Source organism: Spinacia oleracea, chromosome 2, assembly GCF_020520425.1.
Source record: "Spinacia oleracea cultivar Varoflay chromosome 2, BTI_SOV_V1, whole genome shotgun sequence".
Taxonomy (NCBI): Eukaryota; Viridiplantae; Streptophyta; class Magnoliopsida; order Caryophyllales; family Amaranthaceae; genus Spinacia; species Spinacia oleracea.
This window is the reverse complement of record NC_079488.1, coordinates 13979280-14051368: the sequence shown is the minus strand read 5'-3', so window position 1 is coordinate 14051368 and position 72089 is coordinate 13979280. Positions and strand designations below refer to the sequence as shown.

The following is a 72089-nucleotide window of genomic DNA, read 5'->3' as shown; positions in this document are numbered from 1 at the left end:
AATCATAGCCTATGATTCATCTGAGCACGGCCATGCATTTTACAGTTTCTAGCTCTCCGAGTGGCCTTGTACAACTTTTAGCATCTCATCCCGATTTATGGGAGGACAATCCCATCTTGCGATCTTGAGATTAGACTTCGTTTGATAGGTGATTACCTGAGCGTTGCCTTTATAGCCTCCTTTTACGGTGCGACGGTTGACAACGTCAAAGTAAGCAGTTCTCAAACAAGTAATCTCAAATCACTTAGGTATTGAGGATTAGTGTCTAATAATTTTAATGAAATTTACTTATGACAGATTTTCATCTCTTACAGTAAGGTTTCATAGGTCTGTCCGATACTAGTCTTCCCAAAGTAAGTATCTATGCAAATGATTACGACATTGCCATGTCCACATAGTTCAAGAAACAGAACTACTAGTCATCTTGTATTCTAGTCGTCTAACGTTTTCTATGCGTCCATCTTTATAGAAAACTCCGACCAGGGACCATTGTTCAACTTTTGACATTCAAGTTCACTTGATAGGCATTTCTTAGTCACAAGACTGATCCTGACAGTCTATCTTGAATATATCGTCAAATTGAAGGGACTCATCATTCAATACTAAACCAAGATTAAATGGAATATGAAAATACATTTCATATATGATAAATGTTCAAACCTAATGTTTTACAACCATGGGCCTCGAACCCATCTTTAAAACAATTAGTGGAATTCAAAACTATGCTTGATTTCCAGTGCCACAATGTGAGTGTTGTTTCTCACTTGTTGCATAGGTTTAGTTATCATGCTTTGCCAATCTTAATATCCTTTTCATTGAATGTTCTTCGAGATAGGATGATAGGATCTTTTGAGTTTGTTTATTATGTGATCTAGTCTTTCTTACTTTAATATTGGTTCTACGCATTTTGCAATGAAGAACCATCAAGTCAGCAGACATGTGATCCACCCAAGTTCAGTGAAGAACTCTTTAATGTAAACAACTCTGTTTTATTGCTTCTTAGACAATAATTACTTTTACTTCAACTGTATAGGTTGCTTGTGATGCTTTGTTTGGATTTTCTTATCCAAGCAGTTCACAGATATGTGGAAGACTTTCCAACTGTATCTTAGAACATAGAAATTAATATTTAATTTCCCACGCAACAACTCATGGTCTCCAATCCATGTTGCCATTTCAAAACACGATGCTCTTTAGCTCGTCCTTGTCAATGGATAACTCCAAAGGAATCTTGCTTGATCATTTGCCAGTGTTTATGCGTGTAGCATCAATATTTAGCATATCTTTATTTCCTTGAATCAAGAACTACTCTTATGTACCTTTTTAAGTACCATAAGTTTTTCTTGATCTCAATCTAGTTGATCTTCACTTAGATCAATAGAGATTGGTATATGTTCGTCATGCCTACAGTCATACGATACATTTTTGGCGATCCTCATATTATATCATACATGATAAATTCTTTTGCAGAATAATTCCCAATTGAATTATTTTCATGTAACTTTAGCTCATCTAGCTAGTTTCAGTAGATACTAATTCCAGCTAAATTCTTTGACATATAATATAGGTTAAGAATCTCCTTTAGACTTTTAATGTTTAACTTAGTAAATGCTTATACATAGTTCAAACATTCATTACTTAGATTTATTCACATGGGTTGAATATCTCCAATAGAGTCTTTCGTGTTTGATTTAGTAAATGCAATTACTTAATCCAAAAAAATATCATAAGATCTTTGTAAATAGATCTTAATACCCAGTATGTACTAAGTTTCGCCATGGTCCATCATTGATGAATAGTTTCAAATCCAAGTCATTAGCATTTGAATGTTATTTCACAATAGAGAGATATGTGTGCGATACACATAGGACCAATTAAGTTTTATGTACTCCCACTAAACTTCTTATGCATCTATAATATTTATGTACATTTTATGAAACTAAAATACTTATTAGCTTCACTAAAATACATTTCTAATTCCCAATTGCTTGCTTAAATCTGCATTTAGATTTCATAAGCTAGCTTTCCTTTTCAAGCATTTATTTGGATCCACAAATCCTATGACATACCATGTACATAGTTTCTTCCAATATTTGATTGAGGAATACGTTTTGCCATCCAATTGTCGTATGTACCAATATGCAATCATTGCTTGATTTATAGACTTGAGCATTACGATTATGCATGAGGTTTCAACACAATCCATGCCATGAATTTGCTTGTAACCTTTAGCAACCAATCTAGCTCTGTGTGTGAACACAATTCCATGTTTGATGGTTTTCATCCTTAAAACCAATTTGCAACCAATAGGTGTAAACCATTCTTGCAAATCAACAAAATTTCAATTTTGTCATCAAAACATTGGTTATGTTTTATGGCCTTTAACCATCTAAAATATTTGAGTCTATATATGGCCTCTAACCATTTTAGGGAATCTGGGTTTCGTCATAGCTTTCTTACAAGTCACAAACTCATTAATCAACATAATAGTTTGACTGCAAGTTGTAGGTTTCTTTACTGTCTAATAGAAGAATCTCATAGTTTCATTGACCTGAACTATATGTTTCTTCACTATCTAATAGAAGAATCTCATAGTTTCAGTGACTTGAACTCTATGCCTACTTGGGTATAGAACATCAAACAATAGAATATCAATAGCCACTTGAAAGATCTTTGAATATTCTGTTCTCCTTGAAGCACTTGTAAAGTCTTCTAAGAGATGTCTATTCTTAAAAGCCACTTCTAAAGTCCTTAAAGAATACGTGTTCGGATTTTCTAAAGAACTTCGAAAAGCCTCCGGAATGTCCGTTTATGTTTGTTATTCGCCTCGAATACTTTCGAGGTCTATTTTCTCCCACTTGTCATTTTGAAAACGAATCTCCAAAAGGACATTATTTCGAGCAAACAAACATTATGTTCTCAAAAATTCGTGGTAGAAACAATACCCTTGTGTCTCATTTGAATAAATCACAATGAAACATATATCTATACTTGGGCCTTAGTTTGTTGAATAACAAACACTAAGCTCCCACTGAGTTTAGAAACTCTTTAGATATATAATTATTGAAAAGATATTCTGAAATTACTTTTCAATAGCTTTGACGAATTTGGTTTAGTTTGGTGGTAGTTGAGCATTTTGTTTTAGAAATTATAGGAAAATCTTTATGATATATCATTGATCGAATCAAGTACTAATTGACATCGATCATTCCAACTTAGATATGCCATATCTTATGGAGCTAGATCGTGAATACACAATCATTGATGATCATTTTTGGTCTCAAGTAATCATTAACATGATCCATCCTAGACCTTTATGATCTCTTACCAAGTGGATTTTATACTTCTGAATCTTTGAACTAGCCAAACATATTCAAACTTATATCACTTTGAGTAAATAAACCTATATTCACTCAAATCTATGTGAAATAATAAAGTCATAAAATCTTTCTTTAGCTTTGAACTCTGTTGTCTAGGCGTTCTGACAATAGTTCATATCTTTTGTTACTTTCAACTAGCTTGTCTTGAATGATCTAGAAATCAATCAACTTTCAAAAATCCATTAAAATAGAGCTCTTTGAATGTTAACTTGTTGATATGGTCTAAGTAACAATGCTAAAGGTTTGTGGAACTCAAATCAAGGGGTTGATTTGAACCTAGTAAAGTTCTTATTGTTAAAGAGTTGTTTGTTTTAATCAAGCATATTGACTCAGCCCGTAAATGACCATTTCATTCAAATAAACAAACAAACATTGTTTTTGTCTTTGTTGAATGTGAGTCTTTCTGCGCTTGAAAACAGAAATTTTGGTATGTTGATTATGGAACAAAATAGCCATTGAGTTCCAGCCTTTGAAAGGACTTAAAACAAACTAGATGATCATACAACTAATGTAGCATTGCCATGCTTCATTTCCCACTTGTAGGTCTTTAGTGTATTCTAGCTTCCATTGTTTTGAGTTATTACCGAAGTAAGAACCTCAAGCGGTATATGATACCAAGGAATTTTGATTGCTAGGTCACTTCTCTTTTAAACATAAGCTTATAGGTAGAAACGGAATCGTAAATTCCTTTCGTTTGTTCCTTGTTTTCCTATTTCTTGTACCCTTTCTTATAGTCTTAAGAATTGAATTCTTTAGTGTTGACTTTTATACTTTATTAGACATGTCCAATGTCACTCCAACAAATTTCTTGCCATTTAATGTATGTTGAATATTCTTTTTCAACTAGATGATCTTACCAGAAGCTTCTAAAGTTCTCTAAGCATCGATCTATTCGAATGTCTAGGGACTAGACTCATTCGAGAATTAAATGGATAAAAGATATTAGGTTGTTAACCATTGGTAAAGATGAGCGTGTAAACTCAATGCTTTATGATCTCAAAACTACATTGTATTTTGAATTCACAAGCACCAATTGGTTTGCCATTTGATACTCGAAAACAACCAGAAAAGTCACTAAAAGAAACGTACATTTAAAATTGCTCATTTTCTCTCATTTCCGTGAATCGTTCTTGGATTCACTACCAATCGAGGAAATTTACTGTTGCCTTTCTAAAAGGGTCTATTGCAGTACAAGATATTTAATTATAACCAATAATTAAAACATACATTGAAGCATGCAAAGTCTAAACATTTATCACGAGTAATAACTTGAAAATTAAAGCAATCATGCAATTCAAACAAGTTATTAGCATTTTATTCGATTTTATTGTTCCGGCAAGTGTGAATAAAATGATTCCAAGACCCTAAAACCATTGAAGAATTAAGCACATTATGTATTTAGACTCAATTCTAAAATCTTTTAGGTAAGCAAAAGCCATTTGCTAATAGTCTAGAAACTACTCTTGGTTGATAGGTACGTCTAAGAACTTATTAGGTAAGCCTATCGATTTTGCCACGACATAAAACTAACATGTACTCACAATTATTTGTGTACCTTACCCCTTTAGAATCAATAAGTAACACCTCGCTATGTCGGAAAACTATTACTAAGATTGATGTAAAGGTTATCCAAGTAAGTGTTATTTTGGCATGGCACCTTTTAACTCAATTTTAAAGTTTGGAACTTAAGGCTCTTACTATGTTGGTTAGATTTTAAGTGAACTAAAATCCTTAATCATGCAACATAATCAAGCCATAATCTCATGCATAATTAAGACATATTTAAAGCAATAAATAACTTAAAACATGCATAAGATATAAATGTGATCTAGTATGTCCCGACTTCATCTTGAAGCTTCAACTTCAAAGTCCGTCTTGAAAATGGATTGGAAACTCCGTCTTGAATTTCACCATGGGAGGCGCCATTTTCTTCAAATAGGATAAGCTATAATTAAACTAATTACAACTATTTGATGGTACGCAGACCATATTTAAAAGCAATAAAATTTGGTACTTTAGACCAATATTACATTCAAATTAATGGTACGCAGACCATATTTTCTATCCTATTTGGGCCATACTAGTCACTTTTCAATAACCTGCAAAACAGTACATATACAATATATACCATTCACCCATTCATTATCATGAATGGCCCACATAGCTGGTTAGTAGAACATGTTATGCATCACATAAATATTTGCAGCAATTAATCAACGGCACCAATAATCTACCAATTATTCAGTCCTTATTAATTCTAATCAAGTTGTTTAACCTTAAAGGAATGTAGACCTAATCAAGAGTTTATGACTAAAATGCTCCCAGTTAAACCAATAAATTCACATGCTTTAGTAATTTTAAACATAAAAATGTATTTCCTTGTCTAACCGGAAACATACAAATTTAATAAAAATTTAAAGCTCATATAAATTTATAATTGAATCCATTTAATTTATTTTCAGTTGAAAACGAATTTAAATTAATTCAAGGTTTTAATTTTAGTAAAATAATTAGTATAAATTAAAATTTATAATAATTATAATAATCAAAATTAAATTCCGAGAAAACAATTTTAATTATTAATTTTAAAGTTAATTAAAATTATTTCCGAACTGAAAATCTCAAATTAAAAACAAAACGTATCGATCGTAGCAAGACGAGGCACTTGGGCTTGCGCCCAAGCCCCATCGAGCCACGAGGCTACTGCGCCCCGTTCGACCAATCGTAGCACAAGGCACGAGCAACAGCGCCACACGCACACGCAGCCATCGCTGGCCACGCTGCGCGCAGCCCCTGTGCTTCGTCGCGTTTGCTTGCTTGCTTGGGCGAGCCAGGCGCGCTGTGGCGCAGCCCCATCGCTGCCCACACGCGTCTCGCTCGTCGCTTGTGCCTTGCCTTATCGCCCTCGCCCATCGCATAGCACACATGCCCAGGTGCTAGGCCTTGTGCGCGTGCCTTGCTTGTCGCTCGCTGCATTCGTACCGCACGGGCGACGAGCTCCCTTGCTCGTCGTCGCGTGCCCGCACTATACAACACCCTTTAAGGGTAACACGTAGCGTCCATTGCTTTGTGCGTGCAACATTTATGAGCGTTTTTCATAAAAATTTAAAATTTTTAATTCAAAATTAACGACAAATTAATAAATCATATTAATTTCATAATTTTAGGGCGAAAAATCGAAAATTTATTAATCAATTAATTTCCAATTAACATGGATTCAAATCCAGGTCATAAAAATTTAAAATTTATCATAAATTAAAATTTTTTATGGTGGTTTTTAAACATGGATACCTAATTAAACCGTCAATTAATTATGAAAATCAAATCAAATTCTAAATTATTCGAATTTCAACAAATTAATTACAATTACAAATTAGGTTGTATAATTAACAAGATTAGGCATTCAAAATTGTTAAACATATACAGTAGGTCAATCAAAAATTTAAGATTTAACAACAAGGATCGCAAATATTCAATTTAACATCTTAAAATTACAAACTTTTGCGTTCGAAAACCTAAAACCTCCGAAAAGTCATAGTTAGGCTTCGAATTTAGGAATTCTGGGTTCGGTCGAAAAAAAAAATTGTCAAAATTTTAGAATGCCTTTTACATGCCGAATTGACACAAAAATCACTCGATTTGGTTGAGTAACGAAGAAACTGCCGAAAAACTGCGTACATATAATTAAATAAACACAATTTGCAATTAATTAACAATTACGAAAATTAATCACCCCTTCTAATTCTTTGCAAATTTGTGAAATTTAACCATGTTAAGAAATAATTGATCATGCAATTAATAAGAGGCTCGTGATACCACTGTTAGGTTATGATACATATGAACAACATAAATCATGCGGAAAAACCTATATGCCAGGATTCAAATTAATTGCACATAATCAAATAATTAGTCTAGGATGCATACACTTTGTAGCGTGCCCTCCCTAGCTGCGCCCGAACCGAACAAGAACAAGTCTTTAGGACTCCAAGTGTCGTCCCTCCGTAGAAAGTCCACAACACGTCCGGATCCGCCTTAAGATTGACCAATTAGAATCGCCCTTAAGGTACTAGTGATTTTTGGCTAATATGGGGCAATAGTATGACTGAATTTTGCGCTCAAAAAGTCACTTTGAATACTTTAAACTCGTCCATAAATTGTGAACCTAGGCACATATTTATAGGGGTATGGAAAGGGAATTGGAATCCTACTAGGATACTAATTAGCTTAATTAGAATTTTATTAAAACTCTTTTAAACTAATTCTATCTATTAGGATTAGGAATTAATCATTGAACGAATCCCATTAGATTTAGGATTTGTATCGAACACAAACGCACACGAGCACGAGCATGCCGCACAGCCCACGCAAGCCTTACGGCCCACGCGAGCAGCGCAGCTCGCAGCCCATTCGTGCGCGCGCGCCTTGGCCTGCTGGGCTTGGCCTTGCGCTGGGCCTGGCGTGGCCTTGGCTGCCTTGTGTGGCGCGTAGGCTTGCTGGACGTGGGCCTGGCTTCGTGCTGGGCCTTCGTCTAGCAAGTCTCGTCCGATGCTAATTCGTACGATGCGCTTCCGATTAATTTCCCGATTCCGGAATTCATTTCCGATACGAACAATATTTAACATTTCCGATTCCGGAATTAATTTCCGTTTCGAACAAATATTTAATATTTCCGTTTCCGGAATTATTTTCCGATTCCGACAATATTTCCGTTTCCGGCAATATTTCAGATTCCGGCAATATTTCCATTTCCGATAATATTTTCCGACACGTACCGTGTTTCCGTTTCCGGCAACATCTACGACTTGGATAATATTTATATTTCCGATACGATACTATTTCCGTTTCCGGCAATATCATCGTTTCCGGAGTATTCATTATTTGCCTTTGACGATCTTAGCTCCCACTGAAACCAAGATCCGTCGATTTCGAATATCCATAGATAGAGTATTTAATGCCATTAAATACCTGATCCGTTTACGTACTATTTGTGTGACCCTACGGGTTCAGTCAAGAGTAAGTTGTGGATTAATATCATTAATTTCACTTGAACTGAAGCGGCCTCTAGCTAGGCATTCAGCTCACTTGATCTCACTAAATTATTAACTTGTTAACTAATACTGAACCGCATTTATTAGACTTAACATTCAATGCATACTTGGACCAAGGGCATTATTTCCTTCAGCTTTTTCCCCCTGTAGTTTTCAGTTTTTTATTAATTTTGAGTTTCTTGTTCTTTTATTTATGGTTTATGTTCTTTTTAGGTTTTTCAACGTTTTATTTTTTATTTTTCAAGTATTATTATCAATATTTGATTATCTTGTTCTATTTATCATGCATTTTTCTCATGATGTTCTATTTATAAAATTTTAAATGAGAACGAATATGTTCTTTTTATATTTGTACCCAAAAAACAAGTGCACCGTTATGATTATGAACACTGCTTATATTTTTTGTCTCCTTCCTCCTTTTTTTTATTTGTTTTATTTTTCATTTTCTATATATATATATATATATATATATATATAATATTTCTCCTATTGAATTCAATCATTTCTCATTTTAGAGAGAGAAAGATGAGAGGTTTTATTTTCTCTCAACAAAAGGGGGATTTTATGAGAGAGAAATCCGAAATACATTTTCTCCTCCTTCTATCTCTAACATGTGATTTTAATTGAATTTCGTTTATCGAAAACTAGCTAATTAAGAAAAATACTAGTTTAATTTCGCTAGTTTTTGTATCTTTTTATCGATTCAAAGATATTGATGCTGCTGATGAATGTGCATCGGGTGATTAAGGTACACTTTACTTGTTCTTATTTCTATGTTCTTTTTAAATTCTAATGTTCTTTTTTATAACATATTATTTATGTGTCATCAGCATTGTTTGTTCTTTTATATCTTCACTAATTGTTCTTTTACATATTTACAGTGTTGTGTTGAGTTATTTTTGATAAATAAAATAACGGAATTAAAACACATTTTTAATCTTAAAAATAAATTGTATTAGAAGTACAATAACTACTTTTAAAAGAACATACATATAATTCTTTCTTTGAAATATAATTTTCTTCCTTCCAAGTATCGTCGTTTTATTAAAAGAACAAAAAGACCTTTTAAAGAACATTAATCATAAAAATAATGTTGTTCTTTTTTCTAGACTTTGTGGTTCTTTTTCATTTACATTCTTTAAATAAAATTGTTCTTTTGTTGTTCTTTTACTTTTGTTTATTGTTGTTCTTTTACTTTTGTTTAGTGTTGTTCTTTTACTTTTGTTTATTGTTGTTCTTTTACCCTGTAGTTTTCTGTTTTTTTATTAATTTTGAGTTTTTTGTTCTTTTATTTTTAATGGTTTATATTCTTTTTAGGTTTTTTGACATTTTTTTTTCAAGTATTATTATCTTGTTCTATTTATCCTGCATTTTTCTCATGATGTTCTTTTTATAAAATTTTAAATGAGAACAAATATGTTCTTTTCATATTTGTACCTTTTATCTGATTTGTTAATATTAGTGTTTTACTTGATATGTTCTTTTCAGGTTTTTGTTAATGTTCTTTTAATTTACGTTATTATGTTCTTTCTGATTTTTTTGTTTTTTTTTTTTTTTTTTTTTTTTTTCTGTTGCACTTTTCACATGATGTTCTTTTTATAATTTACCAGGAGAGAGAATAAATTATTTTTCGTTTTTTACCTTTTATTTTTAACATTAGTGTTCTTTTCAGGTTTTGGTTAATGTTCTTTTCGTTTACTCTATCATGTTCTTTCTGATTTTTTTTTTGTTTTTGTTTTTCTGTTGCATATTTCACATGATGTTCTTTTTGAAAAATAGTTGTTCTTTTTATAGTTTATCAGAAGAGAAAATATATTCTTTTCGTTTTTTACCTTTTCTTTGGTTTTTTAACATTAGTGTTCTTTTCAAGTTTTGGTTAATGTTCTTTTCGTTTACTCTATCATGTTCTTTCTGTTTGGTTTTTTTGTTCTTTTTCGTTTTTTTGCTTTTACGCGTTTTGTTTTAATATTTTTTGCGTTTTATATTAGTGTTCTTTTTGGCTTTTTGTTAATGTTCTTTTATGATTTATTTTCTCCGTTTTTTTTTTTTGCGGCTTTTATTTTTAATGCGTTTTATTGTTATTTATGTGCGTTTTTGGACAAGTGCACCAAGAGCACCATGCACACCCCTGCACAATCTGAGCGTTGGTAGTAGAGCAGCTTGTTGTCGAGCTCACCGGCCTTTGTTTAACTCTCACCGTGTACTACCACAGCGACCGGTGATATGATAGATGGACTAAGATGTTATTGTTTTGTTTGGCTAGATTTTTTGTAACTTGTATTTACCGTAAATGTTTGTCAAAAATTAATATGCATCATTTTCGGATAGAAAAATTAGGTTCTCACTAGTCCTTTTTGTATTTTTTTTTGACATACAGGAAAAGATTGTAATTTGGCTCAATCGCAAAATCTGTCAAACTGTCAACCTAGTAAAAGTAGCTCCTCCATTAATCGCAGCTTGAGCCAGATTGTGCGTTGAGCTTACCTGGTTCCGATCAACCTTTCGTATATCACAGTACGTAAAATTCATTCCCCGTTTTAGGATATCTTTTAAAGCACATTAAGTTGGACCTCTGATCCATCCCTTCCCTTTTTGAGAACAGTGACAAGGTTTGCGGAGTTTGTAGCTTGTCACTAGTCACTACAACATCAGTTTATTACCAGGTGAATTGACCTCGTAATAAGTGGCGGATTTTGTAAAACAAGAAAAAAAAATTATACCTTATATTTACTTTAAAAAAGTCAATTAATACAGACAAAGTAAGGTTTTACTAATATGTCGACATCCAGATTCAAAAATTCAGGCTCCGTCACTGCTCATAATAGAATAGTCGGATTAAATAAAATTATAAATTCTAATTGGCACATACATCAATCTTAAGAACGACGAGTCCAGAAGAGTTGGGGTAAATATAGAAATCGAAAGTCAACTGAAAAATAGAACTAACAGAGTACTCCGTAACTAATTATAGACAAATACTCCATACTTGTTCGTTTGACAGTGAAAGGAAAGTATGGAAAACTAAAATCTGGAAAGATAATATGAACAAGAAGAAATGACATACGAGCTTTCAATTATTGTTGTTCCTAGGTTTTGGTTGATGACACACATATTGCAAACTTCCTGATTGTGGTTGCTAATGACTTTAGACAGGTAAGTCCCTGAGTTCCTATTAGGATAGGAACTTGAATTAGATGTTGAAGTTCCTGATATGCACTTGGAACAGCTACTGGAGTTCCTGAGCTGGAAGCAGTATAAGCTAGAGTTTCAAAGTCACAAGAGGAGCAACACATTTTACAAATCAAGAGTTCTTCATACTCACAAGAAAAGCTACAGACTCATAGCTACGAGTTCCTCTGTTAGCATAAGAGGAACTCATAGATGTTCCAGAGCAGGAACAAGTGAAGCTTCAGGCTCCGTTTGGTAGGACGTAAAACGTTTTCATAGAAAATGATTTTCCCCTTTTTAACCATTTTACGTTGTTTGGTTGCGTAAGGGATGTAAAACAATTTTCCATTACTCTCTCAAAGATGGAAAACCCTTTTCCATTTGAAAGGGACGGAAACCACTTTTCCTTCTTTCCTCCTTACCTCCCTCTCCTTTCTTCCCCTCAATCTTCACCATTTTCTCACTTTTTCCTTTAAGTTACCAAACAAAGGAAAACTAGTTTGGGATTGTGTTTTCCCTTGAAAACTGTTTTCCATGGAAAATCGTTTTACAATGAAAACGTTTTACGCCTTACCAAACGGAGCCTCAGAGCTGAATGCCTCACAAAAGAAAGATATAAAAGTCTAGGTAGTTTACTGTACTTAGAATTTGATGTAAAGTATTAATTCTGCTTATGATATATAAGGAACTCAAGGAACGTAGGAGTGTCTTAGTGTATTTATCAAATATCTGGCTACTAAGTTTTAAAGAAATTATTTAGTTAAATAAATGATTCTTTTCTTTTAATAAAAATCAGATTTTCTTTAAAAGATTTTGTTTCCTAAATAAAAACAGTTTTGGTATTCCTAAAATCTCTCCTAATATTTTGTAAAAGCTGCGAACTGATTTCTGGTAAAAACTAAGTGGTTGATTTGTTCTAAACCACGTTTATTGATTAAGGATGTTGAGGGAGAAGTGGTCTTCCCTTGATCCTCAAGTTAAGGAACGTGGAAACCTAAGTCACTGGCAGTTGGCAGTTGCGTTTTTGAAGGGAACTAACCCTAGGGATAAAACTCTATAAAAGGCCAGATATCTTATTGAAAAAAATACACAAACATTCTAAGAGTCTTACATTCCTAAATCGTTTTGTTAAAACTTTTCTAAAACAGTTTGTGTCCTAGCAAAATCTGAGTTCCTAAGTTCCATATATATACTAAAGCTTTATTAATATTAAGAGTTCTCAAAACACGAATTGTATTTTCATATTAGAGGGGATAGAGTTATCCTGTAAAGACTTAGTGTTTAAGTCTGAGTGGAAGAGAGGAAAAGTGAGTAGTGATCTGAGTAGGTCACTGTGAGGAACTTGAGTTTGAGTGAAACTCAAGTTGGAGAGTTATTGTAATCGAGGCATTACCATAATATAAAGGAATTCTCTTCTTGATTAGTGTCAAGAAGTTTTCTAAATTATTGCTTTTTGCTTTCCTAATTCTCAGTTCCTTTAATATTTCTAAGTTCCGCAAGAAACTCTCCTAAAGTTAGAATTACAATTCACCCCCCCCCCCCCTCTTGTGTGTGTTCCTACTGGAATATCAATTGGTATCAGAGCCAGTACTCTCTAAAACCACAGGAAAACCTGTTTGAGTCAAGTTCCTGATAGTATGAACTCACAAGAGAAACTGGAAGAAGGCTACTCCACGCAAAGGCCACCTATGTTCAATGGTAAGTTTTACTCATACTGGAAGAACAGGATGGAGATATTCATCAAAGCTGAAAATTACCAAGTGTGGCGTGTGATAGAAGTTGGAGATTTTGAGGTAACAAAAACCATTGCAGAAAACGAGGTAGTTCCTAAACCAATGTCTGAATTTTCCAAAGAAGACTTTGAAAAATATGAGATAAATGTTGTGGCTGTTAAAATCTTACATTGTGGACTTGGACCCCATGAACACAATAGGGTCATGGGGTGCAAGAACGCAAAATAGATTTGGGAACTACTACAAGTAACCCACGAAGGAACTAATGAAGTTAAGCGTTCCAAAATTGATCTTTTGATGTCTAAATATAAAAGATTTGAAATTCTTCCAAAAGAAACTATTCAAGAGATGTTCACTCGATTTACTAACATAACAAATGAATTAGTTTCTCTTGGTAGAATCATTCCCACTGATGAACAGGTAAGAAAGATACTAAGGAGCATGCCACAAGATGATCGTTGGAGAACAAAGGTCACTGCACTGTTTGAGACCAAGGACTTTACAAAGTTCAACATTGAACAACTTGCTGGTTCCTTGATGACACATGAACTGCATCTTGGAGCTGCTATTCCTGAGAGCTCCAGAAACCGAGGTCTTGCTTTGAAAGCTGAGGAACTTGATGAATCTGAACCAGATGAGGAAGAGGCTGCCATGCTGGTCAGAAGAATGAGAAAGCTCTACAGGAACTTCAAACCAGGCAACCAGAAAGGAAGGAACTTTGCAAGGAAAAGTGCCAGTTCCAAAACTGAGCAAGCTAGGGTGCTTCAAATGTGGAGAAACTAATCATCAAATTCGTGAATGCCCTCTGTGGGAAAACGACAAAGTCAAAGGAAAAGGAATAGGTCAAGGAACGCTACAATAAGTTCACCTTCAACAAGCCAAACTTCAAAAAGGCTATGATAGCTGCATGGGGCGAAGTAACAGACTCAGAAGATGATGAGGAACAACCAAATGAAGAAACTGCAAATCTTTGCCTCATGGCAAGAACAGATGGAACTGAGCTAGTTCCACCAGAAGAAGTAAGTTCCTCCACTCTTCAGTGTCTTTCAAAGTCAAAGCTAATTGAACTGTTGCTAGAAACTCTAGATGATTATAAAAAGTTAAGTATACTAAAAGCTCAAAGTGATAGAGCACTGGAACTCAGTAAAGACCATATTAATTATCTAAACAATGTCAGATCTGATGTTCAAGGTACGTAGGTTCTTTGAATTGCTAGATAGGAATACCTCCATTAATGAATCATTCGAGAAAATTAGGAATGAAAACATCCTCTTACAAGTGGAACTCAGTCAATACAAAATGTTTAATTTAAGTCTAGACCCTACAAAATCCTTGGAAATTAACATGGGTATTTTCAATGTCGACCTAGAAAGATTGAACAAATACCTGATCATCACAAAGGAACAAAAAGAGAAACTAGAAAGGGAACTAGCCATGGCCAGAGCCCAGAAACAACCACCAAAGGTTCCTCCCAAGTGGATTGAGAATGCTCAATCCAAGAGAATAGAAGGTTTAGGTTTTAACCACAAAACTAGTCATAAGAAAAAGTATGTGGAACTCCCAAGTGTGAAAGTCTGTTTCTCATGTGGAAGTGGAAGTCATGTAAGTACTGAATGTTCCAAGATGAAAGAACAGGATCAAAGAAACATAAACTATGTAAAGCAAAAATGGGTTAAGAAGTCAGATGTTGTAGTTGAAAAGGAACTCGAGGAAACCCGAGTTCCTGTAACTAACCTTTGATCTCTTTACAGGTTCTAGTGAAGGGGAAGAGCTCGTGGTATCTCGACAGCGGGTGTTCCAAACACATGACAGGAGACAAATCTAAATTCCTCTCACTAGAAGCCTACAATGGAGGAACTGTGACCTTTGGAGACAACATGAAAGGAGAAATTGTTGGAATTGGAAAAGTTGGAAGGTCAAGTTCCCATGCCATTGAAAATGTATTTTTAGTCGAGGGCTTAATGCACAGTCTACTAAGTATTTCCCAATTTTGTGACAAAGGGAACTCTGTAAGTTTCACTTCTGAAAATTGTCAAATTATTAACAATAACACTGGGAAGGTTATTTTGGAAGGAACTCGAAAAGGGAACACATATTCTGTGGATCTCAATACGGTTCCAAGGAACAACTTAACCTGCCTCAGTGCCATTGAAGAAGATCCCCTACTATGGCACATGAGGTTTGGACATGCTAGTTTCTCATTGCTCGACAAACTAAGATCAAAGGAACTGGTTCGAGGACTCCCCTCAATCAAGTTCCTAAATGATAAAGTTTGTGATGCATGTGCAAAAGGCAAGCATGTCCGAAGTTCCTTTAAGCCTAAGAAATTGGTAAGCACAACAAAGCCTTTGGAACTCATCCATATGGACTTGTGTGGACCAATGCGAATCCAAAGTAGAAGTGGGAAAAGATATGTTTTAGTTATTGTTGATGATTATTCTCGCTTTACTTGGGTTATATTTCTAACAAGCAAAGATGAAACATTTGATGAGTTTGTCACATTTTCAAGAAAATCCAGAAAACTACAGGTCATCAATTGATCCATATAAGATCCGATCATGGAACAGAGTTTGAAAACTGCAAATTCGATGAATACTGCAAGGAACAAGGTATGGATCACAATTTCTCAGCTCCCAGAACTCCACAACAAAATGGAGTAGTTGAAAGAAAAAATAGAACCTTGGAAGACATGACAAGAACCATGTTAATAGCCAGTTCCTTGCCCAGGAACTTCTGGGCTGAAGTAGTTAATACAGCTTGCTATATTATTAATAGAGTTATGATTCGAGCAATTTTAAATAAAACTCCCTATGAACTGCTAAAAGGTATTAAACCCAACATCTCTTACTTTAGAGCTTTTGGCAGTAAATGTTTTGTTCACAACAATGGCAAAAGGAACTTGGGAAAGTTTGATGAAAGAAGTGATGAGGCTGTGTTCCTTTGATATGCTCTAAATAGCAAAGCTTACAGAGTCTATAACAAAAGGTCAATGTGCGTTGAGGAAAGTGTACATATAATATTTGATGAATCTAACAAAACTGATGCAGTACAGGAACTAGAACATTTCGAAATTGGTCTGTCTCGTGCTGCAGACAATGATGAGGAGTTCCAACCAAGCAACAACCAGCCAGAGGAACTGTTCAACAAAATCAAGAAGCTCTTATACAAGAGGAACACGAAGAAATCCAAGAAGATCCAGAAACAACTACAGAACCTGAGGAACTCCACACTGATCAACAAGGAACTCAGGTCACAGAAGGAACTGAAGAAGATACCTCAACACCAGCAGCTCAGTTTCAACCTAGACCTTGGAAACATGAAAAATCTCATCCAATGGAACTCATTAAGAGTGACATTAGAAAAGGAGCTCAGACAAGGTCACAACTAAGGAACTTCTGTGCATTCCACGCGTTCCTCTCCATATTTGAGCCAAGAAATCACATTGAGGCTCTGGAAGATGCTGATTGGATCATAGCCATGCAAGAAGAATTGAATGAATTCAAAAGAAACAAAGTGTGGCACTTGGAACCCAAACCAAAGCACCAGAAAGTGATAGGACTGAAATGGGTGTTCCGGAACAAGAAAGATGAACATGCAATAATTATAAGGAACAAGGCAAGGTTAGTGGTCAAAGGCTATAACCAAGAGGAAGGTATTGACTTCGAAGAAACTTTTGCACCTGTTGCCAGATTAGAAGCCATTAGAATTTTAATTGATTTTGCTGCCTTTATGGGTTTTAAACTGTATCAAATGGATGTTAAATGTGCTTTCTTAAATGGTTTTTTAGAAGAGGATGTCTATATGGAACAACCTCCTGGCTTTGAAAATCCCGAATTTCCAAATCATATTTACAAACTAGATAAGGCAATCTATGGATTAAAACAAGCCCCTAGGTCTTGGTATGAGATATTATCAAAGTTCCTCCTGCAAAATGATTTCAAAAGGGGTAGAATAGATAAAACATTGTTTCTAAAATCTAGAGGAACTGACTTATTAGTAGTTCAAATTTATGTTGATGATATATTATTTGGAGCAACTAATGAGAACTTGTGCAAGGATTTTGCAAACTTGATGAGCAGTGAATTTGAAATGAGCATGATGGGGGAACTCAACTTTTTCCTTGGTTTACAAATCAAGCAAACTGAGGAAGGAATCATGATCCATCAACAAAAGTATGTGAAGGAACTCCTAAAGAAATACGAGCTAGAATCAGCCAAAGTGAACCGCACTCCCATGGGAACAACTACCAGATTAGACACTGATCCAAATGGGAAAAGTGTAAATCAAACAAAGTATAGAGGTATGATTGGATCACTATTATACTTAACAGCTAGTAGACCTGACATTTCTTTTAGTGTAGGACTATGTGCAAGGTTTCAATCAAATCCAAAGGAGTCCCACCTAACTGCTGTAAAAAGAATACTAAGATATCTCAAAGGAACTGATGACCTATGCCTATTCTATCCAAGAAGTGGATCATTCGAGTTAAAAGGATATGCTGATGCTGATTATGCAGGTGACTTAGTGAATAGAAAAATCACATCAGGTATAGTACAGTTCCTAGGTCCATGCATGGTTTCTTGGGGTTCCAAGAAACAAAACACTGTTGCTCTATCCACAGCTGAAGCTGAGTATGTAGCTGCTGCAGCTTGTTGCTCACAAATACTATGGATAAAACAACAGTTAAGAGATTTTGGTATTATCTATGATTGTGTTCCTATTTACTGTGATAACACAAGTGCTATTTGTATTTCAAAAGATCCGGTTCATCATTCCCGGGTCAAACATATCCACATTTGACACCATTTCCTTAAAGATAATGTTGAGAAAGGTTTAATTAAATTAGATTTTTGCCAAACTGATCACCAAATTGCTGACATTTTGACTAAGCCTTTAAACAGGGAGAAACATGAGAAAATGAGAATGGAACTTGGAATGATCAAGCTAAGGTAATTGCAAATTGAAGTTGCTCTAAGGCAAAGGCAAAAACTATGGTACATATAGACTATTACAAACACAAAATTTTTGTGTACAAACATAGTTGAAGCTTACCATTGTTGAAGACAGACTCACACTACAAATATGCAAGGTAAGCAGTTCCTATCAAACCGGTTAATTTATGATGCAAAATTAGGCAAGTCAAAACTAAGTCAAACATTTTTTATTTTTTTATTTTATAACTTTTAAATTTTTTTTTAACAAACTTTTAAAATTCAAAATCAATTACCCACATTCAAAGAACATTTGGGACGGTTCCATTGGCAATAAATAGAAGAAACTCTTCACTTCCCGCATTCAACCCATACAACCCCCTTTCTCCCACTCTCACACGCTTTCTCCACTGACACCACCTCTCCTCCCACCTATAAAAACTCTTCACCATGGTTCTCACCAGCAACAACACCGATCTCACTTCACTCAAACGAAAAAGAAATCCATCTTCTCCAGTTCCCATGGATACCTCACCCATGCAATCACCAATTCCCCTTCGATCTCACAACCCCATACTCGCAATCACTCAGGGGGAACCAACCGACACTGACATTGAAATGAAATCCCCAATTTCAAACCCTAGATCCTCCACAAGAAAATCCAAAAAGCGTCGGGTAGAAACTTCTGGTGACCAACTTGAAGAAACAGAGGAACCGCAAGAGGGTTCTCGATCTCAGGGGGAAGGGAAGAGTTCCAAGAAACTCTCGGCCAAAGAGAACAACCTTGTTGAAGGGTTCGCAATCAACTCCACTTGGTGTGAAGCATCGAAATTCAGTATTAATGAAAATCCTCGAGCATCAGAAATGGGTAAGCTTGCTGAGCAACTATGCTAAAGCCCCCTTAATTCCTGAAGCTATGAAAGAATTTTGCAAAAAGAATTCTTGTGAAGATAATGTGTGTACGAGTAAGGTGAATGGAACTCGTATAGAATTTGATGCTTCTTATCTGGGAAAGCTGTTTGGTACACCCAATAGGGGTTTTGATATGTGGTTGAAAGGTCAAAATACAGTGACAATTGACAATGTAGATGAGAATGATATTGTTGGTTCCATCGGAGGAAATTCTAAAGTTTCCACCTCCACAAAACATAACTGTTTCTCACCTCTTCAAAAACTATTATTCAATATTGTGTGGAGAGGTATAGTTCCTCGCACTCAGAAAAGAAACATAGCCAGTCTGTTTGATGCATGCCTCATGTATTGCCTCGAAAGAAAAATTCCCATAAACTTTCCAACAATCATGATCAAACATCTCTCCACCTGTATCCCCAAATACAAAATCCCATACTCTTCCCTTCTCACTGAAATCTTCAAAAGCTTCTCAGTTGACCTTAGTCCCTACTATGTCATCCCTCTAAAATCGACCCAAATCCTACAACTTGAAATGCTCAATTTGTTAAACCTTAAGGTGGTTCAGGGGAAAGTCATTAGGGTTGGAAAAGAAGAGAAAAAGGATGAAGAAGATCAAGAGGGCATCGAAGTTAAAGAAGAAGAGGAGGAGGAACTAGATCACTTGGAGGTGACTTTGTCTCGAGTTCCTCAAGGGAAAAGAAAGAGTGTAGGATCCCAAGGGAAAAGGAAAAGCATGAGGGTGGCTATGCAAGAAAATAAGAAGAGAGGCCCTATCTTTATGGAAATTAATGAGGAAGGGGAGGTCAAGGAGATGCCCATAGAGGAGGATGTTGTTCCCATCAAGCAGGAGGAACTGCCTGAAGTTGTTGTGCCAAGGACCAAGACACCTAAATCCTCCAAGAAATCCAAATCTCGTCGTGTTCCATCTGCACAGGAACATGTTCAAGATCATGGGGGTGCCTGGAACACAAAAGATGACCAGATATTAGAGCTCAAGGCGACAGTTGCTCGTCTGGTGGAACTGCAGGAGGGAACAGACCACAGGATCAGTACAATGCAAGCACACATTGGCGCCTTGGTTGCCAGTGTCAAGAAACTTCAAACCAATCTCCAACACTACTCATATCAAGCCAATGCCACTCGTGCCACCATTCTCACCAAAATCAACAATCTAGAATCCTTTGAGGAGACAGTGGTCGAAGAAACAGCTGGTTCTGGTTCCCCATCCCAAGCCTAATCAAGCTCTCCTATGTTTAAGTTTCTTTTTCCATGGAACAATATTTTTTTTCTTTTGGTCTGTATAATTTTTAAACTTGGGTATTTGTTCCATCTTATCTTGACTTGCTTGATTAGTATCTTTTTATTCTCTGGTTTTGATCATTACTGCTTGCTCCCTAATTTATTGTGTTAGTTAGTCTAATACTTTGAGGCTAGCTTAACTTGCCAAACGTTGATCGTGGGGCACTGTGTTTGGAATGGCTATATTTCGTGCTATGCTTTTTGTTAATGTCAACAAGGGGAAGTCAAGGTGCAAACTTCCAAGGTAAAATCAATCCAGTTCCTGATTCACCTTCTTGTGTACTCTATGTAAGTTTTTGTTTTTCTTCTTTAATTTTTTTTAGTTTTATTCAATTGAAGTCTGCATCAGTTCCTGTTTGTGTTTACTCTCATTGTAAAAAGTTTGCAAGTGTTGTCATCACCAAAAAGGGGGAATATTGTTGTTCCTAGGTTTTGGTTGATGACACACATATTGCAAACTTCCTGATTGTGGTTGCTAATGACTTTAGACAGGTAAGTGCCCGAGTTCCTATTAGGATAGGTACTTGAATCAGATGTTGAAGTTCCTGATATGCACTTGGAACAGCTACTGGAGTTCCTGATCTGAAAGCAGTATAAGCTAGAGTTTCAAAGTCACAAGAGGAGCAACACATTTTCAAAATCAAGAGTTCTTCATACTCACAAGAAAAGCTACAGACTCATAGTTACGAGTTCCTCTGTTAGCATAAGAGGAACTCATCGATATTCCAGAGCAGGAACAAGTGAAGCTTCAGAGCTGAATGCCTCACAAAAGGAAGATATAAAAGTCTAGGTAGTTTACTGTACTTAGAATTTGATGTAAAGTATTAATTCTGCTTATGATATATAAGGAACTCAAGGAACGTAGGAGTGTCTTAGTGTATTTATCAAATATCTGGCTACTAAGTTTTAAGGAAATTATTTAGTTAAATAAATGATTCTTTTCTTTTAATAAAAATCATATTTTCTTTAAAAGATTTTCTTTCCTAAATAAAAACAGTTTTGATATTCCTAAAATCTCTCCTAATATTTGTAAAAGCTGCGAACTGATTTCTGGTAAAAACTAAGTGGTTGATTTGGTCTAAACCACGTTTATTGATTAAGGATGTTGAGGGAGAAGTGATATTCCCTTGATCCTCAAGTTAAGGAACGTGGAAACCTAAGTCAGTGGTAGTTGGCAGTTGCGTTTTTTAAGGCAACTAACCATAGGGATAAAACTCTATAAAAGGCCAGATATCTTATTGGAAAAAATACACAAACATTATAAGAGTCTTACATTCCTAAATCGTTTTGTTAAAGCTTTTCTAAAACAGTTTGTGTCCTAGCAAAATCTGAGTTCCTAAGTTCCATATATATACTAAAGCTTTATTAATATTAAGAGTTCTCAAAACACGAATTGTATTTTCATATTAGAGAGGATAGAGTTATCCTATAAAGACTTAGTGTTTAAGTCTGAGTGGAAGAGAGGAAAACTGAGTAGTGATCTGAGTAGGTCACTGTGAGGAACTTGAGTTTGAGTGAAACTCAAGTTGGAGAGTTATTGTAATCGAGGCATTACCATAATATAAAGGAATTCTCTTCTTGATTAGTGTCAAGAAGTTTTCTAAATTATTGCTTTTTTCTTTCCTAATTCTCGGTTCCTTTAATATTTCTAAGTTCCGCAAGAAACTCTCCTAAAGTTCGAATTATAATTCACCCCCCCTCTTGTGTGTGTTCCTACTGGAATATCAATTATGAAATTCAATGATCACTGAGGGACTTCTAGCATCGTTCCTTGCTCCGAGTTATTCCGCACATCTATATTCAGGAAGTGATTCCAACTTTCTGCAAATCCCAAATGACCACAATATCTAATTCCGACTTCTAATTTCTTTCAGGTCAATGTTCGATTCTTCCAGTTTCAGACAGTGGGGAAAGTTTCTCAAACTATCACAATGCGAAATAACCAAATAAGAAAGCTGATGAAATGAGTATGAATTTGATTTAAACCCTATCGCTTCTTTTGTCTCAGCCTTCCCTGATTCTGATTCTGATTCTGTTTTCCTCCATTCCCTCAATTTTGGTAACACATTCAACACAAGCTCTTCAAGGGCTAGAAAGAAAATCAAGTCATGATCTGGTCCACCTTGTGTTGACCTTCCTGATGATGTTGTTGCAACCCCTTCTTCACTAACATTACTAGTCTCAATATACTCCACTTCCTACAAATATTGTAAACTAAGGAATTTCAAATGACGCAGTTGACTCACCAATGGAAGATGCTTCAACCTCTCACATTAGGGATGTCAGTGGGGCGGGTTTCATGGGAGACCCACCCCGCATCCGCCCCTAGTAGGTGGGGATGGAGGTAGGTTTGACAGGTGATGGGGCGGGATGGGTATAAAAATCGTACCGGCCATGGGTGATGGGGCGGGTGTGGATTTTGTGTTGAACCCGCCCCATTCCCGCCCGCCCCGCCCCATCTCCACTCTCCTCACTTCATACCCATTACCCGCCATGGGTGATGGGGTAAGTGTGAATTTATTTGCATGTCTAGGAGATAATATGAATTTAGGTGAGATTTTTATGTTTTTTGTTTGGATATTTTTGTTATGACGGGTATTTTTTTTTACTATATATGTTACTTTAGCCATAAGGTATTTTTTCCCTAAATTTAACTTTCATTACTCCCGTATATATGATAAGTATTTGCTAAATAAGAAAATTTAGGCGGGTATTGGCGCGGTATGGGGCGGGGATAAGAAGGGGATGGATACCCATTTGGGTGGTGGGGCGAGGATGGATTTTAGTTAATACCTGTTGGGGCGGGGATGGGGATGAATTTTGTACCCGCCATGGGTGATGGGGCGGGGATGGGGATGAAAATTTTAGGCGGGGATGGAGGGACCTACATCCGCATCCGCCCCGCCCCATTGACTTCCCTATCTCACATGTATTGAGTGTTATTCTAACAAGATTTGGGAGGCAAGATTGGAGATTCATTATTGATGAGCGGGAGCCACCCCAGCTCGGGAACCTCACTCCTGGATAAAAATACAACAACAAATTTATAAGACTAGGATGGGCTGCGGCCCTTGCAACAATGCTTCTGCATTAGTATCCTCTTTCCCGACCTCATCCCAAAAATACCTGATTATCCTCAAATGTCGACTTTTTAACAGAAATCCCACTTCCCTAACATCTACTGCATCTTCTGTAACATGGTAAATTACCATAGCGTGTTTATTATTCATGAAAATATGTGGACGGTCAGAAGACACAGAACAACGAGGAGGTAACTCCCAATTCCAACCTTTGCTTGTTCCTTTCATTACAAACCCATTCATCGTTTGCAGAGATGTCATAGCCAGAGACATATGAATCAATTCCCTCCAACCACGTATATTTAGGTACCTAAGATTAACAAGTTTGCTCAAGTCCCTTGGAAAAGCTTTTAGACTATGACAATGACTTAAGATCAATGTTTGCAAGTTGTAAAGTTTGGTAATGGACGTGGGCAACATAAAGAGCTTAGAATTATGTGAGAGGTCAAGATATCTTAGATGCAACAATTTACCTATATCACTCGGCAATGATTCCAAATCAGAAGACTTCAAGTCTAATACCCTTATATATTTTAATTTTGAGAACTCGACCCCATTTCCTGAATAGCGGAACTCAATACTTCTGAAAATTGTATGCATCCTTTTCATCTTGGTGAAGTCACTATAAACATCTTCAAGGGTGTTGGTAATTTCATCAATAAATATATGACGAGTTTTTGTTCTAAAACCCCTTGTTTTATACTTGGACGATACAATTTCTGTTCCTGCTACTTCACTAGCAAGATCATGAATCAGGTCATGCATTTTGCATGATTCAATTTCATTAGTTTCCTCGTCTCGTTGTACATCTTGGAAGAAGCACCTTTGTAGTAATTGCGTGAAATACTCCTCCCCTACATCTTCAAAACTATCTCCGTCTGATGGTATAATGAAGCCTTGTGCCATCCAAAGACAGATCAACTTCTCCTTGTCAATAATATAATCCTTTGGGAATATAGAACAGTAACTGAAGCAACTCTTTAAATGGAACGGAAGATAGTAATAACTAATCTTCAAAACAGGTAAAATACCATTGATCTCATCTTGTTTTATGTTTATCAAGTCGGTGTTTTTCAAATACTGCCACATACTTTCACCCTGACCTCGAAGAAGACTTCCAAGCACCCTTATGGCAAGTGGGACGTTGGCACACTTATGGGGTATCGCTTTTCCGATTTCCACTAAGTGTGGCTTCACTGAAAATTCCTCTGGTTTAAGTGCCATTCTCTGGAATAAATTCCAAGAGTTTTCCTCAGAAAGGCCCTCCAATACATGTATTTGTGGGCTTTCGACAATTTCTGCCACCTTTTTTGGAGCGAGTAGTCACTAGAATTCTGCTAGCCCTCCCACCTCCAATTAATAGTTTTCTCAATTCATGCCACTTACTCGGATCCTCATTCCATACGTCATCCAAAACTAGGAGATACTTCTTCTCATCAAGTTCTTTCCGAAGCTTTATCTGGAGCATGTCCAAATTCAGGCCATCTTGCTTGAATTCAGGCTTTAAAACTGCAAGGATTTCACCAACAAGCGCTTTCACATCAAAATCATTAGAGATACAAACCCACATTTTTAGAGGGAATTTCATACAGATCTCCTCATCCTTATAAACAAGTCCAACTAGAGTTGTCTTTCCCATCCCTCCAATCCCAACTATGCTGATAATAGAAAGATCTTCCCCAATAGTAGCGTTCAGTACCATTTTTATAATTGTTTTCTTATCATCATCTCTCCCAATAATCACACCTTCCTCCTCGGACACAAAAGAGTGTGTTTCTCTAGGATTCTTTCTCACCCGGTTGTGCTCGAGACCAACTGGATATGTTAAGCCAAAGACATGTTGATGATCTTTGACAATGTCATCCAATTCCTCCCCAATATTCTTGATCTCTCGAGACCATGTAAAAGCAGAATGAACCTGATTAGAGCAAGAGAAGAAAAGGCACACCTCTTTACTCTATTTGTTACCTGACATGAGTTGCTTGAGATGAGCATGAGTGGTAACCTCGTCAAGCAAGTCATCGGCTTGGTAAAGGGCTTCTTTAAGCCCCTCAAGTCTGCTACGTTCGACGTTACTGCGATGACCATGGTGCAGTCGCTCTTGAACTTCAGCATCAAGGAGGACGTTCTGGATGGTGGACATGGTGACCTTGAGTTTGTCAAGTTGGGACTCTACACCCAACACAGCTTGAATCTCCATCCAAATGGGAGAACCCAGCAGTTGGAGGACGGTCTGCACCAGTGAAAGACCTCCTGACACATCCATCTCTCTCTTTTCTCTTACGAACCAGAGTTTCCTTTTTTGAGAATGCAAAGGAAATGAAGAGAAATAATGGAGTCAGTTTCTTAGTACTTTTAGTGCATATAACAGTTTTTATTGGGTATAGTTGACATTAAAAAAGATAAGTAATATATCAGGCAATATGGCTAACCTATAATGTGGCATCTTCATAGGTTTTTTTTTTGGTTGCTGCAAAAATTAGGCCCTGTTTGGTTCATTATTATTAAAGGAAAGGAAGGGAAGGAAAAAGAAAGGAAAAGAAAGTGATTTTATTTTTCTACATTTGGTTTAAGGGATGGAAATGAGGAGAAGAGAAAATAAATGTAAATGTCAGCTTTTTTTTTCTCTTTACTCTCAAATTCCCCCAAATTTGGGAGGAAAGGAAACTGAGATTTTTATGAAGGATCTTTCCTCTCATTTCCTTTCCGTTCCCATCAAATCTGTTAGGAATAGTACGAGATAAAAACTAGACAAAGCACACACAATATTAATAACGTGGTATACCCACGTCCCAACTTGTATTATTAATCAAACCCGTTATTAATAATACAATTAATCAACCTCACAGGTGTTTCTCTCAAACTATACTCAAGCTCGGAATCTCAAGCATATCAATCATAATGGTATATAAATCCCTATTTATATACCCCAACTTCCTAACCCTATCCCTAGTATTAGGAAACACAATATTACTAGAACATGACAATTTAGGAGAAACCAATATACTAACAAATCTATCCCTAAAATACAACTCGTAAAATAGGAATACAATAACATAATATATCTCCAAAATAAATATTTAGTAATATACCATAACTGAAACTCATTGCCATATTGGTTTTAATATTAACAATTCCTCCCCTTCAACCCAATATGGCCACAACCGATTTAACGGTCACTATTGAAACACCGTCGTCCATCCGACAATGCCTCCCCTCGAACAAGAACATCTCCATCTAACACAAATAGATTTCTTTTATTCTTCCAACCTTTGAGTATCACCAAACCTTTTTTAGTGACCTCCAAACTACTGTTGTTCACCATAACAGTATATCCCAAACCATCTAATCTGCCCAATGAAATTAGATTCCGTTCTAGCTTTGGTACGTACCTCACTTCAGCTAACTTCTGAACACGGCCATTGCAAAGTTTTACCGCAACCTCACCAATGCCGTCAACTTTTACTTTCTTACCATCCGGCAAAGTAACCATATTCCCTTCACACTCTTCATAGGATGGCAACCATTCTCTCCTAGCACATATGTGATGAGAACTTCCCGAGTCAAGCACCCAACCGTCTTTTGGCCCCTTATCTTCTTGAACCAAAAGAGCATCACCAACATCATCATAATCTCCTTCCGCATACAAAACACGTCCCTTCTCGCGAGTTTTCTTCAACTCCTTCAAGTCTTCTTTTTCTTTGGGACACATAGTTTGTATATGACCCAACTCTCCACAATAGAAACACTTAATATTAGGGTTATGTTTCTCACCAAATTTAATTCTCTTGTCACATGCATCTACCACGAATGCTCCTCCATCTGATGAGTCACCCGATCCTTGCTTCATTAATTTTTCGTTCTCTAGAAGAACAACAATAGTCTCTTCCAAAGCCAACTTCGTTTTCCCCACCAACAAAGAAGTAATCACATTATTATACTTCTTCGGTAGAGACACAGGTAGAAGAATAGCTTTTTCCTCATCCTTTAATTTTTCATCCAAATTATTCAGTTGGTTGATCAAGCCATTGAAACGATTCAGATGATCTCTCAAATCTCCATCTTCTTCCATCTCGAGTCCGAACAAATCTTTCTTGAGAAATAACTTGTTGACCAAAGACTTGGACTGGTATGTCTTTGTCAACTTCTCCCACAAACTTTTAGGGTTATCTTCCTCAAGAACATCATACTTAATTTCCGGTGCAAGGGCCAACCGGATTGTCGATGCCGCACGTAACTTCATGTCTTCCCACTTTGCCTTTTCTACTTCTTTAGGATTCTTGTCTTCAAGGGTCCCATACAACCCTTGTTGGATTAGGAGATCTTTCACCGTGCTCTGCCATAAGGCAAAATTGTTCCTTCCATTGAACAATTGAATCTCAAACCTTCCACCAAATTTCTCCATCACGAACCTTAGCTCTTGATACCACTTGTTAGGAATAGTACGAGATAACAACTAGACAAAGCACACACAATATTAATAATGTGGTATACCCACGTCCCAATTTGTATTATTAATCAAAACCGTTATTAATAATACAATTAATCAACCTCACATGTGTTTCTCTCAAACTATGCTCAAGCTCAGGATCTCAAACATATCAATCATAATGGTATATAAATCCCTATTAATATACCCCAACTTCTTAACCCTAGCCCTAGTATTAGGAAACACAATATTATTAGAATCTTACAATTTAGGAGAAACCAATATACTAACAAATCTATCCCTAAAATACAACTCGTAAAATAGGAATACAATAACATAATATATCTCCAAAATAAATATCTAGTAATATACCATAACTGAAACTCATTGCAATATTGGGTTTAATATTAACAAAATCCTATATCATTTATCTAATCAAACATTAGAACATACTAAAAATCATTTCCTTTCCTTTCTTTTACTCCCATACTAAAAATTTAGTTTATTGTCCCCTGTATTGTGTATATTTATCTTTTGGTGAGAGTGAGGAGACAATCCCCAAAACACAAGAGAATACAGAACATATAATGTCTTTATATATAATACTAGTCAAACTTTGTTGCGATAGCAAACTACTTGCCTTATTTTGAACAAACAAAAAACTCACATACAAATTGGTAAGATAATATCAAAACATTTGTTTAAATTTTGAGTTGCAATGATGTTGAAGGGACTATAAGGCACATGCATGTACCAACGTCATCGTCATATTCTAACCCTTTATTCTAAGGGAGACTATTGATGTGAAGTTTAATCTTTGATTTGCTGCAAATTTATATGAGCTGGATGTTGATTAAGTCTACTAGACTACTAAAAGATTCCACTTAATTATCTAGAAATTGGGATATAAGACGTACAAACAAGGACTATAGGAGTGGGTGATTGACTGATTTCATTGTTTGGCTAAACAATATTGGCTTCAATGGTGGAGCTGTGATCTTGTGGAAATAATTCGTATTTCATAGACTTAAAAAAAGGCTATAACAAGTTAATAAAGTGTGTAGGGAAGATACACAGGTCCAGTTTGAGTTTACCTGTAGAAATGCTCTCTTGGACATTTTAACAAACACCTTGTGAGCATGATCGACAAGATGCTTCACTTCAAGCAGTGTTGTAGTAGGATTCATTGTAGGGAGTATCTGACCAATTCCAATGGCTTCAAGGAAAAGGGGGTAACTGGGTTTTTCTGAGTTATGATGAAATCCTCCTCTGTAATGGTCTCTGGCTGCTTATTGTGTTTTGCTCATTGTAGTGCTCATTAGCTTGACTGTTGTCACCTGTTGTTTCTTAATTATTATATAGCTAATGGCCGGTGTTTGTAGCTGTGAAGCAGTTGCGGAGTTGTGCCCTATAGTTGTGCCATCCTACCACATATTTTTAACAATCCACATTTAATACTCAACGACTTTTATTGGGCTTAACAGGTCATAAACCTATTGTAGGCAGTAGTATGTCTATACGTGGCAGTACTCTCTCTAATAATTAATAGGTGCATATGTATGCATCTATCTCTAGATACATAGGCCACACACTACATTATATATAACATGCCCATTTTTCTCTCTCCTCTAACCTCTCACCATTTTCTCTCTCATCAAACTCCATTTTCTCTCTCATCAAAACCTCCACATTCTCTCTCATCAAATTACATTATTTCTCTCTTTAAACCTCCAATTTCACTCTTACCGATTCCACGTCGACGGTTACTCATGCAATTCCAGCGAATTTCTAGTCGGATCCGTCGAATTTCTAGTCTGATCTGTCGAATTTTTGGGCGTATCTGCCGAATTTTTTATCTAGTCTGTCAATTTTCTGATCCAATTTGTAGAATTTCTGGCCGGATCTGCCGGTTTTTGATTGATTCCAACGAATTTTTGATCGATTCCGGCGACTTTTTGATCGGATCCGTCACATATCTCTCTCCTCTCTTTACGCCAATCCATTTTTCTTTGTGTGAAATTCGTGATTTTTCTTGATAAATCGATCTTTATTTTGCAGCTATTCGATGTCCATTTGCTGCGAATTCGTGTTTAATAATTTGCTAGTTTCAACACCAAATTTGATTGTGATTTTAATTTGCATATTGTCGTTAATTGATTTCGTGGTTGGAGATGTTCAAATTAATATATGTGGATGTTCATTTTTTTGAACAACAATTTTATGTTGCAGTTTTAGATCTATCACCGTGCATTTTAATTTAAAAATTTCGATGTTCAGAATTGTAGAATGAGCTACATTTAGTAACTTGATATTGTTGTTGTTGTTGCTGTTGGTATTGTGCTTGGGATTGTTGTTCTTGGTGGTTGTGGTAGTTATTGCTGGATATTAATTCTGAATTTGTTATGTTCAGTTTATAATTTATCATGTTCAACTGATAAAAGATAATGTTCACAAATAATAACACTAATTTTGTGTGATGTTTAGTTTTTCAACTTTCGTGTTCAACTTATAAACAATCATGTTCAACTTATAAAATTGTGATATGTTCAACACTTTGGTGTGATGTTCAGTTTCTCAAGTCTTATGTTCAATTTATACAAAATCATGTTCAACGAAATTTAACTTATAAAACTAATATATGTTTAATACTTGTGTGTGATGTTCAGTTTCTCAAGTCCCATGTTCAATTTATAAAGAATTATGTACAACTAAATTTAACCTATAAAACTATGATATCTTCAACACTTTGTGTGATGTTCAGTTTCTCAAGTCTTATGTTCAACTTATACAGGATCATGTTCAACTAAACGACATGCAACAACATTAATAAGAAAGCAGTATACCACCAAACAACGAGCCAAAAGCTAGCATTTTTTAAAACAAATATTCATTATTCTTTACTAAAAGATCATGTTTAGATTGTATAAGCATGTGTTCATTATTCTTTACTAAAATATCAAAATTGGCACTGTCTAAATTTTGGCATGATCAATTTATAACTCATCATTTTCAACTTATAAAAGATGATGTTTATAAAAGACGATGTTCACAAATAAGAACACTTTTGAGTGATGTTCAGTTTTTCAAGTCTTATGTTCAACTTATACAAAATTATGTTCAACTAAATTCAACTTATAAAACTAATATATGTTCAATACTTTTGTGCGATTTTTTCATGAAATACCCCCGAGGTTTGCAAAAATGCACCAAATACCCTCGCGTCTTTTAAATCACATAATATACCTCTATTTTTTTCCCAAGTTTGCACCAAATACCCCTAAACCGACCTTCCGTTAATCCTCCGTTAAGTCGTGTTTATAATTCACAGAATACCCCTATTTATAAATTTATTGCACAATATACACCTATTTTGAAACTAAGTTGCACCAAATACGCAAAATGCTTTTAAACTGGAGAATTTGATTTCCACAAAGCGTTCACCCTATTAATCAAATTAATCAACCAAAAAGTTAAACCTAAAACATGAAATAGAAGTAATAATCAAAGAAAATTGAAATGCTCAAACAACAAATCCAATAAGAAATTGATTGAATTGAATTATACTGTTGGTATACATATCGATCAGTGCATTAGTCACTGCAGTACTACATCTAAATCAAGCAGCCACCATTGAGGAACGAGCTCTCTTCCCAAGTGCAAGCAAACTAGACTCAATAATTTACTTCATTATCTTATACGGGGAAACTAATTTGATGGTTTTGTAGTAACTGAACTTGATGCAACTGTTCGAGAAGCTGCTTTACAGGGTTTGTTGGAGCTAGCACGTGCAAAACTTGATGAGACCACTGGACAGTCAATGAGCGAAGATGATAAATTGAAGCAGCTTCTTGAAGAATGTATTCAAGGCATCATCTTGATGTCACAGGAAGAGCTTGAGGCTGCCAAGGAAGAGAGGCAAGTGGTTGATTTATTGTGGAACACTGGTTACTGAGTCAAAGTGAATGCAATAAAAGTGTACAAATATCCCTGTGAGGTTAAAATCAATAGAAATTAAATCCAGCCCAAAACATCGAATAATATTGAAATCCTGATCTATTTACTATGTCACTAACATCACAATAATATCAATTTACTGAAATTCTTAAAGACAATATCAAACACCAACAAAAACGCATACATGAATTAACAAAGTAATCAAAATGTAGCATTTCATTTTATTTTTGATAAAAGAGACAGAATTAGGGGAAATTACCACGATAATCGACACCGGAATTAAGCTTAACAACAACAGGACGACCCCGAATATATTTGAGAAAATCTGCAGGAGTTTTGGTGTTACCTGACGCCTTTTCTCCCCCAGTACTCATATCTTTGTCACTAATTAGATGAGTTCTGCAGCAACAGAACAAAAGCAAAAAAAATTAGGGTTCGTAATAATTTGAAATGGGAGAAATCATATTATGCTTGCAGATTAATTAATAAAATAATTAGTCAAAATTTAGATATGGAATTCATGAAATTCAGCAGAAATTGAAGAAAATGGAATTGGAGAAAGGTACCCGAGCGAGAGAATGTAACTGTGGAATCGTTGAAGGAGAGAGAAAGAAAGGGGAGAAGGGAAGTGTGAAAAAAAGGGGATTGGATTTGGAATCGGCCTCCGTCGGCGATCAGAGAGCGGGAATCGGACGCCGTCGACGACCTGAGAGCAGGAGGAAGAACATCGGAGAGGAGAGAGAAAGAGAAAGAAGTTTGAGATTTTTTTTTTTTTTGGAATTTATGTCGAAAAATATGTATTAAGGGCAAAATAGTAAAACGCGACTAACGGCAGACTAACGACGTTAACTCAAAGGTGCATCTCATGAACAGTACACAAAAATAGGGGTATATTATGTGATTCAAAAGACGCGAGGGTATTTGGTGCATTTTTGCAAACCTCAGGGGCATTTCATGTCTCATGTTCAACTTATAAAGAAATATGTACAAAATCATGTTCAACTAAAAGGCAAGCAACAACAGTAATAAGCAGATGTTCATTATTCTTTACTAAAAGATAAAAAGTGACGCTGTCTGAATATTGTCATGTTCGGTTTATAGTTCATCATGTTCAACTTATAAAATATGATGTTCACAAATAAGAACACTTTTGTGTGATGTTCAGTTTCTCAAGTCTCATGTTCAACTTATAAATAATCATGTTCAACTAAATTCAACTTATAAAACTATGATATGTTCATAAATAAGAACACGTTTGTGTGGTGTTCAGTTTCTCAAGTCTTATGTTCAACTTATACAGAATAGTGTTCAACTAACAAAATTATGATTTTCTGGAGGAAGGAAAATGTTAATATGAATGCGCCAACAAACGAAAAAAACGATTTAGAAATGGAAGATGTGGTATTAAAGAGCGGCTGCAAGAATTGAAGAAGAATTGAAGGCAGAAGCAACAAGAAAAGAAATCTGCAAATAAGGAAGCAGAGAGAAAGAGAAGAGACCGGTGTAGCGAAAAAAGTAGAAGTCAAAAGGAAGGAAGCAGAAAAATTGAGAGCATATAGAAAGAGAAAATAGGCAGCAACAACTACAATAGAGGAAACATATAGAAAATAAATGACATGTTCATTGTTTTAACATGAATGTTCATAATATTACTTTAAATGTCCATTTGTTTGTTTCTTATGTGTGCTTGCAGCTTACTCAAATAATGAGATTTTTTTTGGAAAACAAGCGTGATAAAATTTTCAAAAAAATTAAAAATTAAAACTAAAAAAAAGAAGAAAAAAGAGTGTAACGCCCCGACCTCTAAATCACTTATTAAAGCATAATTAGCAGCAGAATTAACCTAATTCGGTCGGGACATTACCTGCCGTAACTCCCTCTTGGGAATTACAAGGCAACCATCATAATAATTACTATTAAACTCCAAAATTAACATAATAATCCTTTTTAATTTCTTAATAAAAGTATGTAACTTAATCAAGAATCTTCACTTAAACTTTACAACTTAACATTAACTTAGGTGAACATTGTAATAGTGAAATCCTCGCCACTACTTGTTTCCGTGGTCCCCAGCAGTACCTAAAACAGAAAACAAAACGGTGAGCCGAAGACTCAGTAACGAGTTACCCTAGTATCGCAACATCATTTCAATTCATTTTATTTAATAAACAGGGAGAATAGAATATCGTAAAACGTTTAATAAATCATCATTTCATAAGCATCATCATTTCAGAAACATAATTTTAGAAACGTCATTTCAGAAACATCAATTCAGGTACATCATTTCAGGAACATTATTTCAGGAACATCATTTCATTAATCTTTTTCCTTTTAACAGAATTATTCTGGTCGTCAGGACTTTACAGGAAAACATGGTAGGACGTCTCCTACGAACAGGGGAAGCCAGTGCTTCATAACAGGGGGAGCCAGTGCTCCATAACAGGGGAAGCCAGTGCTTCTTATAAGGGGGAACCTTGGTTCCATATTAGGGGAAGCCAGTGCTTCTTATCAGGGGGAACCTTGGTTCCATATCAGGGGAAGCCAGTGCTTCTTATCAGGGGGAACCTTGGTTCCATATCAGGGGAAGCCAGTGCTTCTTATCAGGGGGAGCCTGGGCTCCATATTAGGGGAACTTGACCAGTTCTTAAACTTTCATTTATCATGTTTACATTTCTTTTAATGGAACATTAATCAGGAAAATCTCATTCATTCAGGATAGTTCAATAAAATCATTAAATCTCGTTATTTCATAAAATCATTTCTTTCAGGAATAATAATTCATTAAATCAATACTTTGCATAAAGCTGCATTATCGTAAAACAATTCAATCAAATCATACTTGTAATCCCGCAAATCATAAAACATCATTATAAAACATCAATCATTCATGACATCATTCATAAATACATTTCGAAGGGATTGCGGGTACTAGCAATAACCGTTACCTCAATTCCACGATTTGCTAAGCCTTTTCGTTGGTTCGTTCTTCCTGAGCTCCGAGTTTGATTTCTTTCAAAGTATCAAATTATTGAATTAGTATTAAAACGATAAATACTTAAAAACCAATATTTTCTATATAATAATTTTAGTTTATAAATTCATAAATTGATTTTCATAAAATATTATTGAATTCCATATTAAGTCAAGCTAGCAACTCATTTTAATAAATTATATTCTTTTTTTCTGAAAAAAAACATATAATTATTGGTAGTTATTCGTATGAACCAAAGTTGAATTTATTATCTAATTATTCTTTCATGAAAATATGGATAATAAGATTTTGAATGAATCTGAAAATATAAGTGAGCCTTACCAAAACCCAAATAGTTTGATTTTGGGCCAGCCCTTCTTTTTGGTTTTGGGATAACTGAAGTCAGTGTTGCAAAAATTGAAATTGGTCTCTTGACTTCCTAGAAGTCGACCAAAACAGAGAAGAGGAAGGCGGGCAGTAGAGGGAGGGGAAAGGGAGGAAAGAAGGAGGCGGTGGCTCGGCTTGGGCGGCTCGGTGTCGGAGGCTGAAGGAGGGCGGCGCACCGGCGCAGAAGAAGCAGCGCGCCAGTACGGCGGCTCTGTTGGCTGAGCGTTGCTCGCGGAGGAAAGAGAAAGCAAGGAGGGGCGAGTGAGAGAAACGACTCAACGAGGGTGGTGTTCGGTGGTCTAAAATTGATGGTGGTCGTTGTGGTGGTTTCCGGCTGGGAGAAAAGGCATTGGTGGCTTAATGGTGGTGGTGGTGTTGGCGGTATTAATGGTGGTGGTGGCGACAGTCGGTGGTGGTTGTGGTGAGTTTTTTTTTTTAATTTTTATTTTTGAATTAATTTAAGAGGTAAATTTAGAAATCAAAAATCAAAAATCAAAATTGGAATTGGAATGTTTATTGTTTGTTGGTGGTTTGAGGGTTGAAATTCCAGTATAGTTGAACAGCTATTTATAGCATTGGCATTGAGCAAGTTACGTGATTGATGATCCAAATTCGAAGAATTTTAGATGACAAATGTAAGAAAATAGAGAAAAGTAGTGATGAGTAATGAAATCTAGTGACTTTAGGTGAGTGAATCAGCAAGCCTAAAGTTTATAGATGTAATAGATGGCAAACTCCATGGCTGCCAAATGCTCATGTTTACACGGCAGAGAAGAGGAAAAGAGAGAAGGGTTGACTTGATTTTAATGGGTCAAAAGGGAATTTTGGTAAATCTACAATGTAGGACAAATTTTCAGAATTTTATTGCTATTTTTGGATGAAAATAGGATCACTAAAATTAATTTCCAGAATAATTCTTTTATAAAGTGCTAATAAAATAAATTTAGTTTTTGAATAAAATTAGTCGTTGATAAGAACGTTTTTGAAATTATTAAAATCTTTTACATATTACGAAATATAATTTAAAATTTAAAAGGTAGCTTAAGCTCGTAAATATGAAATTAAATTATAAAATTTGAAAAATAATAAATCGTGTAACGATTAAAAAAATAAAACTTTGTTAATCAAAATAAAGTTCAAATTTTTGGATTTAAAACGAATTTAAGCTAAGTAAAAATAATTAAGGATAATTAATCAAGTTCTAAAAATTCGGGGTATTACAAAGAGAGAAAACAAAAAAATGCACTAAAAAAAAGGTTGAAACTTCTAAAACCAAGCATTTGAAACTCATATGCATGCAAAATTGCATGCATACCTATACAGCCAAAAATTTGGGGTACTCTCTCTCGATATATTCAGTCATGATTACCAATTGCCTGTTAGTTCAGTGGTGATTGGGGCTGAACTTGGTAGGGAGGACTCATGTTCGATCCCCCACAACAAAAATTGGGAGGGGACTAGAACCTACCCACCCAGAACTCGCCCCGAATCCGGATTAGCCCGAAAGGTGAACCGGGTGCTAACACCAAAAAATAAAATCATTCATCACCATCTCTTTGACTTTTTCACTGGTTATTGGTCACTTAAATCCAATAAAAGACATTGGGTAGTAAAGGTGGAATTATTAAAAATATGTCGTAGGTGGAATTAATAAAAGAAGATTGGCCAATGGTTGGATTAATATTAAATCTTCCAAATAAAAACTACTTATAAACACCCCAAATATAAGCTGAGCACATTGTCCTGATTTGGTCTAGTCGGGTGGTAGAGAATGTACCTCAAAGTCAAGCAAGCGGGGTGCGGCCTCCGGCTAGACGATCCTAACACTTGATCTTATTGAATTAATTATATCCATCAATCAATCTAAACCAAGTATTATTAGATCAAATGCACCTTTTGATGATCGACATATATCCTTCAGAATCATATAAAGATTTGTCTAAGGAAATGTTTATGTTGAAGGATCTAGAAAATGCACAATACACAATGGGCATCAAGATCTAAAGAGATAGATCTAACAGGGTGATTGGACTAATTCATAGCACTTATTCAATAAGGTGTTGACATGATTTAATGTGATTGACTCCAAAAGAGGTAACCTGACCATGTCGCATGGAGTGGTTTTAGCAAGATCGACTGGGGGTCCTAAAACAAATGATGAGCGAAAGAGTAAGAGTAAGATACCATATGGTTTATTTAATCATGTATGTTATGATCGATTTGAACACATCCTAATGTTTCGTACACACTCAATGATACGAGAAGATACCATTCAACCCCAAGCGTGGCACGTTGGGCTGTTGCCAAGTATATCATTAGATCACAGTCTAATTTTGCCTTCTGCCTCAACGGGAAAGAGGTAATGTGGAAAAACGCTAAGCAAAATACTATTGTAGATTCTACAACTGAAGCAACAAAGGAAGTAATTTGGGTCGATAGTCCGTTGCATGTGAAGCAACAAAGGAAGTAATTTGAGTCGATAGTCTGTTGAAAAACTTGGTGTCGTCCCCTCCATTGAAAGATAAATAGCTCATTATTGTGATAATAACAGATAAACAGAGATATTATTCATGCTAAAGAGCCGAGACACCACTGGAAGTATGACAATTGGATTCCTCATCTTAAAACTCAGATCATGAACAAACAGGAGTACACGCATCAGACGTATGTATTCAATCAGCACCCTTATTATGTGATTGATATATGTACACGAGATCCTTTTAAACAATTGATAATGCTGGTTAATCACCTGGTAATGTTTAATGGTTTATTTTCAGAAACGAGAAAATAACATTTGAATTACAGGTTATTCAAGGATAAATTACACTGGATTGTGCTGGTTAAGTACGGTTTAACAATATTTTCATAACCCTGAGAAAAAAAAAATGACAAGTTGAACTGCAGGCCATCAAAAGATAAAATCGATAAATTACACTTTCAGCTCACTGTAAACAAGGGTTATTTTCAGAATCAACACAAAACAAGAGGGGTTAACTTATAACTAATTCCTGTACATAATGTTGTTGCGTATGTAACTTGCATAGTAGATTGAATAAGATATATAAGTGGGAAGTGTATATATTTACTTACAGGGAAATAAAATTGTAGATTTGGTAATTTACAGTTAAGAACTGACCCTATAAGCCTATAAACACAAATTTCTAAAAGTATAAATATAATTGCTACGAAGTTTACCCCATCAACTGTATCATTTAGTTGTCGTTTCCCGGGCAGCATATTTCTATACAGCATGTAATGCAACCAAGACAAGCTAGCGATGCTAAAAGCTGAGTGAAAACAACCGCGGCTTGGTTATTGACCTTTGAACACGCCTCTACACAGCACATACAACAGCAATATCCACACGCCGTTGTGCAGCAATCTGAGGCTGCCTTCGCGAATACTTCAGCTGCTTCTGGTGGTTTTGGTTCATTAAAACCTGGAGAGATGTTTTTAGCGGTTGCCTTCACATTTCCAAACCCAATGCCAATATTTTTCAACACTTTTAGTCTTTGGGGCGGCTTAGGGTCTGTCTTTTCTGCTTCAGTTTTGCTCGGTGTTTTCTTCTGCTTACAAACCAATGCACTATAAGTATAATAAGCTACACATTACCCCCACCTCGTACCCCCCACAGCTCTTAAATGTTAAAAAAACATAAGAAAAACGTGTTCTTCGAATGCTGGAGGCCAGAGGCCATAATGTGCAAAATCATAACCTAGTAATTTTAACAAAAGGATAAATGAAAAGGACTAATTTAACCTTTTCCTTGTAGGTTAGTGGTTCTATTAACATATTCCGATTGTCTGATGTTAACTGAGGTGCTTTTAAGATAGTATAAACTATGCTCATTATTCATTAGGGTACTGACTCCATGGACTGATGCAGCATTACCAAATAGGGTTTTCTCTTTTATGCTGACCGCTTCAGCATTACCAATTTCTTAATGAGCATACCATCTGAAGGAGGGTGAACATATATAGCGATAAGGTTCTTAAGCGGGGTCCTCTTTGACCAGCCTTTTGAATTGACAAGTGTTGCTAGCGGTTCTGAATCTTTGCTGCACTTCACTTGCCATACTAGGGCAAAGGGATCTCCTCACTTCACCTCACAAAGTGAAAGCACATAGTGCAGTAGAAAAGCAGTCCAACCCGTGTTTAAATTGCATTTGTGGTGGTGCGTTGGATGGGTGTGGTACTTCACATCTTTAATAGGATGTTACTATACATCTAATATGGTTATGGTGAACTCTGTGTTGCCCAGCAGGAAGTAGAAAAGCAGTCCAACCCCGTGTTTAAATTGCATTTGTGGATGGGTGTGGTACTTCACATCTTCAATAGGGTGTTATTACACATCTTATATGGTTATGGTAGTACTTGCAAATCATTAGTGTGTGATATTTTGTGTGGTATTTTAGGCGGTTGTTGGGAGGTGCAAAGTTTAGTACCTCCAAGGAAGAACCTATCGCTGCTCGAGAAGGTTTTGAATGATCTTATAGGTTTGACAGGGAATTCACAGAAGAAAAGGAAGATAATACATGATACTCGCATGGATAAGGTTCACATTCAGTATACCACTACAAAAAAAGAAGCTGATAGATGATGTTAGACCAAAAGATAAGGTCTATTTAATTATTTTTTTAGGCCCAAAGATTCTACATTTGATGGCTATTCTTTGTGGCTTCATGTTAGTGCTTTCAGGAGTTAAATCAACCTTAACACGTACTCAGCAAATGATATAAAAGGAATGAGTGACTATCAGTACTACAAAAAAAATTGTAATAGCAGCAATTATGTCTAAACAATACCTGCTTAGCAACTGCTTCTGCCTCTTTGTTCAGGGTCTCAGTCATTAATAAGGCTATAGATGTGTACTCTGAGACAATGCCATTGTGAATGCTCATTTTTGCAATCTGCCAATTTCCAGATAACAATTAGTGTAAATTACAAACTGTTGTCATGTACAGACACTGCTAAATGCCTAATTTGGTGTTTTGATCCTCCATGGCCTGTTATAGAACTCTTAAACTGATCAAGTTAACCCCGTAATTTCAAATGGCCATATATCTTCTGATTTTAGAGGATTATGTTGATTACATGCATCTTGTGTGTCTAATACCCCCCTACTTCCTAACTACCTACTCTCTATCTTATATAGAGTTTGGTCCCACACTCACCCACTCGTTTTTCCTATCTACTTTTTCCCTCTTGCTAAAACCCTTGCACAACCCTATGTGTGTATGTGCAGCGCAGACGTCATACTTTAAAAAACACCAAAGCAAAATACCTTTTTCTCAAGTTGTTTATCCTCCAAATACCATGCTTTAGATGTGCAAATAGTAATTTGCTGCAGGGCCAATATCTGCAAAACAGACTAATCAGCTAAAAGCACAAAAAAATAGGGATGCAACAAGACTCTTCTTTATTTCCTGTCACAAAAGTATAAAGACTATAGAGCAACATAAATTCTGTCATTTTATTTCTATTTATTTAAAAAAAAATTATAACTTTATTTCACAGACTGTCAATTGCAACTTTTCTATGTTTCATGCAATGGTTTGGCCCGCCTTAGACAATCAGAAAGCCAAGCTCTTCAACTCAACTTCAGAGATAAACTATGATTTAGATACCTCATTATTATTATGTGAGGAAGGCCAGACAAATGCCAAACCAGATAAAGTTTTCCTCCAGATATTCATTATGCATTTATTCGCTTCAAAACAAGATTAATGATAAATTTTATGTTTCTATAAGATCCTCTGTCAAAAAACATTTCACAAACAAAAAAAAAAGCTCAAAGCGAGAATTTCTAAATTAGAATGTAGTGCTGTCAGTATGGAGATGAGTAGCCTACATCAATTTTAGATTTACTCATCTCAGTAAGCTTAGATTAGCAATGATGTCAAGATGAAAATGTGGAGTACAAAATTGGCAACAATAGGAAAGAAAGATTTCAGCCTTGAACTGAGGGAGAGAGTATTCCATCTAATAAATTTGTCTGTTTTCTCCCAGAAATGGGACCTGCTATGAAATGGATCTAAAAAAGTAACAAGTGAAATATTTATATTAGAATAGCATGCGGTCAGCATCAAGATCGCACACATTGTAATCACTCAGTTAGGATCAGCTACGATGTCCAGATTGTGCAGCACAAAGTTATTTATCAAAGGAGCTTCCACAAAAGAAAATCAGGTGAAGTTATTTTCTTCCTTTCTTGTGGGGGTCTTTTCCTTCTAGTCTATGTTACATGGTTTTTCAATATTAAGTTCACGTTATTTAATAAGTTGGTTGGGGTTCAAAAAGATTTATTTTATTGCTTACATTTTTGGATCCAACAATCGCAGCTTGGATTATGAAGGCCTCCACTTTAAAGAAAGATGCAGAATCATCAACAATTACGCATAGCAAGATTGTAGCTGTGGATTCGGATTGTAACCGAATTATTATTTTAGTTGATTAAAAAAGTGTTTTGCTGATATTGCAGATATAATACCACGCACATACTTTCTCTGTAGGTCTTCTTTCAAGAAGAACAAAACAAGGACACACTAAAGTCATTCTGGCGACAGGAAGCAAAAAGAGGCAGACCCCGCGAAGACAATATTCGACAAAATATGCTACGGGTTTATCAAGTTCTAACAATCCCAGCGGCAATGTCAATTGACACAGTATGACACCATAAAACTCAAAAATCAAAGAAATAAAGTGATGATAACTTACTTTATCAAGAGGGATTGCCTTGGCCTTGTGAACCTTCAGATCCATCTCATAGCAGGTCATGTCAGCGATAATGCCTCTTGCTTTGACAACTTCAGGAAACTTTCCGCTGTATCTTCCTGATATTGTCAATGGGCTTTCTGATGAAAGATCTGGAACATTGATTGGGTGCACCTGATGTTTCCATTACAAACAAACGAAATAACTTTTAAGCTAAGCATGCTATCAATTAGGACATTAAACAAATAAAATAAAACATGACGTCATTAGTCCACCAAATAAAACATGACTCATTCAGTGTAAATGTTAGCTAATTAGTACTTAAAATTTTCAGTCTTTAACCCTTAAAAAATCCCCTATCAATTGAGTACAGAAATTACATAGACATACATAACTAACTGTTTTCAAACATGAACATCCAAACACCAACTTAGTCGAATACAGGCACATAAAATTATAAAACAGTCTTATAGCAATACTGCTTGGATTTTAATGAGTGTCCAAACTCCAGCCTGGATTCAATAATGTGACATATATGATTTTCACCTAAAAGATACACGGACATCATTCTATGGTTATTGTTAGATCATTTTCATAATCTTTCAGTCATGATATGGGCTTACTTTCCTTTGCCATAATGATGTAAGCTGGAAGGTAATAATTATGATGTTTTGGGAACTAATTGAAGTGTCTGCAGTCGCATACTACTTTCTCCATAGTAGAACCACTCAAGGAGTTTGAGTGGGTTTTTTCAGAACATGATCAACAAACCTATCAGTTTCACTATACTTAAAGTAAACTCCACATCTAATGTTCAGAGATGTACAATTCTAAAGATACCCTCCTTTCACACCTTGATGTCACAGTTATGAATAAATAGAAATAAACACAATAGTAGGGAAGAATATTATAACACAAAACTACATATAAAGGCACAAACGAGTTTTTTCTCAGCCTTAGGCACTGTAATCCGGTGAGTGTCTAGATATTATGCAATAATTTCTCAAGTCCATAAGCTAGAAGATGAGACATACCTCGGCATTGTCAAGCTCATCTAATGTATCAAAGGCTATATTTGCAAATACAGTAGATGAGGCTCTAGTAATTAATTTCTGCAAACGAGGCTCAATTGAATCTGAACAAACCAAAACAATAAAATAAGGATCAGATTCGGAGTCGACAGGTTCTTTTTCCTGCATGAACAACAACAATATTGATAAAAAACAGTACTTGTATCTTCTCAATGACAAGGCGATTGCACTACAAAAATAGCATGCTACATAATACTCACTCCATTTCAAAATACTTATGAGTTCGCTTTATGTGCCAAAACTTTGACTACTAATTTACCCTTAAAAGAAAAGAATAAGTTACACGACAAAGTATAGTATAACGCTACATTACTTGCATCGACAACAAAAATACAATCATTATATGCAATTTCACTCAAGTATAAACTTGGATAATATAAATGGTGTTCATCCTCAAAAAGAGAAGTCATTTTTTTGCAATAGAGGGAGTAAACTGTAAAATCGTCAAAAAAAAAAAAAACAAAGATGTCGCATTCCAAGTGATGAAAACTAAGAGGTGTTCTAAATTGATTCAATTCCACTCCCTCTAATTTTTGAAATAGAGGGAGTAACTGTACAAGCACCGCCCTACTCAGGAGACATGAAATGGAATTTGGTTTCATTCCAAGCCTTAATGAGCAATTGTGAAATAAAATTTGTTTTATTTTCTGATTCCAGTCCAATAGATATTGAATAAAATAATTATCTAATTCCTTCGAAGTTTCCCACAGTTATGTTCCACCTTCCCAAACCTTTATTATTCCCCTTTGTTCATCCCTTAATTGTTTTCAAAAGTTCAATTATTATGATATGATCATATCTCTTCTAGAAGTTCTCCTGATACACATAAATACTTAAATGAGATACACAAACAACATGAAAATATACAGAAAGAGAAAGTAAACTAGAAATTCAATTAACCAATAATTTCTTCATGTTGTCTCTAAATCCTCCCCACCCACCCACACTTAAATTAATCATTATTCTCTTTATGTCTATGCTTTATCTTCTGTCACCAAAATCTCCCTAACCCAACCCAAAAATACTACTCCCTCCGTCCCTAAAAGATTGCTCCATATCACATTTTTCATTTTATTAAGATCGAAGGCAAAAGAAAAGCAAGTGGTTGGTAGTTTTGTCTTTTTGCTAATTTAAATAATAGAATGTGAGAAGAAAAATGTGAGGACCACATAGTACAAATGGTATGGAGCAAACTAAAAGGGACGGACCGAAAAGGAAATTGAGGCAATCTTTTAGGGACGGAGGGAGTAATAAGCAAGGTGTAGGAGATAACAAAAAGGCTGCACAGCAGATATTTGAGGTTTTAGACAGTAATAGATGGACATACAGGTTATTCTATTGCATTGCCTGATAGTACTACTCTGACTGCAAGCAGATTACATCACTAGGATGAGTTTATATCAAGAACCATGAGACTAACCTGCTTCATAGGCAGCATCATAATGGCCTTGCCCAATCATTGCCAACATTCTTAAAAAGTAGTGATTACAATATATACCTGCATTCAGTACAATATAGAAGTTTGAGATTCACAAAATTAGAAAATAAAGCCGTCCTCGCATATATGCAAAACTTTTCCTACAGCGTGTCCACTGTTCAATAAAGTTTCTTAGTTATAAATTTGTGTTTCAATCAGCAACTAACAGCAGTTGGGTTTGATGCATGGTAAAACAAAGGACCCAATACTTCTTTGCACCAACAAGAAACAAAAAACTACAGACGCAAAATAACTGCACCATTTATTCAAAACCCAACAAAGTGATGGATCATTTTACTCCAAACCAATTACACTATGAGTAGCATCAGAGTCTAGAACATGTAAGTCTCAATTATGATAACGAAGCAGAGTGATTTTTATGTCTTGTCATTCTACTTGAAACAAAAATTAGATGAACGATAAAAAAGACCCAGATGTGGCAGTGAAATGCAATTCGTACATTGGGTAGATAAAGCAGGATTTCATCATCTAAACAAGATGGCACAACCAAAAAGTCTCCCAACCCCACCACATAGTAGAGAATCCAAACGGGTATTTTTTATAACTTTGAAAATCTTCTTATAGTGAACATCCCTTCGAAAAAAATAAAACAGAAATGCAACATCATGACATGTATGGGACAAATGGACAACACAGTTTGTGACATATATGTGTACAATTTCTCAAAACACAATACCATTACCGTCAATGCCAGACATACTACTCAAGACAGGCAAGAAAGAAGTCAAAGAACACTATTTACTAGTCAAGACAAGCAAGAAAGAATACTATTTACCAATTCCAAAGGTATGTATGCGCGGACATATGGGTTTCATACTGGACAGACGACTCTTTGCAACATTACATATACGTCTCTCATCTTCAACAGCTCCATCAGTGATCAGGAAAATCATTGGCAACGCATTACGCGTATTTGATAACATCTCCATCGCCTGCCCAATAAAAAGGCTTATCTTCAGCATAAGATATAAAAAAAGGCTAAATCTTCCAGCCGCATGAATGTCTGCAGTATCTTACATAAAAACTGATGGCAATCTTTTATTTAAAAGGTAGAATATTCTGCTAAAACAATAAAGAGAGTAGTACAGAGAAATGCGTTCAATTAGCCCAACTCCTTTGTATTTCCGCAATTAAACAACTTTCTAAGCCCCTGCCAGATGTACCAATCATCCCACAATAAATCATGCGAAACATCTACTCCAGAAAATATAGGCATTGCATTCTAGCCAAACACTCCACAAGATTCCCCCACAATAACATTCCGCTAAAAGTAACATCTCCTTCGTCCCTCCCACCTCTTGTATATTTGAAGGACAAATGCATGCATATTTGTACAATGCAAAAATCTTCTTCAAATATTCCATGACACATTTCACAGTGAAAGAATATGTGAGCAAGACTAACTAATAGCTTGGTAAAGCAAGCATGTAAGGTAAGATAGCCAAACCCAGCCTACGTTCTCGGAGCATATCACGTTCTTGCTGCGCCTTCCCAAAGCTAAACGTCCAGATAAATGCTCTCACCTTCAGAGAGACCTTCGTCTTACAGATATTGATAGGTAATGAAAAGCTGGATATTAAGGAAATAAGGGGATCGATTCAAGCAAAGTATTGGCGATCTTCATGCCAATGTCCACAGTCACATCAATCATTTGGTTTCCCCTACAGCCTAAATCGCCACATATAGCACTACTCCTTGACAGGCAGAATCATGCAATGCCTAAATATAAGTCGTTCATGGCATGCAGCTAGTGACTGAAAGTAAGGTAAACAGCACTGGTGGTCCAAATTCATTGACAAGAAGCGTAAGAAAACCTAGTGGTTCCAGTATCCTGTCAATAAAACCCTACCAGATTATTTTTTGGAGTAACATTAATTTAGTTTATTACGGGTGAACCTCATTCATAAAAATTAGGTTGAGAAAAATAAACAACCTTGTCAAGAGCAAGAGAAATGTTGGTGCCATCCCCGACCAGAAGAGTATCCTCCATCCACTGTATGGCTCTATCGATTGTCTCCTGATTGGCAAGCTTCATAGATGACGAAAAAGGAAAGGTCTCTCCATTAAAAGCTATTATGTTGAACATATCTTCGGGAGAAAGCTCAGAGAGTGCTGCAGACAATGATTTCTTGGTAGCCGCAAGTGGCTTTCCTTCCATGCTACTACTGATGTCAACAACATAAACAATATTCCTGGTGAAAACCTGGAAAAAATAGGCACAGCGTATTAGAAAATATACATTGTCATCTCAGAGGAAAAGATTGAACAAAAACAGTGTTAAGAAGGAGAAGAAACAAATATCTGAAATAATAGCTGAAAACAAGGTTTCCAGTGCATATTATCTTGAGGTACATCTAAGCAGAAGATAGACATGCAAAATAAAGAAGCTAACTGAACCTTTTTTTCTCTCCTTGTTTAGACTGTTACAAGAATACCGAGTCTAACCTTTTTGCCTTGCTGGGTTCCTGGAAGAAAATGCACGCAGAACATTTCTCTCTGATCTATATCATCAATTGATGGCGACTGCAAGAGCACACTGCCAAATATACAACTTGTAGGAACCTAAAAAGTGAATAATTAGAAAAGATGATTAGCTTATACATCACGCACAAAGTACAAGTTTGCATCAAAAGATGTCTTTGGTAAGTAAAACCATCCCTCTGCAACACTATTAAAAGAAAATTGGCACAATGGAGAAAGAAATCTCACGCTGTATGAGAAGCTGAAATCTGTATTTGACCACGTGAGAACATCTGACTCATACAAGAATGCAAGACATTCTACTTGTCGTTTTCGTTCCTGGAATGATTTTTACGAGATGTTAGAAAAATCTCGTATGTCATTAATGTTTATAGAATATATATACATAAGAATTTTATTACCTTTAAAGGGTGACTAATAGTCTTGCACAAAATTTCACTTCTATCACCTGGATGGACGTTTAGCTGTATCTTCTCCCTTCGTGGTATCTTTTTGCTTGCAGGAGTCACATACTCGGGAAAACAATATGGTACGCACAAAGACAACTCACCATCATGATACAACAACTTTTGAGACCAGCTTATTTTGATAGAAATATTAGTTCCACCATCAACCTTACAAGGATATAGGACACATGAGATTCAGTGCTTCCGTAAAAAACATAGTTGCTTACAGACATACAGCAGGAATGACAGCTCACCTGTGGGATTGTCAAGAAAAATATGTCGGGCCTTAAAAATGCTCCATCATCAACACCTGGTTCCTTTTTACCCCTTTCATCTTCTATGGAAACTAATTGAGTATGATATGACTTTCTCGGAACATCAATCTCAACACCTAGAATTGAACCCTGTTAGAATGATAAATTGTTTGAGAACGTATTGATGGAGAAAAGCAAGCTCTAGAGATTATAATATGAAGTTGAAAGAGATAGGAAGTGGGGAAAATCATTCACAACTTCACTTGACCAACTTCTTCTCCCGCCAATTACTTTCCTTTCCTATGAAATTCAATATCAATTTTAAAACCAACATAGGAAAGACAATTAATTTCAGTTCCTTTCTTTTCCGTCCAAATCTCTCCAATAAAATTATGTCAGAGAAAGCTACCCACAAAACGTTTTGTACGATTACTATTCACTATTTCTTGACATTTGCTCAAGGTGATCAGAATTTACAAAATCAAGCTATACAAAGAATTGCAACAAAAAAAAAATCAAAACAATAAGCAATCAGTTATTTGCTTGATGGAGAAAAACAACAAAATAAGTAAACACTCCTATCAAACTCTCGATTTCAAAGTCCAGAATGATGGTTTAACAATTGAGTAAAATGTTGAAGAAGTGTATTTTAGTAGTCTGCACTAAGCAGTCATCTCATATCAGAGGTTTACACCAGTTGGTTATTCCGCTTGTGAAGTCAACTTGCCAAGAGATTACTAATACTTTACAACTTATCAAGGATAGTGGATTCAGCTAATATAGAGACATAATAAGAGAGCGTGTATCCAGCGGGAAAAAAAATGAATCTGAAAAAACTGAAATTTATCTTCAAGGGAATCCCTTTATCAATACTCCATATGGGAAGAAATTTGGCTAAGTGGTGGACTTGGACATTCAAAATGTAAAACTCAACTGATTAATTCAGTAATTTATCCCCATCCAAAAGAAGAGTTATCCACTAATTTAACACTATTTTCTACAATAGCCTTCAAGCAACTTTGCAAACGACAACGAAATGTAAAATTATGCCTGGATTCTAAGGGTCAGATAATAGCAATTTCATTTGGAAGCAAGACTATGTATAATTTTCATGTTAGATTTGAGTAATACATTTACAAAAACAACACTTCCATATTCTTTCTCTCACGCAATTACTTCTCCGTGCAGGCGTGCATGCATTATGATTTAGGGCTCCATTTGGTTCGACGGAAAACATTTTTAATGGAAATCATTTTCCATGGTAAACAAGTTATAGAAAAATCTCCTTTGTTTAGTTCCTTACTAGAAAAAGTTTAGGAGAAAATGGAAAATGGGAATGGAAGGGAGAGAGGTCAATATTATATGGACGAGAGGAGAGAAAAATAGAGGTAAGGAGTAGGGAGGAAATGTTGCATCTACTACTTAACAAAAGGAAAATGTTTTCCACCCCTTAACAAACCAAATAAAGAAAAAGGGAGAAATAATTTTCCTACAAATGTTTCACGTGAGAAAGGGGAAACCCCATTTTCCATGAGAACGTTTTAGACCAAACCAAACGGAACCTTAAACAAACAGAACATAAAACTGACAAACCACTATTTCACTGCTGTAGGAATAGCTTGCACCTAACCTTATATTTCAATTAGTGTGGTCCCTCATGTACCTTATTGTTAATACCAATCCAAACTGAAGCAATCCATTATCTTACCTATCAGTGTAAAACTGTGTAAACCTGAAAGATATCCGTACCTAGAGAAGAACCTACTACAAGATGAACTATAATTCCATCCATCCCCCGAACAAAAATGTCACTGGTGGACTGGTGGTTTCCGCTTTAAACTGTCCCCCAAAAAATAACTGAAATAGTATCAACTCACTTGTAGTTTTTAATCCTTCACACTACTGTAATTTATCTCTTAAGCAAAATTTTACTGCTACAGTACATCAGTACTACTCTGACAATATTCAGAATATACTGTGATTTTCGCCTTTGAACATAAAGATACATTCTTCTTGGTATGGAGAAAACAAACTATTCATTCCTCACCATACACTTTAGAAATTGTATTACAGTATAGAGGCCTAAAGCTGTCAAAAATTGACCCAACCCGGCCTAACCTGAGCTTGCCGGCGGACAACGGTCATCGGATACGACTAACCAGCTAATTAACCTAACATGATACAAACTAGCATAACCTGACCCGAACACCCGATTTGATAGCTCTCTATTTTCATATTTTCTGACAGCTAATATCACTCCATTTTTTTCAGTATCCAATAAAATCAAAATATTCAACACCAAGAATAAAAATAATCAACCGAATCAAACTTCAAATATTAAAAAAAGAAAAAAGAGAGAGAAACAGACGATCACCTGCTCGCCCATAGGAACAGCGAGACGACAATCACAGGACTTACTTCCCATGACACAATGAACTCGCCATTCACCAGAAAACCTAACGAAAACCGTATCCAAATAGCAATCAACCTCCATTGAAACGTTATTCATTTGAAGAGGAATCAACGCAGGAGGATCGCATCTACCATAGACATACGGCTGGTAACTCGGAATATCAGGATTATCGACGATTCCGGGGTCGGAGACTACGGCATAAACCATCGGAGCTGTCGGAAGGTAAAAATTCGGATTCTTCGACATCGGCGGCGAAGGTTTCGGCGGCGCCACTGACCTGTCTTTGCCGAAGTATAGCCTCTTTGAGAGCTTCAATCCTTCCTCCACCGCCTCCATGAAAGCTTCTTCCGCCGAGGCCATTTCTGAAAATTAGACGATTTCTAGGGTTTGTTTGATCGGAGAGAATGGAGGAGAGAGAAAGTGAGAATTTTGGGCGGAGTTGTTTTACAGCTGAGAATTTGTTCTGGAATATGAGAGGGGATGATGGGTAGTGTGTTAAGATTGGAGAAAAAGGCAACAGAGAAATACAGTTAAGACGTGTAATAGTCGTGTCTAAAGGATTAATGAAGTATGGTACTCCGTAATTAATATCTCAATCATAAAACAATTATTAAATAATTATTTGGTGGGGAAATTATTATTTATGAAATGACTCGTTTTTTATTGTTGGGTCAGACTTAATAGTACATTTGTTTCCTAATCATCTTTATAGTTACGGTTTTTTCATGAAATGCCCTTGAGGTTTAACGAAATGCACCAAATACACCCGCGTGTTTCAAATTACATATTATACCCCTATTTAAACTTATTGTGCACCAAATACCCTTCTTACTAACGGAAGTCTAACGCCGTCAGTCATTAGTGCTAATTTACCTATTTATCCTAATTATTAACAATTAACCTCCAAATAAACCTGATTAATACATAACAAACCTAAAGATTTAGCAACCAAAAAAAAAAAAAACTCACTCAAAATTCAATCAAACTTCTCGAAAATCTGGGTTCAAAATTTGCCCAATTTAAATCAAACTTGTGATAAAATTAATCGAGCAATAATGCTTCTACTTCAATCAATTATCTCATCAATTAGCTCCACAATTCGTGCTAAAATCCCCAATTTGATTTGCCAAATCCTAAATTCAGAATTGATTTCTTTATGTTTTGATCCAATTAATGTAACTTCTGGGTTCGAAAATCAGGGAAGCGGAGAGGAAAAGAGGAAAATTTTGGGTTTGAAAATATGAATTTAATCCAGAGCTTCGTTGCTTCTTCAATGGAGTTGGGTTTCTAAAAAGCATCTTCATCGCGAGAGCTTAGTTGCTTCTTCAATGGAGTTGGGGTTGCATGAATTTAATCTAAAATTTGGGGGTTTGAGTTGCGAATTGAAGAGGAGAGAGAAGAGGATGAGAGGAGAGCAAGGATGGGGGAATGGAGAGGATAGAGTAATTCTCGTTATTGGGGTAGTCGATGGTGGTTTTGGTGGTGGATGTGGGACTTCATTCGGACTTGGGAGAGAGAGAAGGAGTTGTAGTGGTGGAGGCGGTGTGCGCTTTGAGGGTGGAGGCCGACGGTGCGGGAATTTGATGATGGAGGTGGTGCTGTGCACTTTGACGGTGGAGCCGGTGCGGACTTTTGTGATGGCGGTGGTGCAGCTTCAATGGTGGTGTGTCTGTGGGCTTGGTGGTGGATAGAGCTATCACAGTGGTTGTGCGGCCGCCTCTCCTGGGAAATGAGAGAGGATCAAAGGATAGAGCTATCAGCTTCAATGTCATTCTAATTTCCATAAATAATCATGTTCGATTAGGTTTAATTAGTTTAATTAGGGGGGTTAAGTAAGTTAATTAGCACTAATGACTAATGTCGTTAGACTTCCGTCAGTAAGAAGGGTATTTGGTGCACAATAAGTTTAAATAGGGGTATAATATGTAATTTGAAACACGCGGGTGTATTTGGTGCATTTCGTTAAACCTCAGGGGCATTTCATGAAAAAACCGTTATAGTTATTATTTACACAAAAGAAAAGAGTGATTGGTAAGTTGCAAGTGTTATGGGATAAGATGGGTAACATAGTAAATTTTTATGTCCAAAATAATATTATAAACTTAATATAAAGAATATTATCATATTATGAAATGGATTAAAATGAAAAGTGCAAATATATCATTTAAAACGAATGTAGTAAATATTCAAAAAATTCACATAAGTTTTTAAAAGTTTCATGAAGTTAATTAAGATGTTAGAGAAATTTGATGATGGTTATAAATTTAAAATAATAAAAAGAGGTGTAAACACATGTTAAAAGTGACAAAGAATACACGATAATGAAAAACGGTAGTGCATACACTTTCATAAGAATAATAATTTAGTCCAATAATCCAACTCATTTTGTTACTTTATTTGTGAAGTGGTTGTTATTAAAGTCGGAAACGAAACTAAACAGTGATTACACGCCATAATAATTTAGTCCAATAAGTTTTATATGTTTTAATAACGTTACAACATCATGCATGACACGTACTAGTACTACTGTACTACACATTTTTTCATGTGCATAGTTCAGTTGGTAAAGAATAAGGGGTTAAGTTTAGAAAATATTATGACGTGTCCAAGGTGTAAAGCATGTGAAAAATATCAATTAAGTATACAGTGACATATTGCGACTTATTTCCTCCACGATACTAGATAAAAATAGAAAGTAAATAATACGAAGTATTACATAGAAGATAATAAATTAAGAGTATCTTCCAAACTTGGGAAAGCCAATGAATCTTATTTTAGTCGAAGCTCCATTTTCCAACATCAACACACATGCTAAGTCTAATTTCAGAGAGTAAAGCAAAGAATGAGCAAGCAAAGGCAAAGAGGTGACCGTTGTTGGCATTGAGTAACGTTATAGTCACGTGAGTGAGATGAGGTTTCTTTTTCAAAATGACGTTAACACATAACGGTAACATTGTCAATTTGTCATGACTGTGTATGGGGCAAATGGAACAGTTGGTAAAAACGCGGGGATTGTGATTGTGAATACCGGTATTATGGCGCGGTGTGGAATGTGGATACAATGATTGAAGAACACGTTGCCACGTCGGCAGAGCAAGTTGTACTTTATAGTTTATAGTCAGTTGGATTTATTTTTATCTTTTTTAGGGAAAATTTAGTGCCAACAAATTGTCCGATAAAATATACGGAAATAAGTGTCACATTTCCATTTTTGGCGTTCCCTTATAAGTGTCACATTTCTATTTTTGAACATGTACTTTCCCACTTTTTCATACACTTTTCACACTTTTTCATACACTTTTCCCACTTTTTCTATAAATCATAATTACTTTTACTTACACATTCTACACTTTTTCACTTTTCAATCCCCACATACACTTTTATTTGTACTTTATTCAATTAAACAATTATCTACTTTATCATTTCCCAAAAAAAAACATTCCCAATTATTAACTCTTACCCACTTTACAATTTTATTAATTACCGTGCCCGACCCCAAATGTGACACTTATTTAGGAACGGAGGGAGTACATTCGTTCCTAAAAGTTCTTTACACTTTCCGTTTTAGTCCGTTCCTGAAAGTTTTTTACACTCCTACTTTATTGCATTTTTACTCTTATTTGGCCCACCATAACTTACCCACTCACAATACTTTAATATTAGTTTCCACCCACTCACATTGTTGGACAATTTATAGCCACTCATTTTCCATTTGTTACCCCACCATCACATGTTCACCAAAATTCCTTAATTACCGTGCAAATAGTAACCGTAAAGATCATTTAGGAACGGAGGTAGTACATGACAGTGGTTTTCCCATATTTATTTATTACCAAAAGACATTAATCTAGTCAGTTGGTGTGGCTTTTCGGGTCGAAATGGATTTTTCGGACCGGGTTGGCTTTGGTCTAAAAAACATATTTGAGGTTGTCCAAACTCAAACTTTTATTAGGAGTTACACTTTCACTTTTAGTAACTTTTCTACACAACCTTTTTATTATTATTTAATGTCTAATTTTCTCTACGGATCACCACTACAATAAACTCTCTTTCTACTTTGATTAAAATACTTTTTCCATCATTTTTTTCTATTTGTTTATTACTACCTCCTCTACTTGCTTTATTATTTTATTAGATTCAACTCGCCTTCCTTAATACACGTGCCAGTGAACACGTCACTCCTGATAAAATACGGAGGGAGTATATTTTGATTAACTTTTAGCTTATTATTATGATAAACAAATTTGATGGATAAACATTTTAAAGGGTTAAATGGTTACCTTTACAAATTATTAGTGATTTAAATGAATATTTTTTATTGAAATGAAAAATTTATTACCAAAAAATAAATAACTTTTACATATATCATTATAAATTTTAATCATTTTGCGCTAATTATTGTATTTATTTTACAAACTTATCTAAATAACAATTTGTGTTTTATACTTTATTTCTAACCTTTATTTTGGGGAAGCAATGTTTTTTGTCGTTATTTTGACATTGCATTTTAGTGGGCATTTATTTTGGATATTGATTGAACTTCTTTTGGTTTATTGGATGGTTCGGTTGTACTCACTCTAATGCAATTTGCACAATTGGAGGTTGGTTGGTGGTGTTTATCTATCACGGCCCAATTGTTTAAGCATTTAGTGAATGATACATGCCACGTCACTCCACACTGAATGAGTTTATATTGTCCTAATTATAACTAATTATAACGATCCGTCGCTCTTTGTACTTTATTCATAAACTTAGATTAGTTCTCGTGCATACACGGGTATTTAAAATTTATTTGACCAATTTTAATAGTATTTGACTGAAATATTTCTCCACCTATAAATATTGCATCATTAATAAATCTTTAATATACTCATTTAATTATCTAATACAATATTCGTCCTACTAAATATTACGGAGTACATATTTTAAATGTTTGGTTAGCTGATTTGACCAAAATATTCAATACACTAATATATTTGATCAAAATATTAAGTAAATATATTTTCGATTATTAGTAGAATGGTTTGACTAAAATATTTTAGCAAACTATTATGTGGCATATAATTATTTTCATAATCTATATTCAAATATTGAGTTTTCCATATTAATACCGTTAATAAAAAAGATAGAAATATATATAAAATAAAATAAAGAAGAGAATTTTTAAGAAACATTTTTGGCGGTGCACCAGGAAGTGACACGTGTCATTCCTGGTGTCTGTTTTATTATAATGTAATAGATAGATGCTATATGTAGCTCTTAAAGGATACAAATTGAAGTATTAACTTATTAACTTATTCAAAATTAACTACACAGACAAACTTATGATTTTGACAACAACAACAAAGCTTTAGTCCCAAAATATTATCAAAAAAAAAAACTTTAGTCCCAAAATGATTTGGGGTCGGCTAACATGAATCGACATGGGAGATCGTCAATGTGACCAATCAAACAAGACAGAAACGGAAAGTTAAAAGAATAAACAAGGAAGAGAGGGGAAGTGAAAGTAATGAAAGTATAATAAGATATATACATATATATATATATATATATATATATATATATATATATATATATATATATATATATTACAGAAAAAATATTATAAGGGAAAATAAGTAAGGTTTAAAAAGAGAAAATAAAAAATAAATACAATAAGTACATTTGATGTGGCCTAAAAGAACGCCACCTGGCTGTACCATGAAAGCCCAGAAAGAAGGCCCAAAGGCCCATCAACAGGCACACCTCAAATTGTCTCATAAACCCGCATGCACACGCAGGGCCAATACCCATCAGTAGGTCATGAGACCCACTTGCTCAGGAGGAGCCCATTCCGCTATTTCCCAAAAAAGTCCAAAAGCTTAAGAGGCCCACCAGGTCTAAATCAAGTCCCCAAAACTTAGCAGGACACGTGTCCTGATCTTGCAAAACATCCAATCATGCAGGACCAGTTCCCAAGAAACCCTAGCACTATAAATAGTGCAGATCCCTAGGTAAAAGGGCAATCAATTCATTCCCACCAACCTAAAATTATCTTTGCTCTGCCTTCTCTCTACAAATTACTTCTCTCTCTAGCTTATACTTACTTAAGCATCGGAGGGAATATTCCTACGGGAATATTCTTGTTTTGCAGGTTGCCAGAGGTTCGTGCCAGCTCATACTTGATACCTCCGAGGAACGCGTGACACGTCATCACCGTAAAAGATCCCACAACATTTGTCGCTGTCTGTGGGGAGGTATAGTATCATGGCCGAACCGCACTCTGACAGAGAGTATACTGGTGAGGAAGAAGAGAGACGGCCTCTCGAAAGGAGTCAACGTCATATAGAAGAAGCCAATCGAATCGCAAATGCAGGAAGCACACCACGTCGGGTGTAGGAAGCTGAGGTAGTCGTAGAGGAAGAACCAATTGTGGAAGCGTCTCCGCCGGGTGGCCACCTAAGCTCCAGCGTCCGAGATGTCGTGCTGGATAAGAATTTTGACTTGCCAGTCTCGGTGGGGTCGCTACGCGAGATCTTAGCAGGATTCCAACAGCAAATGAATCAAACCTTTCGACAGTAGATGAGCACCACATTGCAAGATGAAATTCGGAAAAACATGCTAATCTACAGCACTGAGAGGACGGCTCTGTTAGGTTATGATACATATGACAAAACATAAATCATGCGGAAAAACCATAAAGCCAGGAAACATATTATTCACACATAATCATTTAGCATAATTCAGATGCATACACTTTGTTGCGTGCCCTCCCTAGCTGCGCCCGAACCGAACAAGAACAAGTCTTTAGGACTCCAAGTGTCGTCCCTCCGTAGATAGTCCACATCACGTCCGGATCCGCCTTAAGCTTGACCAACTAGAATCGCCCTTAAGGTAGTATAGATTTCGGCTAAATAGGGGCAAGAGAGTGGCTGATTTTTCTTGAAAATCTTACCTTTGAATACTTCAATTGTATCTATAAATTATGACCTTAGGCACCTATTTATAGAGGTATGGAAAAGGAATTATAATCCTACTAGGATTTGGATTTATTAATTAGAATCCTATTTGAACTCTAAATAATAAATTTAATCTATTAGGATTAGGATTTAATCAATACACGAATTCAGATAGGATTAGGATTCGTTACGAACATGAGCATCGTATGGCCACGAGCATCGCACCACCCGCGCAGGCCTTGCGGCCCACACGAGCAGTCGCTGCTCGCAGCCCAACAGCACGCTCAGCGTGCGCGCGCCAAAGGCCTTGCTGGGCCTGGCCTTGCGCTGGGCCTGGCGAGGCTGTGGCAGCTCCATGTTGGGCGCTCGGCTTGCTGGGCGCGGGCCTGGCTTCGTGCTGGGCCTTCTTCTAGCAAGCCTCGTCCGATGCTAATTCGTACGATGCGCTTCCGATTAAATTCCCGGTTCCGGAATTCATTTCCGATACGAACAATATTTAATATTTCCGATTCCGGAATTAATTTCCGTTTCGAACAAATATTTAATATTTCCGTTTCCGGAATTATTTTCCGATTCCAATAATATTTCCGATTCTGACAATATTTCCGTTTCCGGCAATATTTCCGATTCCGGTAATATTTCCATTTCCAATAATATTTTCCGATGCGTATCATGTTTCCGTTTCCGGCAACATCTACGACTTGGATAATATTTATATTTCCGATACGATCCATATTTCCGTTTCCGGCAATATCATCGTTTCCGGAGTATTCATTTCTTGCTTGTGACGATCTCAGCTCACACTGAAACCAAGATCCGTCGATTCCGAATATCCATAGATGGAGTATTTAATGCCATTAAATACTTGATCCGTTTACGTACTATTTGTGTGACCCTACGGGTTTAGTCAAGAGTAAGCTGTGGATTAATATCATTAATTCCACTTGAACTGAAGCGGCCTCTAGCTTGGCATTCAGCTCACTTGATCTCACTGAATTATTAACTTTTTAATTAATACTGAACCGCATTTATTAGACTTTAATATTATATGCATACTTGGACCAAGGGCATTATTTCCTTCAGTCTCCCACTTGTCCTTAGGGACAAGTGTGCATTTCCTAATTCCTTTGTCGCTCGATGCTTGCTCTTGAACATAAGGTAAGAGTTGTCATCCTTATTATGTCCAGAGGTGTTTCTCGGTTTCAGAGTTCAACTGATCAAATAAACAGATAATCATAGCCTATGATTCATCTGAGCACAGCCATGCATTTTACAGTTTCTAGCTCTCCAAGTGGCCTTGTACAACTTCAGCATCTCATCCCGATTTATGGGAGGACAATCCCAATCTTGCGATCTTGAGATTAGACTTCGTTTGATAGGTGATTACCTGAGCGTTGCCTTTATAGCCTCCTTTTACGGTGCGGTTGGTCAACGTCAAAGCAACCAGTTCTCAAACAACTAATCTCAAATCACTCAGGTATTGAGGATTTAGTGTCTAATAATTTTAATGAAATTTACTTATGACAGATTTTCATCTCTTACAGTAAAGTTTCATAGGTCTGTCTGATACTAGTCTTCCCAAAGTAAGTATCTATGCAAATGATTACGACATTGCCATGTCCACATAGTTCAAGAAACAGAACTATTAGTCATCTTGCATTCCAGTCGTCTAACGTTTTCTATGCGGGTCCAATTTTATAGAAAACTCCGACTAGGGACCATTTTCAACCTTTGAAATTCAAGTTCACTTGATAGACATTTCTTAGTCACAGAACTGGTCCTGACAGTCTATCTTGAATATATCGTCAAATTGAAGGGACTCATCATTTAATAAACCACAAATTAAATGGAAAAATGAATTCTATTCATTTATTGTGAATGATTAACCAATAATGTTTTACAAAGAATTAAACTCTAAATCTTTAAAACATTAAATAAGGACATCAAAGCCATTCTCCAATATGCTTGATTCCCATAGCTGCAGTGTGCGAGTTGTGCTTCGCCTGCGGCATAGGTTTAGTCAATGGATCTGATATGTTGTCATCAGTTCCAATCTTGCTTATCTCGACTTCTTTTCTTTCAACGAACTCTCGTAGAAGGTGAAATCTACGAAGTACATGCTTGACTCTTTGGTGGTGTCTAGGCTCCTTTGCCTGTGCAATACCTCCGTTATTATCACAATACAGGGCTATTGGTCCTTTAATGGAGGGGACTACACCAAGTTCACCTATGAACTTCCTTAGCCATATAGCTTCCTTTGCTTCTTCATGTGCAGCAATGTACTCCGCTTCAGTTGTAGAATCCGTAATGGTGCTTTGCTTAGCACTTTTCCAGCTTACTGCACCTCCGTTGAGGCAGAAGACAAACCAAGACTGTGATCTGAAATCATCTTTGTCGGTTTGGAAACTTGCGTCCGTATAGCCTTTAACAATTAATTCATCATCTCCACCATAGACCAGGAAGTCATCTTTGTGCCTTTTCAGGTACTTCAGAATGTTCTTGGCAGCAGTCCGATGTGCCTCTCCTGGGTCTGACTGGTATCTTTGAAGGAAATAATGCCCTTGGTCCAAGTATGCATTCTATGTTAAGTCTAATAAATGCGGTTCAGTATTAATTAACAAGTTAATAATTCAGTGAGATCAAGTGAGCTGAATGCCTAGCTAGAGGCCGCTTCAGTTCAAGTGGAATTAATGATATTAATCCACAGCTTACTCTTGACTGAACCCGTAGGGTCACACAAATAGTACGTAAACGGATCAAGTATTTAATAGCATTAAATACTCCATCTATGAATATTCGGAACCGACGGATCTTGGTTTCAGTGGGAGCTAAGATCGTCACAGGCAAGGAATGAATACTCCGGAAACGATGATATTGCCGGAAACGGAAATATGGATCGTATCGGAAATATAAATATTATCCAAGTCGTAGATGTTGCCGGAAACGGAAACATGGTACGTGTCGGAAAATATTATCGGAAATGGAAATATTTCCAGAATCGGAAATATTGCCGGAAACGGAAATATTGTCAGAATCGGAAATATTACCGGAATCGGAAAATAATTCCGGAAACGAAAATATTAAATATTTGTTCGAAACGGAAATTAATTCCGGAATCGGAAATATTAAATATTATTCGTATCGGAAATGAATTCCGGAATCGGAAAATTTAATCGGAAGCGCATCGTACGAATAAGCATCGGACGAGGCCTACCGGACGAGGCCCAGCACGAAGCCAGGCCATCGCCCAGCAAGCCAAGCGCGCCGCACAAACAGCCACGCCAGGCCCAGCGCAAGGCCAGGCCCAGCAGGCTGCGCGCAGCGCGCAGCGCGCACAGCGCGCAGCGCACAGCGCGCACAGCGCGCACAGCACGCGCAGCGCGCAGCGCGCGCGGGCGCTGAGTGGGCTGCTGCTCGCGCGCACGCATGGGGCCCATCGTGGCTGCCGTGCGTGTGTGTGCAAGTGTTTGTGTTCGTGCACGTTTCCTAAAACATGCAGAGTTCGGTTAATGATTAAATTCCTAATTCTATTTGATAAATTAATTAAATTAGAGTTCTTATAGGATTCTAGGTTTAATTAATTTGTATCTGAATAGGATTTCGATTCCCTTTCCATACCGCTATAAATATGAGGCTAGGGCTCACAATTTATAACACAAGTTTAAAAGTATTCAAAGTGAGTTTTTGAGAGAAAAATTCAGTCACACATTTGCCTATAAAGTGCCGAAAATAATAGTACCTTAAGGGCGATTCTAGTTGGTCAATCTTAAGGCGGATCCGGACGTGCTGTGGACTATCTACGGAGGGACGACACTTGGAGTCCTAAAGACTTGTTCTTGTTCGGTTCGGGCGCAGCTAGGGAAGGCACGCAACAAAGAGTATGCATCTAATCTATGCTAAATGATTATGTGTAAATAATATGTTTTCCTGGGTTTATGGTTTTTCCGCATGATTTATGAATTGTCATATGTATCATAACCTAAAAGTGGTATCACGAGCCCCTTATTATTTTCATAATCTAAATTGCATGAACATGGTTAAATATTACAAATTTGCAAGAATTAAAAGGGGTGATTAATTTTCGTAATTGTTAATTAATTGCAAATTGCGTTTATTTAATTATACGTACGCAGTTTTTCGGCAGTTTCTTCGTTACTCATCCGAATTGAGTGATTTTTGTGTCAATTCCGCATGTAAAAGGCATTCTAAAATTTTGACAAAAATAGTATTTTTCTGCCGAACCCAGAATTCTCAAATTCGAAGCCTAACTATGACTTTTCGAAGGTTTTAGTTTTTCGAATGCAAAATTTCGTAAATTTAAGATGTTAAATTAAATATTTGCGATTCTTGTTGATAAATCTTGAATTTTTGATTGACCTACTGCATATGTTTAACAAGTTTGAATGCCTAGTCTTGTTAATTATGCAATCTAATTTGTAATTATAATTAATTTGTTGAAAATTAGAATAATTTAGAATTAATTTGATTTTCATAATTAATTGTAATTTAATTAGAAACCTATGATTAAAAACCACCATAAAAATTGTAAATTTACGATAAATTTTAAATTTTTATGACCTAGACTTGAATCCATAACAATCGGAAATCAATTGGATAATAAATTTTCGATTTTTCGCCCTAAAATTATGAAATTAATATTATTTATTAATTTGTCATTAATTTTAAATATAAATTTTAAATTTTTATGCGATTCGTTCATATAACTTGCACGCACGAAGCAATCGTGTTACCCTTAAGGGGTGTTGTATAATGCGGGCATGCGACGACGAGCAAGGGAGCTCGTCGCCCGTGCGGCACGAATGCAATGAGCAAGGGCGTAGTGCACGAGCACAAGGCAGCAGCCCTGCCTTGTGTCGTGTGCCACGCCCAATGGACGAATGGGCATGGGCGTAGGGCGAGCCAAGGCAGTCGCGTGTGGGCAGCAAGCGAGCTGCGCCACAACGCGCGCTGCCTCGCACAAGAGCGCGCAGCCTCGCGCGCAGCGAGCGCAAGCTCGCGTGCCACGAGCGCTGCGCCTAGCATTGCTCGCGCGCACAGCGAGCGATGTCGCCCGCACAGCGAGCGATGTCGCCCGCCCAGCGAGCGATGTCGCGCGCCCAGCGAGCGATGGCTCGCGCGCCCAGCGAGCGATGTCGCGCGCCCAGCGAGCGATGTCGCGCGCGCACTTCGAGCGATAGCCCGCGTGCGATGAGCGCTGGCGCGCGCAGCGAGCACCAATGCGTGCGGAGGCTTGCGATAGGGATGCAGCAGCTATGCGACGAGCGCATGGGCTGCGCGCACATGGCCAGCAATGGCTGTGTGCGTGCGGCCCATGGGCGTGCTACGCGTAGGGTGTTTGCGTTACGATTAGATCGTTTTGAATGTTTAATTTGAAAATTTCAGTTCACGTAATTTTAATTAATTTTAAAATTAATAATTTAAATTATTTTCTTGGATTTTAATTTTGAATATTATAATTATAATAAATGTTATTTATTCTAATTATTTTACTAAAATTAAAATCATGAATTAATTTAAATGCGACTGAAATTAAATTAAATTTTTTGGATTCAATTATAAATTTATATGAGCTTTAAATTTTAATTAAATTTGTATGTTTCCGGTTAGACTAGAAATACATTTTTACGTTTAAAATTGGTAAAGCATATGAATTTATTGGTTTAAGTGGGAGCGTTTTTTAGTCATAAACTCTTGATTAGGTCTACAAATCCTTAAGGTTAAAACAACTTGATTAGAATTAATAAGGACTGAATAATTGGTAGATTATTGGTGCCCTTGATTAATTGCTGCAAATGTTTACGTGATGCATAATGTGTTTTACTAACCAGCTATGTGGGCCATTCATGATAATGAATGGGTGAATGGTATATATTGTATATGTACTGTTTTGCAGGTTATGAAGTGACTAGTATGGCCCAAATAGGATAGAAAATATGGTCTGTGTACCATTAATTTGAATGTAATTGGTCTAAAGTACCATAGTTATTTTTCAATTCAAATATGGTCTGCGAACCATCAAATAGTTGTAATTAGTTATAGCTTATCCTATTTGAAGAAGATGGTGCCTCCCACGGAGATTTTCAAGACGGACTTTGAAGTCAAAGCTTCAAGATGAAGTCGGGCCATACTAGATCACAAATATCTTATGCATGTTTTAAGTTATTTATTGTTTTAAATATGTCTTAAAATGCATGAGATCAAAAGCTTGATTATGTTGCATGATTAAGGATTTTAGTTCACTTAAAATCTAACCAACATAGTAAGAGCCTTAAGTTCCAAACTTAAAAATTGAGTTAAAAGGTGCCATGCCAAAATATACACTTGCTTGGATATCCTTTACATCAATCTAGTAATAGTTTTCGCTCAGCGAGGTGTTACTTATTGGTCCTAAAGGGGCAAGGTACACAAATAATTGTGAGTACATGTTAGTTTTGGTGAAACTCAACGATATAAGTAAGGAGTCCTTTTATGTCGTGGCAAATTCGATAGGTTTACCTAATAAGTTCTTAGACGTACCTATCAACCAAGAATAGTTTCTAGACTATTAGCAAAAGGCTTTTGCTTACCTAAAATGTTCTAGGATTAAGTCGACAAACTGTGCTTAGTTCTTCAATGATTTTAGGATCTTGGAATCATTTTATTCACACCTGCCGGAACACATAATTTGAATAAAATGCTTAATAAACATTGAATTATGCATGTATGCTAGAATTTAAGTTTATTAAGAGAAACTGTGAATGGTTATTTATTTGTTTATTCTTTTCAATTGTAGTTTTTAATATGGCAAACAACAATTCATTCAACATTCGATCAATTCTCGAAAAGGAGAAGTTGAACGGGAAAAACTTCCTTGACTGGCAAAGGAACTTGCAAATAGTTCTTATGCAGGAAGAAAAGGAGTATGTCCTAGATGAGGCGATGCCCGAAGCTGCAGGCGACGGGGTCACTCAGGCAGCCCTCAATCGTTGGATTGATGCCAACAAGGATGTGAAATGTCTAATGCTCGCCACCATGAGTGCGGATCTGCAGAAAACGTTCATCAACTCAGATGCTTTCACAATCATCAGTGAGTTGAAGAACATGTTCCAAGATCTGGCTCGAGTCGAAAGATTCGAGACTCATAGGCAAATTCTTGAGACCAAGCTTAAGAAAGGCGAGCCCGTAAGTCCACATGTTCTCAAAATGATTGGACTCATTCAGAATATGAGTCGGCTGGATCAGCAATTTTCTCAGGAAATGGCTATAGACACCATCCTCCATTCTCTTCATAGCGGGTATGATCAGTTCAAACTGAACTACAGTATGAATAGTCTGGACAAAACGCTCACTGAGCTTCACGGTATGCTGAAGACCGCTGAAAAGACGCTCAAAAGTGATAAGCAGGATGTGCTTATGGTGCGTGGGGGCAAGTTCAAGAAATCTGGAAAGAAGAGGAATGCTAAGAAAGGTGGCAACAAAGCCAGCCCAACTAAGCAAACTGGCGCCAAATCTGCAAAGAGAAAGGTCAGTCAACCCACTTCTGAATCCGAATGCTTCTACTGCAAGAAGAAGGGGCATTGGAAGAGAGATTGCTTGAAGCTAAAGGAAGATCAGAAGAACGGAACAGTCGTTCCATCTTCAGGTATTTTCGTTATAGACTGTATACTTGCTAATTCAACTTCTTGGGTATTAGATACAGGTTGTGGCTCACACTTATGTTCCAATCCACAGGGACTAAGAAGAAGTAGAAAGTTAAGCAAGGGTGAAGTCGACCTACGAGTGGGAAATGGAGCACGGATTGCTGCATTAGCTGTAGGAACTTACTATTTGTCGTTGCCCTCCGGGCTAGTTTTGGAACTGGAAGAATGTTTCCATGTTCCAAGTCTTACTAAAAACATCATTTCAGTTTCTTGCTTAGATGCTAAGGGATTTTCCTTTATAATAAAAGACAATAGTTGTTCGTTTTATTTTAAAGAGATGTTTTATGGATCTGCTAGATTAGTCAATGGACTTTATTTATTAGATCACGACAAACAAGTATATAACATAAATACCAAAAAGGCCAAAAAGGATGATTCAGATCTCACCTATCTGTGGCATTGTCGATTAGGCCATATAAACTTGAAACGCTTAGAAAGACTTCAAAGAGAAGGAATTCTAGAACCATTTGACTTAGAGGATTATGGTAAATGCGAATCATGTTTACTTGGCAAAATGACGAAGCAACCTTTCTCTAAAGTTGGAGAAAGAGCAAATGAACTATTGGGTTTAATCCATACAGATGTATGTGGACCAATGAGTACAAATGCTAGAGGTGGTTTCAGCTACTTTATCACTTTCACTGATGACTTCAGTAGGTATGGTTATGTCTACCTAATGAAGCATAAGTCTGAATCCTTTGACAAATTCAAGGAATTTCAGAGTGAAGTAGAGAATCAATTAGGCAAGAAGATTAAGGCACTGCGGTCTGATAGAGGCGGTGAATATCTGAGCTATGAATTTGATGACCATCTGAAAGAATGTGGAATTCTATCAGAATTGACTCCTCCTGGAACACCACAATGGAACGGTGTGTCGGAACGGAGGAACAGAACCTTGCTAGACATGGTCAGGTCAATGATGGGTCAGGCCGAACTTCCATTAGAATTTTGGGGACATGCACTAAATACAGCTGCACTCACTATAAATAGAGCTCCGTCTAAAGCTGTCGAAAAGACTCCATACGAATTATGGTTTGGAAAGCCTCCAAATGTGTCTTTTCTTAAGATTTGGGGATGTGAAGTATACGTCAAACGATTAATTTCAGACAAACTTCATCCAAAATCTGACAAATGTATCCTTGTGGGCTATCCAAAGGAAACAAAGGGGTATTACTTCTACAATACATCTGAGAACAAAGTGTTTGTTGCTCGAGATGGTGTCTTTTTGGAGAAAGATCACATTTCCAAAATGACAAGTGGGAGAAAAATAGACCTCGAAGAAATTCGAGTCGAACAACAAACTCTAGAGAATGCTCAAGATGACATTCAGGATGAAACTCAGAGATCTTTAGAAGAATCTGGTGAGAATCATGGTCAATCTAGAAATGTTACCCCGCGTAGATCGCAAAGATATAGATCTCAACCGGAAAGGTACTTAGGTATTTTGACGAACGAGAGCTATGACGTTCTATTACTTGAAAGTGATGAACCTGCGACTTACAAGCAAGCTATGACGAGCCCTAGCTCCAAGCAATGGCAAGAAGCCATGCAATCTGAATTAGACTCCATGTCTGAAAACCAAGTATGGGATTTGGTCGATTTGCCAGATGGCTACCAAGCCATTGGAAGCAAATGGGTTTTCAAACTGAAAAAGGACAAGGATGGGAAACTTGAAGTTTTCAAAGCTAGATTGGTTGCAAAAGGTTACAGGCAAGTCCACGGTGTGGATTACGATGAAACCTTTTCACCAGTTGCAATGCTAAAGTCTATTCGAATAATGTTAGCAATCGCTGCATATTACGATTACGAAATATGGCAGATGGATGTCAAAACTGCTTTCTTAAACGGCGTTTTAACAGAAACTGTGTTTATGACACAGCCTGAAGGTTTTGAGGATCCAAAGAATGCTAAAAAGGTATGCAAGCTAAAGAAGTCAATCTACGGATTGAAGCAGGCATCCAGGAGCTGGAATATACGTTTTGATGAAGCAGTCAGTGACTTTGGTTTCATCAAGAACGCGGACGAATCTTGTGTATACAAGAAGGTCAGTGGGAGCAAAATTGCTTTCCTAGTATTATATGTCGACGACATATTGCTTATCGGAAATGACATTCCTATGTTGAACTCTGTCAAGATTTGGCTTGGGAAATGTTTTTCGATGAAGGATCTAGGAGAAGCACAGTACATATTGGGCATCAAGATTTACAGAGATAGATCTAAAAAGATGATTGGACTTAGTCAAAGCACTTATATCAATAAGGTGCTTGATAGGTTCAAGATGGCGGACTCCAAGCGAGGCTACCTACCCATGTCTCATGGAATGACTCTAAGCAAGACTCAGTGCCCAAAAACACTTGATGAGCGTAGACGAATGAATGGGATTCCATATGCATCATTGATTGGTTCAATAATGTATGCTATGATATGTACACGCCCGGATGTTGCGTACGCACTCAGTGCTACGAGCAGATACCAGTCAGACCCAGGAGAGGCGCATTGGACTGCTGCCAAGAACATTCTGAAGTACCTGAAAAGGCACAAAGATGACTTCCTGGTCTATGGTGGAGATGATGAATTAATTGTTAAAGGCTATACGGACGCAAGTTTCCAAACCGACAAAGATGATTTCAGATCACAGTCTGGGTTTGTCTTCTGCCTCAACGGAGGAGCAGTAAGCTGGAAAAGTGCTAAGCAAAGCACCATTGCGGATTCTACAACTGAAGCGGAGTACATTGCTGCACATGAAGCAGCAAAGGAAGCTATATGGCTAAGGAAGTTCATAGGAGAACTTGGTGTAGTCCCCTCCATTAAAGGACCAATAGCCCTGTATTGTGATAATAACGGAGCTATTGCACAGGAAAAAGAGCCTAGACACCACCAGAGAGTCAAGCATGTACTTCGTAGATTTCACCTTCTACGAGAGTTCGTTGAAAGAAAAGAAGTCGAGATAAGCAAAATTGGAACTGATGACAACATATCAGATCCATTAACTAAACCTCTGCCGCAGGCGAAGCACAACTCGCACACTGCAGCTATGGGAATCAAGCATATTGGAGAATGGCTTTGATGTCTCTGTTTAATGTTTTAAAGTTTTAGAGTTTAAATCTTTGTAAAACATTATTGGTTAATCATTCACAATAAATGAAAAAGAATTCATTTTTCCATTTAATTTGTGGTTTATTAAATGATGAGTCCCTTCAATTTGACGATATATTCAAGATAGACTGTCAGGACCAGTCCTGTGACTAAGAAATGTCTATCAAGTGAACTTGAATGTCAAAGGTTGAAAATGGTCCCTAATCGGAGTTTTCTATAAAATTGGACGCATAGAAAACGTTAGACGATTAGAATGCAAGATGACTAGTAGTTCTGTTTCTTGAACTATGTGGACATGGCAATGTCATAATCATTTGCATAGATACTTACTTTGGGAAGACTAGTATCGGACGAGACCTATGAAACTTTACTGTAAGAGATGAAAGTCTGTCATAAGTAAATTTCATTAAATTATTAGACACTAAATCCTCAATACCTGAGTGATTTGAGATTACTTGTTTGAGAACTGGTTGCTTTGACGTTGACCAACCGTCGCACCGTAAAAGGAGGCTATAAAGGCAACGCTCAGGTAATCACCTATCAAACGAAGTCTAATCTCAAGATCGCAAGATTGGGATTGTCCTCCCATAAATCGGGATGAGATGCTTAAAAGTTGTACAAGGCCACTCGGAGAGCTAGAAACTGTGAAATGCATGGCCGTGCTCGGATGAATCATAGGCTATGATTATCTGTTTATTTGATCAGTTGAACTCTGAAACCGAGGAACACCTCTGGACATAATAAGGATGACAACTCTTACCTTATGTTCAAAAGCAAGCATCGAGTGACAAAGGAATTAGGAAATGCACACTTGTCCCTAAGGACAAGTGGGAGACTGAAGGAAATAATGCCCTTGGTCCAAGTATGCATTCTATGTTAAGTCTAATAAATGCGGTTCAGTATTAATTAACAAGTTAATAATTCAGTGAGATCAAGTGAGCTGAATGCCTAGCTAGAGGCCGCTTCAGTTCAAGTGGAATTAATGATATTAATCCACAGCTTACTCTTGACTGAACCCGTAGGGTCACACAAATAGTACGTAAACGGATCAAGTATTTAATAGCATTAAATACTCCATCTATGAATATTCGGAACCGACGGATCTTGGTTTCAGTGGGAGCTAAGATCGTCACAGGCAAGGAATGAATACTCCGGAAACGATGATATTGCCGGAAACGGAAATATGGATCGTATCGGAAATATAAATATTATCCAAGTCGTAGATGTTGCCGGAAACGGAAACATGGTACGTGTCGGAAAATATTATCGGAAATGGAAATATTTCCAGAATCGGAAATATTGCCGGAAACGGAAATATTGTCAGAATCGGAAATATTACCGGAATCGGAAAATAATTCCGGAAACGGAAATATTAAATATTTGTTCGAAACGGAAATGAATTCCGGAATCGGAAATATTAAATATTGTTCGTATCGGAAATGAATTCCGGAATCGGAAAATTTAATCGGAAGCGCATCGTACGAATAAGCATCGGACGAGGCCTGCCGGACGAGGCCCAGCACGAAGCCAGGCCATCGCCCAGCAAGCCAAGCGCGCCGCACAAACAGCCACGCCAGGACCAGCGCAAGGCCAGGCCCAGCAGGCTGCGCGCAGCGCGCAGCGCGCACAGCGCGCACAGCACGCGCAGCGCACAGCGCGCACAACGCGCACAGCACGCGCAGCGCGCAGCGCGCGCGGGCGCTGAGTGGGCTGCTGCTCGCGCGCACGCATGGGGCCCATCGTGGCTGCCGTGCGTGTGTGTGCAAGTGTTTGTGTTCGTGCACGTTTCCTAAAACATGCAGAGTTCGGTTAATGATTAAATTCCTAATTCTATTTGATAAATTAATTAAATTAGAGTTCTTATAGGATTCTAGGTTTAATTAATTTGTATCTGAATAGGATTTCGATTCCCTTTCCATACCGCTATAAATATGAGGCTAGGGCTCACAATTTATAACACAAGTTTAAAAGTATTCAAAGTGAGTTTTTGAGAGAAAAATTCAGTCACACATTTGCCTATAAAGTGCCGAAAATAATAGTACCTTAAGGGCGATTCTAGTTGGTCAATCTTAAGGCGGATCCGGACGTGCTGTGGACTATCTACGGAGGGACGACACTTGGAGTCCTAAAGACTTGTTCTTGTTCGGTTCGGGCGCAGCTAGGGAAGGCACGCAACAAAGAGTATGCATCTAATCTATGCTAAATGATTATGTGTAAATAATATGTTTTCCTGGGTTTATGGTTTTTCCGCATGATTTATGAATTGTCATATGTATCATAACCTAACAATCTTCTCGTAGCACTGAGTGCGTACACAACATCCGGGTGTGTACATATCATAGCATACATTATTGAGCCAATCAATGATGCATATGGAATCCCATTCATTCGTCTACGCTCATCAATTGTTTTTGGGCACTGAGTCTTTCTTAGAGTCATTCCATGAGACATGGGTAGATAGCCTCGCTTGGAGTCTGCCATCTTGAACCTTTCAAGTACTTTATTGATATAAGTGCTTTGACTAAGTCCAATCATCTTTTTAGATCTATCTCTGTAAATCTTGATGCCCAATATGTACTGTGCTTCTCCTAGATCCTTCATCGAAAAACATTTCCCAAGCCAAATCTTGACAGAGTTTAACATAGGAATGTCATTTCCGATAAGTAATATGTCGTCGACATATATGTGAGGGGGTCGAAAAAGTGCGAGGCTAATGAGTGACTGAAGGAAATAATGCCCTTGGTCCAAGTATGCATTCTATGTTAAGTCTAATAAATGCGGTTCAGTATTAATTAACAAGTTAATAATTCAGTGAGATCAAGTGAGCTGAATGCCTAGCTAGAGGCCGCTTCAGTTCAAGTGGAATTAATGATATTAATCCACAGCTTACTCTTGACTGAACCCGTAGGGTCACACAAATAGTACGTAAACGGATCAAGTATTTAATGGCATTAAATACTCCATCTATGGATATTCGGAATCGACGGATCTTGGTTTCAGTGGGAGCTGAGATCGTCACAGGCAAGAAATGAATACTCCGGAAACGATGATATTGCCGGAAACGAAAATATGGATCGTATCGGAAATATAAATATTATCCAAGTCATAGATGTTGCCGGAAACGGAAACATGGTACGTATCGGAAAATATTATCGGAAATGGAAATATTGCCAGAATCGGAAATATTGCCGGAAACGGAAATATTGTCAGAATCGGAAATATTATCGGAATCGGAAAATAATTCCGGAAACGGAAATATTAAATATTTGTTCGAAACGGAAATTAATTCCGGAATCGGAAATATTAAATATTGTTCGTATCGGAAATGAATTTCAGAATCGGGAATTTAATCGGAAGCGTATCGTACGAATTAGCATCGGACGAGGCCCGCTAGACGAAGGCCCAGCACGAAGCCAGGCCGTCGCCCAGCGAGCCAACGCGCACCAGCGCACGCCAAGCCTCGACCAGGCCCAGCGCAAGGCCAGGCCCAGCCAAGGCCTTGGGCGCGCGCGGAGCACAGCAGTGGGCCGAGCGCTGTGCGCCTAGCGTGGGCCGCAAGGCTTGCGCGGGTGTACGGTGCTCGTGCAATACTTGTGCGGGAATCCTGAAGCAATCAGGATTCGAAGTGTGATTAAATCCTAAAACTATTAGATAATGATTATTTAATTAGAGTCCTAGTAGGGTTATAATTAAATAAATTAGTATCCTAATAGGATTCCAAAACCCTTTCCATAACTCTATAAATAGGTGCCTAGGGTCACATATTTTGATAGATTATTCAAGTATTCAAAGTGAGTTTTTGAGAGAAAATTCAGACACATTCCTTGACTAAAAGTGCCGAAAATCTTTAGTACCTTAAGGGCGATTCTAGTTGGTCAATCTTAAGGCGGATCCGGACGTGCTGTGGACTATCTACGGAGGGACGACACTTGGAGTCCTAAAGACTTGTTCTTGTTCGGTTCGGGCGCAGCTAGGGAAGGCATGCAACAAAGAGTATGCATCTAAACTATGCTATATGATTATGTGTAAATAATATGTATTCCTGGCTAAATGGTTTTTCCGCATGATTTATGAATTGTCATATGTATCATAACCTAACAGTGACCTCGTCCCTCGTGGGTGTGACGTTTCTTTTTTTCAAATCAAGTGTAATTGGATTTCCTGTGA

At 36.7% G+C, this 72089-nt stretch overlaps 2 protein-coding genes across 2 annotated transcripts; both read right to left on the bottom strand.

The window, feature by feature from the left end:
* Positions 1-22318: 22318 nt before the first annotated feature.
* Positions 22319-25817, bottom strand: LOC130467242 (putative disease resistance protein RGA3). Its single transcript, XM_056835694.1, is given in 5 exon segments — positions 22319-22669; positions 23485-23491; positions 23598-24804; positions 24806-25469; positions 25557-25817. Coding segments are annotated over 5 exon segments (2490 nt in total).
* A 12433-nt stretch (positions 25818-38250) lies between these two features.
* LOC110774955 (uncharacterized) lies at positions 38251-50737 on the bottom strand. Its single transcript, XM_021979555.2, has 13 exons — positions 50150-50737; positions 47776-47925; positions 47477-47689; positions 47304-47393; positions 47040-47156; positions 46528-46797; positions 45370-45526; positions 44517-44594; positions 43040-43140; positions 42009-42179; positions 40576-40650; positions 40097-40201; positions 38251-38858 (listed from the first exon to the last, which is right to left on the bottom strand). Exons 1-13 carry the CDS (start codon positions 50546-50548, stop codon positions 38505-38507), a joined length of 2280 nt encoding a protein of 759 aa, XP_021835247.2. The 5' UTR covers positions 50549-50737; the 3' UTR covers positions 38251-38504.
* Positions 50738-72089: the final 21352 nt, after the last annotated feature.

Coding starts and splice junctions, on each gene's coding strand:
- LOC110774955 (XM_021979555.2), bottom strand. CDS start 50,548: ATGGCCTCGGCGGAAGAAGCTTTCATGGAGGCGGTGGAGGAAGGATTG. Junction 44,595..45,369: donor CATACATACCTTTGGAATTG/GTAAATAGTATT, acceptor TACTGAATGCAG/GTATATATTGTAATCACTAC. Junction 43,141..44,516: donor TGATGCTGCCTATGAAGCAG/GTTAGTCTCATG, acceptor TGGTTTGTTCAG/ATTCAATTGAGCCTCGTTTG.